Source organism: Drosophila miranda, assembly GCF_003369915.1.
Source record: "Drosophila miranda strain MSH22 chromosome Y unlocalized genomic scaffold, D.miranda_PacBio2.1 Contig_Y3_pilon, whole genome shotgun sequence".
Taxonomy (NCBI): domain Eukaryota; kingdom Metazoa; phylum Arthropoda; class Insecta; order Diptera; family Drosophilidae; genus Drosophila; species Drosophila miranda.
In genome coordinates, this window is record NW_022881625.1 from 618,330 (window position 1) to 689,517 (window position 71,188).

General features: G+C 51.0%; 4 protein-coding genes across 4 annotated transcripts; all 4 read right to left on the reverse strand.

Annotated features, from left to right (window-relative positions):
- Window positions 1-12,882: 12,882 nt before the first annotated feature.
- On the reverse strand, window positions 12,883-13,719 carry LOC117194680. The gene is made up of 2 exons (XM_033399192.1): window positions 13,659-13,719; window positions 12,883-13,572 (listed from the first exon to the last, which is right to left on the reverse strand). Exon 2 carries the CDS (start codon window positions 13,523-13,525, stop codon window positions 12,965-12,967), a length of 561 nt encoding a protein of 186 aa, XP_033255083.1. The 5' UTR covers window positions 13,526-13,572; window positions 13,659-13,719; the 3' UTR covers window positions 12,883-12,964.
- Window positions 13,720-19,317: 5,598 nt separating this feature from the next.
- LOC117194523 lies at window positions 19,318-20,150 on the reverse strand. Its single transcript, XM_033399074.1, has 2 exons — window positions 20,090-20,150; window positions 19,318-20,003 (listed from the first exon to the last, which is right to left on the reverse strand). The coding sequence occupies exon 2, from the start codon at window positions 19,954-19,956 to the stop codon at window positions 19,318-19,320; it is 639 nt and encodes a 212-aa protein (XP_033254965.1). The 5' UTR covers window positions 19,957-20,003; window positions 20,090-20,150.
- Window positions 20,151-21,068: 918 nt separating this feature from the next.
- Window positions 21,069-21,903, reverse strand: LOC117194524 (protein tantalus-like). The gene is made up of 2 exons (XM_033399075.1): window positions 21,736-21,903; window positions 21,069-21,667 (listed from the first exon to the last, which is right to left on the reverse strand). Exons 1-2 carry the CDS (start codon window positions 21,770-21,772, stop codon window positions 21,069-21,071), a joined length of 636 nt encoding a protein of 211 aa, XP_033254966.1. The 5' UTR covers window positions 21,773-21,903.
- A 20,078-nt stretch (window positions 21,904-41,981) lies between these two features.
- On the reverse strand, window positions 41,982-42,760 carry LOC117194525. Its single transcript, XM_033399076.1, has 2 exons — window positions 42,676-42,760; window positions 41,982-42,589 (listed from the first exon to the last, which is right to left on the reverse strand). Exon 2 carries the CDS (start codon window positions 42,540-42,542, stop codon window positions 41,982-41,984), a length of 561 nt encoding a protein of 186 aa, XP_033254967.1. The 5' UTR covers window positions 42,543-42,589; window positions 42,676-42,760.
- Window positions 42,761-71,188: the final 28,428 nt, after the last annotated feature.

Below are 71,188 nucleotides of genomic sequence, written 5' to 3' on the forward strand. Positions count from 1 at the left end.
GGGGGTCGGGGGTACCGACGCGTATCGCCGAGAGCGCTTAGGCAATCGCCGGATAGCACTCACGGGACACTATCGGGCTAAACATTACGGCGAAAATCTTTATCATACGGGGCAGGTATGCATATCACTCGCATGCCACAACAAAAATGAACAACGGACGCTGCCGCCATCAAAGCCATTAAATAAAACATAAACGAATAAAAATGCTGCCATACACACTTGCAAAGTCATACGGCCTGACAAATTCAAATCGAATGCAGTGCGTTGGTGATTGCTAGAATAGCCAAAAACAGACACACACACACAAACACCCATTACACTTGGGCGGCCGTACCTGTGCCGTTCGAGTTATGTGTGTCGTGTCCGCCATCGTCCTTAGTTGGTGGCCGGATCCAGTGCCATGGCATTCAGAGTGCCCTATGGTCCTGGAAAAGGAAAAATCCATCAGCCACACATACGATTAAAAAGGGCTCTCAAAATACTTACCGCCAGCCATTCAGACACACACACACAAACATCCATTACACTTGGGCGGCCGGACCTGTGCCGTTCGAGTTATGTGTGTCGTGTCCGCCATCGTCCTTAGTTGGTGGCCGGACCAGTGCCACTCGCTCTACATTAGGGCCACAATTGCCGACGCACACACACACTCACATCCATTTCACTTTGGCGGCCGGACCCGTGTCGCCACAGTAATATGTGTGCCGTCTACTCCTGGCTCCCAGCTGGTGGCCGGACCAGTGCCACTGGTTCTCCAAGAGGGCAGCCACAGCCACAACGACGACGAGGTGCTAATTGCACCTACTTCTGACGACTTCGGACGACGCCAATTTCGACGACCAGGGGGGACGACGGGGTCGGCCGGTATGCAACGCAATGTCTTTACAAGCATTGTGTTTTGCTATGCCGGCCGATGCTCCGCTGTTTCTTGTCTTCCCTGTAATTATTGAAAAAGATATAGACATTATTTTAAATTGTTATGTTTATTGTAATATTGTAAACGTAAATCAATTGTACCTGTTTTGTCTCGTCTTTGTTCCAGTGTAGTATCTCTTTTATTACCTGTTTTTCCATCGTCTTCACTCCAGTCTACTACTTATCTGTATTGTTATTTCTGCAAGTGCTTGTCTCTTTTTATTTAGTATATTTCCTCTTATTTTCCACGCAAAGCACCTGCATTGTTTACCTTTTCTCTTTATCTATTCCTCAATTGACTACGTGTTGCAACACTGCACTTTCTGAATTTTCGATCTCATTTCTTTAACCCCTTCTTCCCCCCACCCCCCCCCCCCCCCCCCCCCCCCCATTGTTATTTTCGTAATTAGTGCGGTTCTCCGACACCCCACTACAAAATTATTACAATCTGTGATAAATCTTCGGCGGCAACGGTGCTGACAATTGATTATCGGTTTCAAATCGACTTTCAAATCAGCATCAGTTGCCGCCACACCACCACTACGGCCTAAATTGAGCCAAAAATGCTAGTCTTCGCATAAAACAACTACGCCCCCTATAAACTGCCCGCCCACATGTACATGCTACATTCCTAGTCGTCTGCCCTCAGCAGGCGGCAAGGGTAGTAGAGGGGACTGAAGACCACATACCGCATTACAGCCAACAAAACATCAAGTTGACGAACTCACAGGGGATTGCAAATCAAATTTTAAGTTAGGGAGAATTACAAAGAAGAGACAGCATACCAGCCAATGGGGGGAGCAACACCGGAACCAGATCCCACAGGAACCACGACGAGCATCACTAGCATTAATACCGACGTCACACGAAGGGGAAATCGCAGCCAAGAGAGAGCCAGGGCTGGAGCGATCCCATACCTTTGTCACACGAAGGGGAAATGGTAGCCGAGAGCGATCCCAATACCCACGCTACAAGGAGGGGAAACAGCAGCCGAGGAACTCCAGCGCCACCGCTCCTATACGCCATCTACTTATTTGTATATGTACTAAATTCAAATAATACATGCCATATTTTACATTTTACATGTAGTTGCAGTGTTTTTGGCTGAACAATGGGAAGGTAACACTAGTTACAGTAGTGGTAGGTATTCGGTATTTTTTTATGCAAGTATTTTGAGTAAAGAAAGTTAAGGTAACACTAGACTTAACATTAACATGTGTTTTCTTTTACAATGGATTGCGTCTTTTCAGTCCGTTCCCGTCCTCGGAGCGGGCTTCATATAAGTGGCGGCGCAAGGCTGATCCTCATATCAGTATCAGCATAGGCCCTGTAGTTGGATGGGTGCGTACCGCCGCAACTTTGGCATTTAGCTGGGTGCGGTGGACGAAACCACCGCACTTTACACAGGCGAAGCCGCGTTGACAGTAGTTGTGTGTGGTTTAAGAAATCTTTGTGTTTTATGATTCTCTTTGTGGATTGTGATTTGAATATATGTTTAGTGGCGCACAGAATTTTAATTTACATTGGCGAGAAAGAGGAAATAAAGCTTGTCGGTAGTGGTTGGGAAGGGGAATGTGAATGTGTGTGGGGCGAGTTGGGAAAATGGCTGCTTGGCTTGGCTTCGGCATTTTAATGTATTCCTTATTGGCGTTAATTAAGAATTTTTAACAGTTTAGTTGGGCGGCAAACAAGTTAAGGGGCTCGTTAGTCGCCCGACGTGTCACACTATCTTGAACAAAAAAAAAAAAACACATACAATAATCGCATATCACATATTATGTTTTTTGTGGAGAGGGGGAGGGGGAGGGGGAGGGTTCCAAAGTATTTACACGGTCCAATGTTTGCACGGGTAATATAATGGAGATTCTTTTGGTAAAGATTTTATTCGTAATTTATTCGCCCAACTATCGAGAAAGGCTCGCGTGTGCCGTACGATACGATCCATTACGATACGATATCGTCTGTGGGCTATATATGTATGTATATTGATGTGTGCATATTGTGAGGAACCGTGGTTCCCACAGGCCGAATTCGACCAAAGCATAGCCGGATAAAGGCGGTGGGACGGTCGGATAAAGGCTGATGGCTGGCTGGATAAGGCGAAGGTCAGCCCAGATACCCACGGATAGCCGGATGCGGCGAAGAGGCCAAGGGCCCCGAGAGGAGAAGTGTCCCGCTCTCGGAGCAAGATCGGGCTCGGATCGGGCCGGCAGCGATCCGACGCATGACCAAATAGGGGCATGGGATCACGCCACCGGCCAGGCCCCGTTACGAAGGCCGTGGAAACCAGGAGACGGCGATGGAAAACTACCAACGCCGAGCCGGGGCCCGTCAAGGGGCTATAAAAGGAGGCTGCGGCAACGAAGCGGCTCTCTTTTTCCGTGGAGAAGTGATCGCGCGCGCACGTTGAAACCCCGCCGAAACGTGAGAGTAATACCCGGTACGGTTCGAAGAAGTGCAGTGAAGTGAATAGCAACAGGAAGACAGGCCCCGCCTGCCCCCAGAGTGAGTCTAAGTTAAGAGGTGATCCACAGTTGCCGGCGGAAGCTAAGAGGGGAGTGCGAGACGTAGAGTGCGGATTTGCGTGGCGGGCCAAAGCAATAGCGGAAGTCAAACTGCCCCAATCAACAGCCTCAAAGCTGCCACACCCGACGAGAGCCCACGCGTGGTGGAGATCCATAGATAAGCTGAATTGTAGCATCTAGCCCTAAGTCCTAATATAAGTACGAATAAAGAGAGATTCGATTAAAGAAAAGGAAGGTCTAATCATTTGTCGTTGGGGGCAACAATAAAAATACGTTGCGACGAATCGGCCGACCGCTGAGCGAGCCCAGCAAACTCAAGCGAACCAAGAAGCAGTTCCGTTACAACTTGCGCCCAACGTGGGGCCTACAACGACAAATAGTAGGACAAAGGGAGGAGAAATATAGACGAGAGAATGGGGAAGGGACAATGGATCCACCGGTTGAGAAAGGAGGAGCTTGTCCAATGCGGCCACGCCTTCGGCGTGCGGCTGGAGGGCACAGTGGACGAAATGAGAAGAACATTTAAGGAGTGGATGAGGGAACACGAAGATGAGTCGGAGTGGGCCGATCTGATTGAGGTATGGGAGTGTCGGGCGGACAGGTCCTCGCCGACACCCCGGGCGGACGACAAATAAGCCGCGTACGAGCACCTGGCACCCCCACCCGGCGCAACCGCGGCGGCGCTGTGGAGGTCCCCAGTCGACATACAGAGAGAATTGATAGCGAGTCTCTCAGTGCCAATACCGGAACGCTCGCACACGGGGACGCCTAGCAGGCCCCGCCACCAAGGAAGGGATCGAAGCCGAGAGACCGAAAGAGGGAGAACCGAACCAGCCACAATACGGCCAGCACACCTGGACTACGCTAGAGTGGCGAAACAGGTGAGAGAGTGGTCGTTCCGATTCGACGGGACGACGAAGCCTCTCGAGTTCTTGGAGCAGGTCGAGTGGTCCGCCGAGACGTACGGTCTGGATCCGGATCTGATCCCAAGGGCGATGCCGGAGCTGCTAAAAGGGCGGGCGCTGATGTGGTTCGTGGCGAACAATCGACAGTGGAGAACGTGGAAAGAGTTCTCGTCGAGCTTCCAGGCTTACTTTCTGCCGCGGGGATACTTTGAGAAGTTGCTGCAGGAAGTGAGGATGCGGAAACAGAAATGGGGCGAGCCATTCAAAGAGTATATGGTAGAGATGCAGGCACTTATGCGACCCCTGAAATGTCCCCAAGAGGAGCAGACGGAGCTGATTCGTGAGAATAGCATGCCCGATCTGAGAGCGTATATGAGGCCGCACCGGTGCAAGGACCTCGACACCATGATGGAACTGGCAGACGAGTTCGAGGCGTTGGAGAGGGACCGCCTAGAGGTCCAACGGGAGAATCCAACCATGAAAGCCCGGGCAGCGAACCCCTTCCACAAGCCAGCCGAGACGACGGCATGTCGGCGATGCAAGGACGGCCCGCGGGACGGAGCAGCACGGGAGGAGAGGGGAGAGCGTGTCATTATGCCGACACCGACCAACGGCAATATCGAGAACGGATATGTCAAAAATCCGGCCCAGGCGTGCCGAAGGTGTGGGAGCGCGGATCATTGGAGCCGGGAGTGCAACGGCCGACCTCTCACCTACTGCTGGAGATGCGGAAAAGTGGGCATCTCGGCATGGCAATGCTGCAGGAAGACGGGAAACGCCCCGCGACCCACGCCGCGGAGGGCCGTGCCAGGGTCGCAAGAAACGGTCCCTCAAGCCTAGTCGGCAGGCTGACCAGCGAGGAGGAACAGTTATCCGCAGTAGTGGAGGTCGCGGGCATGGAGCTGCAAGCCACGGTGGATACAGGAGCTATCGTGAGCCGCGAGCTGGCGGACCGACTAAAGGGTGAAGGCCGGGAGGCGGCGGCAAGGAAAAGGGTGAGGTTGGCGGATGGCCATAGCCAGGAGGTCACGTGCCAGATTGAAACGAAGGTATGCTTTGGGAACAAGGAGATCCCAATGGTGCTACTCGTATTGCCGGGTGTGATTGATGAGTTAGTGTTGTGATGGGATTTTCTCCGCGCGGTCGGGGCAGTGGTGACCTGTGCAGGGCACAGGGTGGTGATCCCTGCCCAAGATCGGGAACGAGGAGACCAGGAGGGAAGATTGTCCGTGGCGAAGGCCGAAGCGGGAGACACGGCTCCGGAGTCCGACAACGAAACGGACACGACCCTAAGGATGGCCGCCAGAGGGGTGTCAGCGGGCATGAGGCAGAATAAGGGGGCGAGGGAAGAGCCAGTGGAGGAATTCTTAGCCCGAGAGTTAGAGGCATTTTCCAAGATCGAGGGGGTGTCTAATGTGGCGGTGCACACAATCACCATGAGTGACCCGCAACCGATTAAGCAAAGATATTACCCGAAGAACCCCAAAATGCAGGCCGAGAATAACCAGAAAGTGGACGAACTGGTAGAAATGGGATGCATAGAGCCGTCAAAGAGCCCCTACAGTTCGCCTATAGTGATGGTAAAGAAGAAAAATGGCAAATGGAGATTGTGCGTGGACTTTCGCGAGATCAGTAAAGGACGCGTATCCAATGCCCAGGATCGATTACATCCTCGATCAACTGCGGGAAGCGAAATTCATAAGTAGCCTAGATCTGAAGGATGGATATTGGCAGATCCCCCTGGCCGAGAGCAGCCGGCCGATCACGGCGTTCACGGTGCCCGGAAAGGGACTATACCAATGGAAGGTGATGCCGTTTGGGTTACACTCCGCGTCGGCCACCTTTCAACGGGCGTTAGACCAAGTGATTGGGCCAGAAATGATGCCGCACGCGTTCGCATACCAGGATGACATAGTGGTCATCGGGCGAACAGAGGAAGAACACCGAAGAAACCTGAAAGAGGTGTTTCGACGGCTGCGCTTGGCGAACCTGCGGCTGAACGCAGACAAGTGCGAGTTCTTTAGGAAAGAGCTGCGGTATCTAGGCCACAAGGTGACCGGCGAGGGGATATGTACAGACCCCGAGAAAGTCGCAGCCATAGCTGAATTGAAACCGCCGACAAATGTCAAGGAGCTGAGACAGTACTTGGGAGTGGCCTCATGGTACCGGAGGTTCGTGCCCGACTTCGCCACCCTCGTGCAGCCCCTGTCCGGGCTCCTCAAGAAGAAGACGGAATGGGTCTGGACACAAGAACGGCAAGAAGCGTTCGAGGAGGTGAAAGGACGACTAGTGACTCGAAGAAGTTTATTCTGCAGACAGACGCCAGTGCTTACGGGCTGGGTGCGATTCTCACGCAGGAGACGGAAAGGGGCGAACGGGTAATATCATATGCTAGCAGGACGCTAAATGGACCCGAAAGGAACTATTCGGCGACCGAGAAAGAATGTCTGGCCATTGTGTGGGCCATCCGCCGGTTGAGGCCATACTTGGAAGGATATCGCTTCAAGGTGGTCACGGACCACATGGCTCTGAAATGGCTAAATAGCATAGAAAGTCCGTCGGGAAGAGTGGCGAGATGGGCATTAGAGCTACAGCAGTACGACTTTGAAGTCGCGTACAGGAAAGGACAGCTCAACGTGGTAGCCGACGCACTCTCCCGACAACCGGTGGAGGAGCGAGGCCGTCGGATAAGAAGTGAGGAGGGAACACAACCAGTAGGCGAGCCGCCCTGCAAGTGGTTAGAGGGCATGGTAGAAAAGATCAGAAAAGAATCCCCGAAGTACCCCGACTATGTGGAGAAGGGGGGAAACTTGTACCGGCACATTCCTCATCGGGCAGGGAGCGAAGAAGTCGCCTCGTGGAAGTTATGTGTGCCGAAATATGCCCGAGAAAGGGTCTTAAAGGAAAGCCACGATAGTCCGGAAGCGGGCCACGCCGGCGGAAGGAGAACCGCGGCACGGGTGGCGGCAAGATATTACAGGGATGTACAGGGACGTGAGGGCCTACGTGCGGAAGTGCGAACTATGTCTTCGCTATAAGCCAAGTCAGCTACAAGCGGCAGGAGAAATGTTGACACAGGTGCCGGAAGAACCATGGGCAATGGTATGCGCGGACTTTGTGGGTCCTCTGCCGAGGTCGAAACATGGGAACTCGATGTTGTTGGTGCTGGTGGATCGATTCTCCAAGTGGACCGAGTTGGTGCCGCTGAGGAAGGCCACAGCAGAGGCACTAATAAAGGCCTGTCGGGAGCGCATAATAGCCCGTTTTGGCACGCCCAAAGTCTTCATTACGGACAATGGGGTGCAGTTTGCAAGCAGGGCATTTACAAGATTCCTGGAGAAGCTAGGAGTTCGTCACCAGTTTACGGCGCCATACACGCCGCAAGAGAATCCGACAGAGCGAACGAACAGAACGGTAAAGACCATGATAGCTCAGTTTACCGAGGGTGATCAAAGGTGTTGGGATGAAAAATGGCCGGAGCTGATGCTGGCCATGAATTCGGGAGTGTCGGATACAACGGGATATTCACCGGCGTTCGTGGTGCAAGGAAGGGAACCCCGGCTGCCAAAGGCCCTACACTAGCTATGACGAGGAGACGGTAGGCACGGGACAAGGCACAGAGACGCCGGATGAAAATGCGAAGAAATTAAAGGAGCTGTTTCAGTTGGTTCGACGCAACTTGGAAAGGGCAGCCCAGGATCAGGCCAGGCATTACAACCTGAGAAGAAGACCGTGGAGACCCAAAGTGGGAGAGGTCGTGTGGGCCAAACAGCACCACCTTTCCAATGCAGCGGAGGGATTCGCCGCAAAGCTGGCACCAAGGTACGATGGGCCATACCAGATAGAGGACTTTATATCCCCGGTTATCTGCAACCTAAGAAAGGAGGGCGACAGGAAGAAGAGAACGGCACACATACGAGATCTGAAACCCCAACCCGAGGAGCGAGAGACACAGGGGTGAAGGAGAATGGCTGTAATAGGTCGCCCTAAAGGGTCACGCAGGACCAGGAACGGTAGAGTGCCACGCAGGGCACTGGGGAAGGGTGCCGCGCAGGACACGCACGAGACTCGTCAGCACGCAGGGTGATGGACTTGTGCACTTAGATTAAAAAAAAAAAAAAAGGCGAACAGGAAGACTGTGGTTGGAAAAATCTGAAAAAAATTAGTAAAAAGAAAGGAAAATAAAACGAGAAGAGGAAAAGCTCAGCAAACCTGAACAGGAAACGCGTCACCCAAAGCTGGGAGGCGAATCCAGGGTCGGGGAGTGTAATCTCAGACAGCGGATGACCAGGAAAAACCCAGGGGCCAGGTTCACGCCTCAACGCGGACTCACGGGGCAACTACGAGCGTCGGGCCGGAACGACGGGTGCCGCTCATGCGTGGACTACCGGGCGAGGAGTCGGATGATCCTCGGGTCCGAGCCACTGTGTGAGGGAGACACCTGTCAAAAGAGTCCGGCCGGTGGCGCATAGGAGTTGCCCTGGGATGTGAGCCCAAGATTCCAGCCCGGGCGGAGGGTCGGAGGACCCATTGTTCACGAGCGGAATCGCGGCAAGCGGCCCGCATTGAGGGCAGAGGGCGAGCTGGAAAGGGAGAAAGGATGGAGTAAAAGTCATCCGGGTCGGGAGAACTCACCCAGGCCAAGGAGGGTCCGAGCAGCACGGGATGAAGAAGACAGGTCGGCGGTGGCATGTAAGAATAAATAGCAATTTTTTTATAACAATTAAAAGTAAATAATTAGCAATCCATCAATCCATTAAATAGCAATTAAAATAAACAAGAATAAAGGGCTAAATAAAAGTTGTGAATAAGCAAAAATAAAATGGGGGAATAAATAGCAAAATAATCATGAACGGGAAGGGGGTGGGTCCATCAAAGATGGAAAAGTTTTATCCATGAGCCAACAGAGAAACGCGGCGAGAACACAACAGTATCCAAAAAAAAAGGGATAAGGCGAAATCGGATAGAGAGCGGAGAGCGCGACGGCACTCGCACAACCAGGGGAAAGATGCCGTTAGAGCGCGGCCGGCAGAGAGACGAGGCTGAGGGCCATGAGTACAAACGCAACAACCGTTAGAACCAGGCGGGAGAGACCGAGACACGGAGCACCGGCACCGGTAGAGGGAACGATTGGCAATGCAACGCGTGTATATAGGCGGGTGGAAAACGGAACAGCGAACACTTGAAGGTAATTATCACCAGAAAGAACGCAAGAAAAGCAGCAAGAAAAAAAATGGAGATGAAACGCGGGCTCAACCACGAGGATGGCAGGAAGAAGATGGATGATATGAGGGCCTTCCTGGAGGAGCAACAGGCGATCGTGGGAGGAGGGGGCTATCGCGCCGGTACTTCTCGTCAGCGACGGGCGTCTCTGCTCTCGCGTAGCGACGAGGAGGATTGGTGCGATGGCTCCCAGTTCCTTCAACTGCTGGCCTCGCCGTTGGTGTCACCGGCGCCATCGGGGCACGACTCGGTGTCGCCGACGGTGTCATCGGATGAGGAGGAGGAGGACGACGACGAGGTCATATGCACCGACGGCCCGCGCGCGCCAACCGCTCAGGAGAAGGCCAGATGGAGACGGCAGCAAAGGGCGGAGCCGGAGACGAGGAATGGAAGGCCGCTGACCCTGCGCGACAAAATTGAGGCGGTGAGGCGGAGGTTTCAGGAGGCGACGCCGGAGGAGAAGCGCCGGATGCACCAAGTGCTGGAGAGGGCGCGGGCGATCAGGCGGCGGAGGGACGAGCGGATGGAGGCGCGGCGGCGACAGGCGGAAAGAGCCGCCAGTACGGAGGAGCACGGCCAAGAGAGCGACGAGGCGCCGCCACCCCCACCATTCCGGGTGGTGCTGCCGCCGATGCAGCCCCGGACCGACGAGGCGGAGACCGAGGGAACGCCGCCCCAGGCCACGGGCAAGCAGGCTACGAACCCAGAGGCCGAGTGGCAGCGGCGGCTGCAGCAGGCCGAGGAGGAGGAAGGCGAGCTGTGGCAACCTACGCCACCGGCCGAGGATGACGAGGGCTCCGAGAGGCGGCAGCCGCAGGCCGAGCAGCAGCAGCACCAGCAGCAGCAGCACCAGCAGCAGCAGCAGCAGCAACGGCAGCACCAGCAGCAGCAGCACCAGCAGCCGCATCAGCAGCAGCAGGGGCAGGAGCAGTGGCAGCAGCAACCACAGGGGATGGTGTGGCACCACCAGACCCTGCACATCACGTGGGCCTCGGGGCCCGCCCCGAGCGAAGCCCAGCCAGAGGCCGGCGCCCGGGTGTGGGAGGAGAGTCCACGCGGCAGCAACAACAGGGACCCGCGGAGGAGGGACCCCGGACCCGCCCCCACGACCTCAGCGGCAGCAATGGCGACGGCGGAGGCAGCGATGCGGACTGCAGAGGCGGCGAAGGTGACAGCAGAGACGCAGGCCGCGGAAATGGCGACGGCGGCCCAGCCGGCGACGGCGGTCCCGACGGCGACGGCCGAAGCAGCGGCAGACGCGGCGACGGCGGAGGCGGCGATGCGAACGGCAGTGGAGGCGACGACGGCAGCAGGGACGCAGGCCGCGGAAATGGCGACGGCGGCCCAGCCGGCGACGGCGGTCCCGACGGCGACGGCCGAAGCAGCGGCAGCCGCGGCGACGGCGGAGGCGGCGATGCGAACGGCAGTGGAGGCGACGACGGCAGCAGGGACGCATACCGCGGAAACGGCGACGGCGGTCCAGACAGCGACGGCCGAGACAGCGGCAGAGGCGGCGACGGCGGCAGCAGAGACGCAGACCGCGGAAACGGCGACGGCGGCCCAGACGGCGACGGCCGAGGCAGCGGCAGAAGCCGAGACGCGGGCCGCGGAAACGGCGACGGCGGCGACAGCACCGACGGAGGTGGAACTCGAGGCGTGGGAGCGCGGACCGTGGGTGTGGCCCGCACCGGAGAGGTCGACGGCGGCCGAGCGCCTGGCTCTGAAGCGGCAGGCCTCCTGCCCGGAGCCCTGTGCAGGACCGAAGCGACCGGCCCTGCAACGGCAGAGCTCGGCACCAGCAGCCACGGTCCACTGGACGGCGATCCCGCGGGAGGAGTGGCCGGCGGCGGTGGTCCGCGCGCAGACCCAGATTCGCCTCGTGGGTAGGAGGGTGAAGAAGCTGGTGAGCGAGCGGGGTACCCGGTACCGCATTGCGATGTCGGCCACACGCACGGAGGTGTTCCGCGAGCAAAAGTAAGAAAAAAAAGGGGAAAGGAAAAAAAAGAGCAAAAGAAAAAAAAAGAAAGAAAAAAATCAAGGGCGAAACACGCGGGAAGAAAATGAATAAAGAGAGAAGAAAAAGAGAAAAGTGGAATAATTACGGGGGAGAGATATCGAGTGGATCGCCTAAACGCCCCTACACCTTATCGATAGGTGGGGATTCGGCCCCAGCCAGAAAATTGCAAGGGCTGGCAGCGCCGCCCGAGCAAAGGCGCCAGAGGGCGCCAGGGCGCCCGTGATCCCAGATGCCGTAAGGAGCGCGCGTAAAATGGGGCCGTTTGAATGAGGAAAGCACACTCCGTCGCAAGGTCGCGGAAAACGGGAGTATTCCGCTGCGGGAAGAAAGAGGGGGGTGTGAGGAACCGTGGTTCCCACAGGCCGAATTCGACCAAAGCATAGCCGGATAAAGGCGGTGGGACGGTCGGATAAAGGCTGATGGCTGGCTGGATAAGGCGAAGGTCAGCCCAGATACCCACGGATATCCGGATGCGGCGAAGAGGCCAAGGGCCCCGAGAGGAGAAGTGTCCCGCTCTCGGAGCAAGAGAAACGCGAGAGGCAGAGGAGACGGCGGGATCGGGCCGGCAGCGATCCGACGCATGACCAAATATGGGCATGGGATCACGCCACCGGCCAGGCCCCGTTACGAAGGCCGTGGAAACCAGGAGACGGCGATGGAAAACTACCAACGCCGAGCCGGGGCCCGTCAAGGGGCTATAAAAGGAGGCTGCGGCAACGAAGCGGGTCTCTTTTTCCGTGGAGAAGTGATCGCGCGCGCACGTTGAAACCCCGCCGAAACGTGAGAGTAATACCCTATACGGTTCGAAGAAGTGCAGTGAAGTGAATAGCAACAGGAAGACAGGCCCCGCCTGCCCCCAGAGTGAGTCTAAGTTAAGAGGTGATCCACAGTTGCCGGCGGAAGCTAAGAGGGGAGTGCGAGACGTAGAGTGCGGATTTGCGTGGCGGGCCAAAGCAATAGCGGAGGTCAAACTGCCCCAATCAATAGCCTCAACGCTGCCACACCCGACGAGAGCCCACGCGTGGTGGAGATCCATAGATAAGCTGAATTGTAGCATCTAGCCCTAAGTCCTAATATAAGTACGAATAAAGAGAGATTCGATTAAAGAAAAGGAAGGTCTAATCATTTGTCGTTGGGGGTAACAATAAAAATACGTTGCGACGAATCGGCCGACCGCTGAGCGAGCCCAGCAAACTCAAGCGAACCAAGAAGCAGGTCCGTTACAATATGTATGTACAATCCGAAGAGAGGATTACTCTTGTTTTGTTCTCTTTCCTAGATGATAATATCGTATCAGTGGTTCTGGAAGGGGGTGATTAAACCTACGACGAAAGCTATAATCCAGTGGATGGGTCGGAATAGGTGTCCTGTTCCTCCGCTCAGACATAGACCTCTCCTGTCTTGGCCTCGGGACTGTGTTTGGCGAGGGTTGAGGTAGCACTCGTGGCCGTTGCCGTTGCCGTGGCGCCGCTCTGGGGCAGGGCGATCGTGCCACCGGATGAAGAGTTGTCCACTGTATCCACTGTGGGGGCTCCTGCCGAACGCACCGAGGAGCGCACTGTGGGGTCCTGCAGGTTGAAGCTCAGACTGAAGCTGTTGTTCCGCGAAATGTTGCCGTTGCCGCTGCCGTTCAGGGGCTTCACGGACAGGAGGGCCGTGGTGGTGATGCCGCCGCCGCCGCCCGCACCCGGCCCCACGGTCATGCCGTTGCTGGAGCCACTGTTGCTGTAGCCGTCCTGCTCCTGGGCCAGGTCCACGATGGACAGGGACGAGGGGAAGCGCTGAATGGAGAGCGAGACGGGGATCGTGGTGATGACGTCATTGGGCTCGTAGCCACTGGCCGTTGTCGTGATGGTCGGCAGCTGGGCGTTCGCCGCGATGGGAAGGATGCTCAGGGTCCCCGTGGGAATGGTGTACCCGCCGCCGCTGCTGTTGGCCATCGTGAAGGGAAACGACAGCGTGGTGATGTTCGTGGCAGCGGAGAGGGCTACGGAATCGAGAATCGAAGGGAGAGAGATTGTGGTTGGAGTATCTGAATCTGCATCTGCGGGAGTATCTGTGCCCGGTACTCACTGCTGTGAACTCGCTGTAAATGATGACCACTGCGGGCAGGGTCAACGCCTTGACGCAGCACATGAGGAGCGACAAGAGCCACGCGATCTCCCCGCAGGTGGAGAAGCGGAAGAGCTGCAGGAAGCCGATCGGCTGTGTGGGCTCCAGTCCTGCGGCCACCGGCGCCTCATCCAGGGACTTGCCATCGGTTGTCGTCGTGCCAGAAGCCTCGTCCATCTATCGGTACGACGAAGGACGGAGGAATAGTGTTACTCGAGCCAAGACCCGCGATTTATTCACAGACAGAGACAGACGGCTCGCAAAGGTTAATTCAATTACTGCCACACTCTCAGAGGCATGTATCTGTATCTGTGGCTGTGGCAAGGGTACAGCAGCTACTTTGTATCTTTTGCCATAGTTCTCTCTCATTGACCCGCGGGGTTAACGAGTAATAGAATCTACCGTTTATTATTGGACACTCCAACGCCAATTTGGAGCGATTCGATTCGATTCGATTCCCTTTCAGAGGCCCGTACAGAAATCTGTGTGGCGCCATTCGCCCCTGCCCCCTCTCCTTGTCGTGGGATGGATGATAACCTTTTAATTGATTTTCAACACTTTGATCCTTCAGATACTGTATCTATGCACTGATTTCTGCAGAAGATCCGTTACTGCTCACTCGGACCGCCCAAGCGCGACTGCTGGAACACCGTCCGCGGAGCCACCCATTTATGTTGATTCCCCGATGTGGATGCTGGACAGAGTACTCGGGCTTGGGCATGAGTACTCGTGAGTGTATCGTACCAATCGCTCGCTTTGGGGTTCACAATTCTAATTGATCTCCGCTTTCCGCTCTTGGGGTAGGTTCCGCCGAAAGAGGCGCTTCAATTTACAATGAGAGCAAAAGAGACATTCTGTAGAGGGTTTTTCTTTTCTTTGCTTTTCTTTTCTTTATTCTTTTTCTTTCATTTGGAGGGTGGAAGGTGCAACAATCTAAAACGGAGGCAGACTCTTGAGCCTCCTGCTGGTGCGCAGCACGAATGGTGTCGGCTGATTTGTACCGGCATTTCCTCCAGCGGGAACGACTTCGGGAGCAGCTACGGGAGCGACTGCGGGAGCGACTCCGACCGACTCGCCTTCATCGTCCGAGCCCCCGAGCATTACGCTGTCCAAAGTAGTGCGGGACGCCCGCAGTGTCATCATGTGCCGGGTGCTGCGTTCGCCCAAGGTGTTGCGCACCTGCAGGCAGCTATTCTGAGACCGGGTTCTTTTTTTTTCGCCCGTAACCAGGGCGAGGACGCGGCGCTGGCACTCGCCGAATGCCACGGCATGGCTGCTGGTTGGCCCGTCGTCATCATTGCCGGGCCGTTCAAAAATCGTCTCGAGACCGGTGGGCCTCGACTTTGCGATGGTCTGCGATGGCGCCTGAGAACCGGTGGTCGGCGTCAGGCTGGGCTTCTTGGCCAGGCGGCTGGGACTAAGACTGGGTCTGGCGGCGCTCTGGCTCTTGCTCTTGCAGGCGCGCGGCGGCATTTGGCGCCGAACCATAGTCGCGGTTGCCACAGATCCTGTATCCCCTGGTACACTCCCGGCTGAAATGAGACGAAATGAGAAATGAGTTACGACTGTCCGATGGCCGCAGAACCGAGTACTTCCTTTACCTTTAGCTTTGCCTTCAAGTTTTTTCTTTGCAGGCATTTCTCGTATCTTTTTCCGGCTTTTCCGTCTCCTGGGTAAACCTTTCGACTTCTCAAACGAGCAACGAGCAACGAGCCTCTTTGGGTTGAGGGCTCTCAGTGCTCCACAGGGGAGGGGCTGAGAGGCTGGGGTGTGAGCCGCCAGCAACCAAGCGCGTTGCTTTATTAATATTTTTTTGGGCAGTATATGTCTTAATTTAATTTATGTACATTTTTGTGTTTGTTTTACAATTAAACTTTAAACGATACTTCAAACACACACTAGTACATTTGATGGCACAATAAACTTTACAAACATATAATACTGCAGCAACGAAACACTTGTAACCTCGAAATAGGCCCGCAGCCAGCAGGGGGGGGGGGGGGGGGGGGGAAGGGAAAAAGAAAAAGAGAGGGACAAAATATTCGGCACTTTGACGGAGGGACTAAACCTCAGACACGTCTTGACTCCACAACGTTCACGACACGACTTTCCATTTGCAAGTGTGTGTGTGTGTGTGGTGTGAGTCAAGAAAGTGAAGTGGGGCCACGCTCAAAAGTATGCTGTCTCTTCTTTGTAATTCTCACTAACTTAAAATTTGATTTGCAATCCCCTGTGAGTTCGTCAACTTGATGTTTTGTTGGCTGTAATGCGGTATGTGGTCTTCAGTCCCCTCTACTACCCTTGCCGCCTGCTGAGGGCAGACGACTAGGAATGTAGCATGTACATGTAGGCGGGCAGTTTATAGGGGGCGTAGTTGTTTTATGCGAAGACTAGCATTTTTGGCTCAATAGCGGCAACTGATGCTGATTTGAAAGTCGATTTGAAACCGATAATCAATTGTCAGCACCGTTGCCGCCGAAGATTTATCACAGATTGTAATAATTTTGTAGTGGGGTGTCGGAGAACCGCACTAATTACGAAAATAACAATGGTGTGGTGGGGGGGGGGAAGAAGGGGTTAAAGAAATGAGATCGAAAATTCAGAAAGTGCGGTGTTGCAACACGTAGTCAATTGAGGAATAAATAAAGAGAAAAGGTAAACAATGAAGGTGCTTTGCGTGGAAAATAAGAGGAAATATACTAAATAAAAAGAGACAAGCACTTGCAGAAATAACAATACAGATAAGTAGTAGACTGGAGTGAAGACGACGGAAAAACAGGTAATAAAAGAGATACTACACTGGAACAAAGATGAGACAAAACAGGTACAATTGATTTACGTTTACAATATTACAATAAACATAACAATTTAAAATAATGTCTATATCTTTTTCTATAATTACAGGGAAGACAAGAAACAGCGGAGCATCGGCCGGCATAGCAAAACACAATGCTTGTAAAGACATTGCGTTGCATACCGGCCGACCCCGTCCCCCCTGGTCGTCGAAATTGGCGTCGTCCGAAGTCGTCAGAAGTAGGTGCAATTAGCACCTCGTCGTCGTTGTGGCTGTGGCTGCCCTCTTGGAGAACCAGTGGCACTGGTCCGGCCACCAGCTGGGAGCCAGGAGTAGACGGCACACATATTACTGTGGCGACACGGGTCCGGCCGCCAAAGTGAAATGGATGTGAGTGTGTGTGTGCGTCGGCAATTGTGGCCCTAGTGTAGAGCGAGTGGCACTCGTCCGGCCACTGTATTTCCGCATAGCAAAGTTCCCCTTTCCGCGTCGTAGTAATTCTTAGGCCGACAGGGTCCCGTAAGTACCGTCCGGCGATAGCCTAGGTACTCTCGGCGATACTTGTCGGTATTCCCGCATAGAAAAGTTCCCCTTTCCGCGTCGTAGTAATTCTTAGGCCGACAGGGTCCCGTAAGTACCGTCCGACGATAGCCTAGGTACTCTCGGCGATACTTGTCGGTATTTCCGCATAGCAAAGTTCCCCTTTCCGCGTCGTAGTAATTCTTAGGCCGACAGGGTCCCGTGAGTACCGTCCGGCGATAGCCTAGGTACTCTCGGCGATACTTATCGGTATTTCCGCATAGCAAAGTTCCCCTTTTCGCGTCGTAGTAATTCTTAGGCCGACAGGGTCCCGTAAGTACCGTCCGGCGATAGCCTAGTTACTCTCGGCGATACTTGTCGGTATTCCCGCATAGCAAAGTTCCCCTTTCTGCGTCGTAGTAATTCTTAGGCCGACAGGGTCCCGTGAGTACCGTCCGGCGATAGCCTAGGTACTCTCGGCGATACTTGTCGGTATTCCCGCATAGAAAAGTTCCCCTTTCCGCGTCGTAGTAATTCTTAGGCCGACAGGGTCCCGTAAGTACCGTCCGACGATAGCCTAGGTACTCTCGCCGAGACGCGGGCCGCGGAAACGGCGACGGCGGCGACAGCACCGACGGAGGTGGAACTCGAGGCGTGGGAGCGCGGACCGTGGGTGTTGCCCGTACCGGAGAGGTCGACGGCGGCCGAGCGCCTGGCTCTGAAGCGGCAGGCCTCCTGCCCGGAGCCCTGTGCAGGACCGAAGCGACCGGCCCTGCAACGGCAGAGCTCGGCACCAGCAGCCACGGTCCACTGGACGGCGATCCCGCGGGAGGAGTGGCCGGCGGCGGTGGTCCGCGCGCAGACCCAGATTCGCCTCGTGGGTAGGAGGGTGAAGAAGCTGGTGAGCGAGCGGGGTACCCGGTACCGCATTGCGATGTCGGCCACACGCACGGAGGTGTTCCGCGAGCAAAAGTAAGAAAAAAAAGGGGAAAGGAAAAAAAAGAGCAAAAGAAAAAAAAAGAAAGAAAAAAATCAAGGGCGAAACACGCGGGAAGAAAATGAATAAAGAGAGAAGAAAAAGAGAAAAGTGGAATAATTACGGGGGAGAGATATCGAGTGGATCGCCTAAACGCCCCTACACCTTATCGATAGGTGGGGATTCGGCCCCAGCCAGAAAATTGCAAGGGCTGGCAGCGCCGCCCGAGCAAAGGCGCCAGAGGGCGCCAGGGCGCCCGTGATCCCAGATGCCGTAAGGAGCGCGCGTAAAATGGGGCCGTTTGAATGAGGAAAGCACACTCCGTCGCAAGGTCGCGGAAAACGGGAGTATTCCGCTGCGGGAAGAAAGAGGGGGGTGTGAGGAACCGTGGTTCCCACAGGCCGAATTCGACCAAAGCATAGCCGGATAAAGGCGGTGGGACGGTCGGATAAAGGCTGATGGCTGGCTGGATAAGGCGAAGGTCAGCCCAGATACCCACGGATATCCGGATGCGGCGAAGAGGCCAAGGGCCCGAGAGGAGAAGTGTCCCGCTCTCGGAGCAAGAGAAACGCGAGAGGCAGAGGAGACGGCGGGATCGGGCCGGCAGCGATCCGACGCATGACCAAATATGGGCATGGGATCACGCCACCGGCCAGGCCCCGTTACGAAGGCCGTGGAAACCAGGAGACGGCGATGGAAAACTACCAACGCCGAGCCGGGGCCCGTCAAGGGGCTATAAAAGGAGGCTGCGGCAACGAAGCGGGACTCTTTTTCCGTGGAGAAGTGATCGCGCGCGCACGTTGAAACCCCGCCGAAACGTGAGAGTAATACCCGGTACGGTTCGAAGAAGTGCAGTGAAGTGAATAGCAACAGGAAGACAGGCCCCGCCTGCCCCCAGAGTGAGTCTAAGTTAAGAGGTGATCCACAGTTGCCGGCGGAAGCTAAGAGGGGAGTGCGAGACGTAGAGTGCGGATTTGCGTGGCGGGCCAAAGCAATAGCGGAGGTCAAACTGCCCCAATCAATAGCCTCAACGCTGCCACACCCGACGAGAGCCCACGCGTGGTGGAGATCCATAGATAAGCTGAATTGTAGCATCTAGCCCTAAGTCCTAATATAAGTACGAATAAAGAGAGATTCGATTAAAGAAAAGGAAGGTCTAATCATTTGTCGTTGGGGGCAACAATAAAAATACGTTGCGAAGAATCGGCCGACCGCTGAGCGAGCCCAGCAAACTCAAGCGAACCAAGAAGCAGGTCCGTTACAATATGTATGTACAATCCGAAGAGAGGATTACTCTTGTTTTGTTCTCTTTCCTAGATGATAATATCGTATCAGTGGTTCTGGAAGGGGGTGATTAAACCTACGACGAAAGCTATAATCCAGTGGATGGGTCGGAATAGGTGTCCTGTTCCTCCGCTCAGACATAGACCTCTCCTGTCGGGACTGTGTTTGGCGAGGGTTGAGGTAGCACTCGTGGCCGTTGCCGTTGCCGTGGCGCCGCTCTGGGGCAGGGCGATCGTGCCACCGGATGAAGAGTTGTCCATTGTATCCACTGTGGGGGCTCCTGCCGAACGCACCGAGGAGCGCACTGTGAGGTCCTGCAGGTTAAAGCTCAGACTGAAGCTGTTGTTCCGCGAAATGTTGCCGTTGCCGCTGCCGTTCAGGGGCTTCACGGACAGGAGGGCCGTGGTGGTGATGCCGCCGCCGCCGCCCGCACCCGGCCCCACGGTCATGCCGTTGCTGGAGCCACTGTTGCTGTAGCCGTCCTGCTCCTGGGCCAGGTCCACGATGGACAGGGACGAGGGGAAGCGCTGAATGGAGAGCGAGACGGGGATCGTGGTGATGACGTCATTGGGCTCGTAGCCACTGGCCGTTGTCGTGATGGTCGGCAGCTGGGCGTTCGCCGCGATGGGAAGGATGCTCAGGGTCCCCGTGGGAATGGTGTACCCGCCGCCGCTGCTGTTGGCCATCGTGAAGGGAAACGACAGCGTGGTGATGTTCGTGGCAGCGGAGAGGGCTACGGAATCGAGAATCGAAGGGAGAGAGATTGTGGTTGGAGTATCTGAATCTGCATCTGCGGGAGTATCTGTGCCCGGTACTCACTGCTGTGAACTCGCTGTAAATGATGACCACTGCGGGCAGGGTCAACGCCTTGACGCAGCACATGAGGAGCGACAAGAGCCACGCGATCTCCCCGCAGGTGGAGAAGCGGAAGAGCTGCAGGAAGCCGATCGGCTGTGTGGGCTCCAGTCCTGCGGCCACCGGCGCCTCATCCAGGGACTTGCCATCGGTTGTCGTCGTGCCAGAAGCCTCGTCCATCTATCGGTACGACGAAGGACGGAGGAATAGTGTTACTCGAGCCAAGACCCGCGATTTATTCACAGACACGGACAGAGACAGACGGCACGCAAAGGTTAATTCAATTACTGCCACACTCTCAGAGGCATGTATCTGTATCTGTGGCTGTGGCAAGGGTACAGCAGCTACTTTGTATCTTTTGCCATAGTTCTCTCTCATTGACCCGCGGGGTTAACGAGTAATAGAATCTACCGTTTATTATTGGACACTCCAACGCCAATTTGGAGCGATTCGATTCGATTCGATTCCCTTTCAGAGGCCCGTACAGAAATCTGTGTGGCGCCATTCGCCCCCTGCCCCCTCTCCTTGTCGTGGGATGGATGATCACCTTTTAATTGATTTTCAACACTTTGATCCTTCAGATACTGTATCTATGCACTGATTTCTGCAGAAGATCCGTTACTGCTCACTCGGACCGCCCAAGCGCGACTGCTGGAACACCGTCCGCGGAGCCACCCATTTATGTTGATTCCCCGATGTGGATGCTGGACAGAGTACTCGGGCTTGGGCATGAGTACTCGTGAGTGTATCGTACCAATCGCTCGCTTTGGGGTTCACAATTCTAATTGATCTCCGCTTTCCGCTCTTGGGGTAGGTTCCGCCGAAAGAGGCGCTTCAATTTACAATGAGAGCAAAAGAGACATTCTGTAGAGGGTTTTTCTTTTCTTTGCTTTTCTTTTCTTTATTCTTTTTCTTTCATTTGGAGGGTGGAAGGTGCAACAATCTAAAACGGAGGCAGACTCTTGAGCCTCCTGCTGGTGCGCAGCACGAATGGTGTCGGCTGATTTGTACCGGCATTTCCTCCAGCGGGAACGACTTCGGGAGCAGCTACGGGAGCGACTGCGGGAGCGACTCCGACCGACTCGCCTTCATCGTCCGAGCCCCCGAGCATTACGCTGTCCAAAGTAGTGCGGGACGCCCGCAGTGTCATCATGTGCCGGGTGCTGCGTTCGCCCAAGGTGTTGCGCACCTTCAGGCAGCTCTTCTGCGACAGGGTTCTTTTTTTTTCGCCCGTAACCAGGGCGAGGACGCGGCGCTGGCACTCGCCGAATGCCACGGCATGGCTGCTGGTTGGCCCGTCGTCCTCATTGCCGGGCCGTTCAAAAATCGTCTCGAGACCGGTGGGCCTCGACTTTGCGATGGTCTGCGATGGCGCCTGAGAACCGGTGGTCGGCGTCAGGCTGGGCTTCTTGGCCAGGCGGCTGGGACTAAGACTGGGTCTGGCGGCGCTCTGGCTCTTGCTCTTGCAGGCGCGCGGCGGCATTTGGCGCCGAACCATAGTCGCGGTTGCCACAGATCCTGTATCCCCCGGTATACTCCCGGCTGAAATGAGACGAAATGAGAAATGAGTTACGACTGTCCGATGGCCGCAGACCGAGTACTTCCTTTACCTTTAGCTTTGCCTTCAAGTTTTTTCTTTGCAGGCATTTCTCGTATCTTTTTCCGGTTTTTCCGTCTCCTGGGTAAACCTTTCGACTTCTCAAACGAGCAACGAGCAACGAGCCTCTTTGGGTTGAGGGCTCTCAGTGCTCCACAGGGGAGGGGCTGAGAGGCTGGGGTGTGAGCATTTGGCAACCAAGCGCGTTGCTTTATTAATATTTTTTTGGGCAGTATATGTCTTAATTTAATTTATGTACATTTTTGTGTTTGTTTTACAATTAAACTTTAAACGATACTTCAAACACACACTAGTACATTTGATGGCACAATAAACTTTACAAACATATAATACTGCAGCAACGAAACACTTGTAACCTCGAAATAGGCCCGCAGCCAGCAGGGGGGGGGGAAGCACTTTGGCACTTTGACGGAGGGACTAAACCTCAGACACGTCTCGACTCCACAACGTTCACGACACGACTTTCCATTTGCAAGTGTGTGTGTGTGTGTGGTGTGAGTCAAGAAAGTGAAGTGGGGCCACGCTCAAAAGTATGCTGTCTCTTCTTTGTAATTCTCCCTAACTTAAAATTTGATTTGCAATCCCCTGTGAGTTCGTCAACTTGATGTTTTGTTGGCTGTAATGCGGTATGTGGTCTTCAGTCCCCTCTACTACCCTTGCCGCCTGCTGAGGGCAGACGACTAGGAATGTAGCATGTACATGTAGGCGGGCAGTTTATAGGGGCGTAGTTGTTTTATGCGAAGACTAGCATTTTTGGCTCAATAGCGGCAACTGATGCTGATTTGAAAGTCGATTTGAAACCGATAATCAATTGTCAGCACCGTTGCCGCCGAAGATTTATCACAGATTGTAATAATTTTGTAGTGGGGTGTCGGAGAACCGCACTAATTACGAAAATAACAATGGTGTGGGGGGGGGGGGGGGGGAAGAAGGGGTTAAAGAAATGAGATCGAAAATTCAGAAAGTGCGGTGTTGCAACACGTAGTCAATTGAGGAATAAATAAAGAGAAAAGGTAAACAATGAAGATGCTTTGCGTGGAAAATAAGAGGAAATATACTAAATAAAAAGAGACAAGCACTTGCAGAAATAACAATACAGATAAGTAGTAGACTGGAGTGAAGACGACGGAAAAACAGGTAATAAAAGAGATACTACACTGGAACAAAGATGAGACAAAACAGGTACAATTGATTTACGTTTACGATATTACAATAAACATAACAATTTAAAATAATGTCTATATCTTTTTCTATAATTACAGGGAAGACAAGAAACAGCGGAGCATCGGCCGGCATAGCAAAACACAATGCTTGTAAAGACATTGCGTTGCATACCGGCCGACCCCGTCCCCCCTGGTCGTCGAAATTGGCGTCGTCCGAAGTCGTCAGAAGTAGGTGCAATTAGCACCTCGTCGTCGTTGTGGCTGTGGCTGCCCTCTTGGAGAACCAGTGGCACTGGTCCGGCCACCAGCTGGGAGCCAGGAGTAGACGGCACACATATTACTGTGGCGACACGGGTCCGGCCGCCAAAGTGAAATGGATGTGAGTGTGTGTGTGCGTCGGCAATTGTGGCCCTAGTGTAGAGCGAGTGGCACTCGTCCGGCCACTGTATTTCCGCATAGCAAAGTTCCCCTTTCCGCGTCGTAGTAATTCTTAGGCCGACAGGGTCCCGTAAGTACCGTCCGGCGATAGCCTAGGTACTCTCGGCGATACTTGTCGGTATTCCCGCATAGAAAAGTTCCCCTTTCCGCGTCGTAGTAATTCTTAGGCCGACAGGGTCCCGTAAGTACCGTCCGACGATAGCCTAGGTACTCTCGGCGATACTTGTCGGTATTTCCGCATAGCAAAGTTCCCCTTTCCGCGTCGTAGTAATTCTTAGGCCGACAGGGTCCCGTGAGTACCGTCCGGCGATAGCCTAGGTACTCTCGGCGATACTTGCCGGTATTCCCGCATAGCAAAGTTCCCCTTTCCGCGTCGTAGTAATTCTTAGGCCGACAGGGTCCCGTGAGTACCGTCCGGCGATAGCCTAGGTACTCTCGGCGACACTTATCGGTATTTCCGCATAGCAAAGTTCCCCTTTTCGCGTCGTAGTAATTCTTAGGCCGACAGGGTCCCGTAAGTACCGTCCGGCGATAGCCTAGTTACTCTCGGCGATACTTGTCGGTATTCCCGCATAGCAAAGTTCCCCTTTCTGCGTCGTAGTAATTCTTAGGCCGACAGGGTCCCGTGAGTACCGTCCGGCGATAGCCTAGGTGCTCTCGGCGATACTTGCCGGTATTTCCGCATAGCAAAGTCCCCTTTCCGCGTCTTAGTAATTCTTAGGCCGACAGGGTCCCGTAAGTACCGTCCGGCGATAGCCTAGGTACTCTCGGCGATACTTGTCGGTATTCCCGCATAGCATAGTCCCCCTTTCCGCTTCGTAGTAACTCTCAGGCCGGCGGGGTCCCGTAAGTACTGTCCGGCGATAGCCTAGGTACTCTCGGCGACACCTGTCGGTATTATCGCATAGTAAAGACCTCCGTATTGATTCTGAGTTCGGTGGGGCCTTGAAGGCGCTATTTGGCGATAACCGGAGTGTTCTCGGTGAAACCAACTGCCCCGTCCCACGCTACGATCGCCCCCGTCCGAAATACGGAGTCCCGGCAAATTATAAATATTGCTGTAATTTCGACCCTGGAGTAGACTGAGATATGTACCCCAGCCCAGGATCGCTTCCTTACAAAAGTTAAGGTAACACTAGACTTAACATTAACATGTGTTTTCTTTTACAATGGATTGCGTCTTTTCAGTCCGTTCCCGTCCTCGGAGCGGGCTTAATATAAGTGGCGGCGCAAGGCTGATCCTCATATCAGCATCAGCATAGGCCCTGTAGTTGGCTGGGTGCGTACCGCCGCAACTTTGGCATTTAGCTGGGTGCGGTGGACGAAACCACCGCACTTTACACAGACGAAGCCGCGTTGACAGAAGTTGTTAAACCGCCGCAACTTTGGCATTTAGCTGGGTGCGGTGGACGAAACCACCGCACTTTACACAGACGAAGCCGCGTTGACAGAAGTTGTTAAACCGCCGCAATTTTCGCATTTAGCTGGTTGCGGTGGACGAAACCACCGCACTTTACACAGGCGAAGCCGCGTTGACAGTAGTTGTGTGTGGTTTAAGAAATCTTTGTGTTTTATGATTCTCTTTGTGGTTTGTGATTTGTATATATGTTTAGTGGCGCACAGAATTTTAATTTACATTGGCGAGAAAGAGGAAATAAAGCTTGTCGGTAGTGGTTGGGAAGGGGAATGTGAATGTGTGTGGGGCGAGTTGGGAAAATGGCTGCTTGGCTTGGCGTCGGCATTTTAATGTATTCCTTATTGGCGTTAATTAAGAATTTTTAACAGTTTAGTTGGGCGGCAAACAAGTTAAGGGGCTCGTTAGTCGCCAGACGTGTCATACCGCGTAAAAAAGTGGCCGTGTGTCCATGGCTGGCCAGCATTTCGGTGATTTATTGAGTCTCAATACCCACGCTACAAGGAGTGGAAACAGCAGCCGAGAGAGAGAGCGATCCCAATACCCACGCTACACGAAGGAGAAGCAGCAGCCAGAACAAGAGCCACGAAGAGGGGAATAGTCGGATCTCTCCCACTCCGACCAGTGACGCCGATGTGATCAACAACTCTCCCCGGCCAGCCCGAAGCCAACGCCTACAAGGGAGACCGAGAGAGAGGCCACCGTTGCGAAACTGAGAGAGAGTTTTTCATTTAAAACAATGGGGGGAGCAACATCGGAACCAGATCCCACAGGAACCACGACGAGCATCACTAGCATTAATACCGACGTCACACGAAGGGGAAATCGCAGCCAAGAGAGAGCCAGGGCTGGAGCGATCCCATACCTTTGTCACACGAAGGGGAAATGGTAGCCGAGAGCGATCCCAATACCCACGCTACAAGGAGGGGAAACAGCAGCCGAGGAACTCCAGCGCCACCGCTCCTATACGCCATCTACTTATTTGTATATGTACTAAATTCAAATAATACATGCCATATTTTACATGTAGTTGCAGTGTTTTTGGCTGAACAATGGGAAGGTAACACTGGTAGGTATTCGGTATTTTTTTATGCAAGTATTTTGAGTAAAGAAAGTTAAGGTAACACTAGACTTAACATTAACATGTGTTTTCTTTTACAATGGATTGCGTCTATTCAGTCCGTTCCCGTCCTCGGAGCGGGCTTAATATAAGTGGCGGCGCAAGGCTGATCCTCATATCAGCATCAGCATAGGCCCTGTAGTTGGATGGGTGCGTACCGCCGCAACTTTGGCATTTAGCTGGGTGCGGTGGACGAAACCACCGCACTTTACACAGACGAAGCCGCGTTGACAGTAGTTGTGTGTGGTTTAAGAAATCTTTGTGTTATATGATTCTCTTTGTGGTTTGTGATTTGAATATATGTTTAGTGGCGCACAGAATTTTAATTTACATTGGCGAGAAAGAGGAAATAAAGCTTGTCGGTAGTGGTTGGGAAGGGGAATGTGAATGTGTGTGGGGCGAGTTGGGAAAATGGCTGCTTAGCTTGGCGTCGGCATTTTAATGTATTCTTTATTGGCGTTAATTAAGAATTTTTAACAGTTTAGTTGTGCGGCAAACAAGTTAAGGGGCTCGTTAGTCGCCCGACGTGTCACACCGCTTCATCTGCCTCGTCGATCATCTGTAACTGTATCTGTATCTGTAAAAAGGAGCCTAGAATTTCTTAGATCTGTGTTTTTCTACCATCCTCTACATGGATTGGTTCCACATTAATCCTAAAGATGCACAAATTTTATAGCTTGAACAAAAAAAAAAAAAACACATACATACAATAATCGCATATCACATATTATATTTTTTGTGGAGAGGGGGAGGGGGAGGGTTCCAAAGTATTTACACGGTCCAATGTTTGCACGGGTAATATAATTGAGATTCTCTTGGTAAAGATTTTATTCGTAATTTAATCGCCCAACTATCGAGAAAGACTCGCGTGTGCCGTACGATACGATCCATTACGATACGATATCGTCTGTGGGCTATATTTGTATGTATATTGATGTGTGCATATGTATGTACAATCCGAAGAGAGGATTACTCTTGTTTTGTTCTCTTTCCTAGATGATAATATCGTATCAGTGGTTCTGGAAGGGGGTGCTTAAACCTACGACGAAAGCTATAATCCAGTGGATGGGTCGGAATAGGTGTCCTGTTCCTCCGCTCAGACATAGACCTCTCCTGTCTTGGCCTCGGGACTGTGTTTGGCGAGGGTTGAGGTAGCACTCGTGGCCGTTGCCGTTGCCGTGGCGCCGCTCTGGGGCAGGGCGATCGTGCCACCGGATGAAGAGTTGTCCACTGTATCCACTGTGGGGGCTCCTGCCGAACGCACCGAGGAGCGCACTGGGGGGTCCTGCAGGTTGAAGCTCAGACTGAAGCTGTTGTTAAGCGAAATGTTGCCGTTGCCGCTGCCGTTCAGGGGCTTCACGGACAGAAGGGCCGTGGTGGTGATGCCGGCGCCGCCGCCCGCACCCGGCCCCACGGTCATGCCGTTGCTGGAGCCACTGTTGCTGTAGCCGTCCTGCTCCTGGGCCAGGTCCACGATGGACAGGGACGAGGGGAAGCGCTGAATGGAGAGCGAGACGGGGATCGTGGTGATGACGTCATTGGGCTCGTAGCCACTGGCCGTTGTCGTGATGGTCGGCAGCTGGGCGTTCGCCGCGATGGGAAGGATGCTCAGGTCCCCGTGGGAATGGTGTACCCGCCGCCAGTGTTACTCGAGCCAAGACCCGCGATTTATTCACAGACACGGACAGAGACAGACGGCACGCAAAGGTTAATTCAATTACTGCCACACTCTCAGAGGCATGTATCTGTATCTGTGGCTGTGGCAAGGGTACAGCAGCTACTTTGTATCTTTTGCCATAGTTCTCTCTCATTGACCCGCGGGGTTAACGAGTAATAGAATCTACCGTTTATTATTGGACATTCCAACGCCAATTTGGAGCGATTCGATTCGATTCGATTCCCTTTCAGAGGCCCGTACAGAAATCTGTGTGGCGCCATTCGCCCCCTGCCCCCTCTCCTTGTCGTGGGATGGATGATCACCTTTTAATTGATTTTCAACACTTTGATCCTTCAGATACTGTATCTATGCACTGATTTCTGCAGAAGATCCGTTACTGCTCACTCGGACCGCCCAAGCGCGACTGCTGGAACACCGTCCGCGGAGCCACCCATTTATGTTGATTCCCCGATGTGGATGCTGGACAGAGTACTCGGGCTTGGGCATGAGTACTCGTGAGTGTATCGTATCAATCGCTCGCTTTGGGGTTCACAATTCTAATTGATCTCCGCTTTCCGCTCTTGGGTAGGTTCCGCCGAAAGAGGCGCTTCAATTTACAATGAGAGCAAAAGAGACATTCTGTAGAGGGTTTTTCTTTTCTTTGCTTTTCTTTTCTTTATTCTTTTTCTTTCATTTGGAGGGTGGAAGGTGCAACAATCTAAAACGGAGGCAGACTCTTGAGCCTCCTGCTGGTGCGCAGCACGAATGGTGCCGGCTGATTTGTACCGGCATTTCCTCCAGCGGGAACGACTTCGGGAGCAGCTACGAGAGCGACTGCGGGAGCGACTCCGACCGACTCGCCTTCATCGTCCGAGCCCCAAGCATTACGCTGTCCAAAGTAGTGCGGGACGCCCGCAGTGTCATCATGTGCCGGGTGCTGCGTTCGCCCAAGGTGTTGCGCACCTTCAGGCAGCTCTTCTGCGACAGGGTTCTTTTTTTTTCGCCCGTACCCAGGGCGAGGACGCGGCGCTGGCACTCGCCGAATGCCACGGCATGGCTGCTGGTGGGCCCGTCGTCCTCATTGCCGGGCCGTTCAAAAATCGTCTCGAGACCGGTGGGCCTCGACTTTGCGATGGTCTGCGATGGGCTGGGCTTCTTGGCCAGGCGGCTGGGACTAAGACTGGGCCTGGCGGCGCTCTGGCTCTTGCTCTTGCAGGCGCGCGGCGGCATATGGCGCCGAACCATAGTCACGGTTGCCACAGATCCTGTATTCCCCGGTATACTCCCGGCTGAAATGAGACGAAATGAGAAATGAGTTACGACTGTCCGATGGCCGCAGAACCGAGTACTTCCTTTATCTTTAGCTTTGCCTTCAAGTTTTTTCTTTGCAGGCATTTCTCGTATCTTTTTCCGGCTTTTCCGTCTCCTGGGTAAACCTTTCGACTTCTCAAACGAGCAACGAGCAACGAGCCTCTTTGGGTTGAGGGCTCTCAGTGCTCCACAGGGGAGGGGCTGAGAGGCTGGGGTGTGAGCCGCCAGCAACCAAGCGCGTTGCTTTATTAATATTTGTGGGCAGTATATGTCTTAATTTAATTTATGTACATTTTTGTGTTTGTTTTACAATTCAACTTTAAACGACACTCAAACACACACTAGTACATTTGATGGCACATTAATTTACAAACATATAATCTGCAGCAACGAAACACACTAGCCAGCAGGGGGGGGAAAGAAAAAGAGAGGGACAAAATATTCGGAGGGAATATATGACGGAGGGACTAAACCTCAGACACGTCTCGACTCCACAACGTTCACGACACGACTTTCCATTTGCAAGTGTGTGTGTGGTGTGAGTCAAGAAAGTGAAGTGGGGCCCCCCTGGAAGAAGGGGTTAAAGAAATGAGATCGAAAATTCAGAAAGTGCAGTGTTGCAACACGTAGTCAATTGAGGAATAGATAAAGAGAAAAGGTAAACAATGCAGGTTCTTTGCGTGGAAAATAAGAGGAAATATACTAAATAACGAGGGGGAACGTTGTGAGTTGCTGCGGACACCGCAACTCTACGGTTATACCCGATACTAAGTCAGTATGGCTCTCCTCCGGCAGACGCCGCTAATATTAAACGACACGACAAAGAGTGCGTGCGAGAGAGACAGAAAATCAGTCTGGGGCGAAATTTGGAGATACACGTTTTATAGTAAGATCTAACAGGAGTGCGGATACCAAATTTGGTTACTCTAGTGTACGATTTCAACGAAAGTACAAAATTGTACGATTAGACCTAGACAAATACCTAACCATAAATAGGTTAAGATTTCCCAGCCACCTAAAGAAATAAACGATAATATGCTCTAAATATAAATATGTGACATGCACTACTGACCTAAATAAATATACAACGGACAGCTGCATGCATTTGTGTACATACACTGTTAAGATATTTACGGCACTATCATAAAACACATTCTGGATGACCTGCATGTGGTCAAATCACACACCATCTGCATGATAACCATTGTGACCGTCATAAATATGACCCTTGGAATATTCCACTGTTGGATTTGTAGTAATTGCTTAGTCCTAAATAGAGATAACACATTTCCCTAGCAATATGATACTCAGAGCTAATTAAACATACCTAAGATCCTAAGTAAACAATCATACTCATAGAAATTGTATATAAACCTTGCATTTTACCAAATAAAATCAGTACGAAAGAAAACTCTGACGTATTCACATCTCCGAAGCCCAATTTGTTCAAGTACCGATTGCGGCGACCATTTGTTACTGGTACATGAACCGGTGGCATACATACATAACATTTTCAGCATACGATTGTCATATTGACAATCACCAGAATCAAGTGAATCTACATCAACAGATTCATTTGATTTACTCATTTGGTGACCCCGACGTGATGAATTGACATTCACCACAAAATCAAGTGAATCTACATCAACAGATTCATTTGATTTACTCATTTGGTGACCCCCGACTTTTGGACACTTAACCGTTCATCTGGATTTTGTTCCCGATTTGGAACTTGGATTTAGTTGGAAAATCCTACATAATTGGTCAACTTGGCGACCAATTTACATACATACAACAACACTCACAGTTGTGATTTAAAACCTTCGGTGAAGGAAAACTTAATTGGAGTTATTTGGATCTAACTCAACCATCACAGTCAACTTGGCGACTAAGGTTGAATTGGAAATAAGAATTCCAGTGTCATAAATATTTATTGAGATACTTTGACCATCTTCGTGGTTGTGAGTAGAGGCACAACCAGTCATAGTGACAAACAAATTACCTCCATCGGGTCAAAGTATTAAAATAAATAAAATAAAATGGCATCATCAAGCATTAATGTTATGCTAGACAGGCAGCTTGCCACAGGCGAAGAGATTCAGAGCCTGGTACGAAATTATAAAAAGGATTCTGCTGAAAGGAAGCAGAAACCAGAATATTTTAAATCCCGCATTGAGAACATATCAAAGCTCTGGGACGCATTTTCAATGGAGGAATGTAATATCAAAAAAATAACTCAAAACTCAAAAATTGAGCACAGTTATTTCTCTAACGAATATTTCAAACACACAAAAGAGTTGGTCGTCAGATATAAAGACGAATTTACAAAGCAGTTAGCTGCACTAGAAATGGATATAGATACAGGATCCATTACATCTATGGAGAGTGAGCCTGAAATAGAGCCCATGATCCGAGAACAAAAGGTGCTGCTTGAAAGTCTAGAGCGCATCATGAACAGAATGACGAATGAGACGCGAAAGGACTTCAAACCAATAATAATCAAATATTGGGATGAGATTAGAGCGATCCATATTCAAATTTATAAAAAATGCATTGATCCTGTGAAAATGGGATATAACATTAACAATTACATTGCAGCTGAAGATGCAGTATTAACAGTCCAAACAATGACTGAAGCAGACGCTGTTCAACAAATTATCGCTGCTCCACATATGCATAATACATTACCCCTGCCTAAGGTTGCTATCCCTAAATTTGATGGTGACTACTTAAAATGGCAACAATTTCATGACATTTTTAAGCAAATGATTCATGAAGCATCGGTACCCGTCATTCAGAAGATGTGGTATTTAAAAACCAATGTTACGGGAGAAGCGGAAAATTTAATACGCCATCTTTCGCTAACAGAAAATAATTACACAACGGCATGGAACATGCTTCAAGAGCGTTTCAGCAACAAAAGAGTGCTTAGTAACGCATTAATTCAAAAATTATTGGATCAACCAAGCACTTCCAATGATGCAAAGTCCATTAAGGCTTTGCACGATAATGTAAAGGAAACATTATTAGCACTCAATAACATAAATATAGAGACAGCTGGATGGGATCCGATTCTTCTATGTATTTTGACAAAAAAGTTAGATCGTCAGACTCACACTTTGTATGAACAATCCATACAAAGTACAAAGAAATTACAGCCTTTGAGCGAATTAATGAAATTTCTCGAACAAAGGTTCCTTACCTTGGAAGCCATTGGATGGGAAAAAACAAAGAAACCCATCACATGTGCCTCAGCAGGAACTGAAAGTCAGTATGTCTGCTATTTTTGTGAAAAGCCAAATCACGCTATTTACAAATGCACGCAGTTTTTAAAAAAAACTGTCGCAGAGAGGTTAAATTGGGTTCAAAAGAACCAACTTTGCGTCAAATGTTTCAAACGCGATCACACTGCAAAGAATTGCCAAAGAAGAGATTGTGTTAAGTGCAATAAAGGACACAACACTCTACTACATTTGGAAATCAAGTCTGAAGCCAAAACTGCAGCATCAGCAAATAGTAGTCAAAACACTTATGTATTACTAGCTACTGCTCTTGTTACAATAAAAGGCAACAATGGACAAATGGGTGAATTTAGAGCCCTACTTGATTCAGGCTCTCAAGTCAATGTGATTTCTGAAAGAGCATTGAAAATATTAGATCTGAAAGTCACAAAATCAGAACTACAAATAAATGGAATTGGCGGACGAACACAAACGTCAAAAGCAAGAGTCAATGTTATGCTTACTTCACAAGATAACAAGTTTAATACAAGACTAGAAGCAATAGTATTGACACACATAGTGGCAGATCAACCAGCACAGTCAATTGATACGTCTCGTTGGAAGCTTCCGAAAAATATCACTTTGGCGGATCCCAACTTTGACAAGACTGGAAGAATAGACATACTATTGGGAGCAGAACATTACTTCGAAATCATGCAAGACAAGCATGTATCAATTGGAAAAGGATTACCCAGGCTACAGGAAACGAAACTAGGCTGGATAGTGGCTGGCAAGCTAAGACAGGAGTCAAAGAGCCAAAGCACGTGTGCAGTTTTGACTGAGGAGGACAAGGTGGATCAGCAAATCTCCAAGTTTTGGGAATTGGATTCATTCCCGAGCAACACACCATGCTTATCCCCTCTAGAGAAGCGATGTGAGCAATATTTTTCTCAAAATATTCAAATGGCATGTGACAAGAAATTCATTGTCAGACTTCCATTTTTGGAAGATGCTTCTTCCCTAGGGGAGAGCCGTGATTTGGCTACACGTCGACTTTTTTGCCTGGAAAAACGACTGTCACGAGATCCGGAAACCAAGGCAAGCTATGTGCAATTCATGAAAGAATATGAGGCACTTGGGCATATGAAGGAAATGCACACTAAGGAAATAGCACGATCACGTTATTTTATTCCACATCACTGTGTGATGAAACCTGACAGCTCTACAACAAAATTGAGAGTTGTCTTTGATGCTTCTGCTGTTACGTCGTCCGGCAAATCACTCAACGATTTGATGCATAAAGGTCCGACTGTGCAAAGTTCGATATTTTCAATATTGCTTCGATTCCGGATGCACAAATATGTATTTACGGCAGACATCGAAAAAATGTATCGTCAGATCTGGGTCAATCCTGAGGACCAGTACTATCAAACAATTGTATGGCGAAATGATCCATCAGAAGATGTGAGATATTACAGACTCAAAACTGTAACATACGGAACTAAGGCAGCTCCATATTTAGCCACAAAATGCCTACAATATCTTGCTCAAAAGGGCAAGAGAGAATACCCGGCTGGAGCTGATGCACTAGAAAAGGATTTCTATGTGGATGATTGCTTAACAGGAGCAGATTCCATACCAGAGGCCCTCCAGAAACAGAAGGAACTTAACCAACTCCTACAAAATTCTGGATTTAAGCTGAGAAAATGGTGCACAAACAACGTGCACATACTACAGAACATTCCGAAGGAAGACATGATTCCAAATGTACAACTGGAGGATACCACTTATGAAGACTGCAGCGTGAAGACCCTGGGAATAACGTGGATGCCTAAATCCGACCATTTCTGTGGAAAAACGGAGATTGCCACTAAGGAAACAATATCCAGAAGAGATGTCGTATCCGAAATTTTTAGGATCTTCGATCCGCTTGGATTGTTTTCACCTGTTGTGATGAAAGCAAAAATCTTTATGCAGCATCTCACAAAGGAAGGTTTTGACTACAAAGAAGCGCTTCCACTTCATCTCCAGGAGGAATGGAAAAGGTACAGGGAGGAGTTAAAATTATTAAACTCCATACAAGTACCACGTCATATATTCCAAGGACAAAGTCCGATATCATCAGAGATACATACCTTTGTTGACGCATCGGAGAAAGCATTTGGAGCTGCAGTATATATCCGAGCAATACATAAGGATAAGCGGGCAACGATTCAATTGCTATGTGCCAAATCACATTTAGCGCCCATCAATGCATTAACATTACCCCGTTTGGAACTAAAAGCGGCGGTGTTAGGTGCTCAATTGACAGCAAAAGTAAAGGAAGAGTTATCAATGGAAGATGCATCAACCTTCTTTTGGTCTGACTCAAGGATCGTATTATCATGGATTAACTGCTCGTCATCCATCCGAAACAAATTCGTAGCTACAAGAATAGCTACGATTCAAGAATTGACGATACAAAGACAGTGGAGGCATGTCTCATCCGAAAATAATGCAGCAGATGTACTCTCCAGAGGAATGACGGCGACGAAGTTCATAAAACATAGCATGTGGTTTTATGGACCACTATTTTTACACGGCCCAACATCTACATGGCCACCACCATTTGTGGCTACAAAAGAGGAGTTGATCAGTGCAAATCCCCAAAAGATTGGTCAGTCATCAATTATGACTATCACTCAGGAGGATGACCTAATCTACAAAATAAAGCACAACAACTCATACAACAAGCTATTGAGAATAGTAGCTTACATGATGCGTTTTCGAGGAAAGAAAACGCACACAAGCAAGACTGTCCAAGTCAATGAGATGAAAGAAGCTCAGAAAATTGTCATTCGTTACATACAACAGAATGACTTCAAAGAAGACATACGTCATTTAACAAAACATAAGGAAACACAAAAGGGAAGTTCGATTAACTCTCTAACACCATTCATGGATCAGGAGGGAATCTTACGAGTAGGTGGTCGACTGGAAGCGGCAAACATTTCATTTGACGCCAAACACCCAATGCTCCTGCCCTACAACGATCCAATTGTGAAGTTGATCCTTGGTAAGATACACAAGGAAAACATGCATTGCGGCCCCCAGGCATTGCTGACAGCATCACGACAACAGTACTGGATACTCAAAGGAAAAAACATGGCCAGAAGTATTGTGCAGAACTGCGTGAAATGCACTAGAGCCAAGCCTAAGCTACTAGAACAAATCATGGGAAATCTGCCACCTCTTCGAGTCACCCAAGCACGGCCATTCCTCAATTCTGGTGTTGACTACTGTGGACCATTCAAAATCCACTATAAAATTCGAGGAAAGAAGCCTAATACAGCGTACATAGCTATATTTTGTTGTTTCGCGACTAAAGCAGTACATCTGGAGCTTGTCAGTGATCTCACCACAGAAGCATTTTTAGCGGCACTTCGGCGGTTCATCTCTCGTCGAGGAAAATGTCAAGTGCTCCATTGCGACAATGCTACGAATTTCGTAGGAGCCAGGAACAAACTTCAAGAATTAGAAGAAGCCATATTCTCGGAAAAGGCAAAAGAACATATTGTACAAGAGTGCAACAACAAAGGGGTACAGTTTAAATTTATACCTCCTCGCGCACCACACTTCGGCGGCTTATGGGAAGCTGCAGTAAAATCTGCCAAACATCTCCTCTTAAAAAATGTGACGACGGCAAATCTAACTTATGAGGAGTTAGAAACGGTTATAGTCGAAATAGAGGCCATACTAAACTCTCGACCATTAACACCGATATCTGACAACCCAAACGACGTAACAGCACTAACGCCAGGGCATTTCCTGATAGGAGAGCCGTTAACCGCACAAGCTGACAGTGAGCCATCCCAGCAGCCAAAGACGCTAGGAAATCGATGGCAAGCAGTGTCAAAGTTGAAGCACTCATTCTGGACACAATGGTCCAATGAATATCTTCAGCAGTTGCAACAGCGTCAAAAGTGGAGGAAGTCTTCGGCTAACATTAAGGAAGGAACATTAGTAATACTAAAGGAAGACAATACACCAGTATTACAATGGCCACTAGGAAGAATCATTCGATTGTTTCATGGCAAGGACAATTTTGTACGAGTGGTGGAAGTAAAAACGGCAAAGGGGATTTTCAAACGAGAGATCCAACATGTAGCTCCACTATTCAACGAAGAGGAACCCACACATAAACATCCGATAGATGATCCATCAGAAAACGAAGAATCATCCGAGGACAGACAGCCTAGGAAAAGGACACAGCCGAATAAATTGTCGTTAACCATGACAATGTTTGTAATGTTGTTGCTGGTACCGTTAGCGATGGCACAGTCAATCAACATAACCCAGTTTGGATCAAAACCGGGTATATACTTTGAAAGAGTAGGAACCAGCCAACTTGCGACAACTGATTGGACCATCATTGTCTATTACAATTTAAAGCCCTATTGGAAAGACATGAACACATTCACCATGGGGACTACAAAAATTGGACATCTATGCACACAACTTCAACTAGTAGACGCATGCACCAGTATGTATCAGCACTTCAAACATATAGAAGAGGACCTGCAAGCTGAAAATACACTAATAGCAAGAACACGGAGGCAAAGGGCACCGCTGGACATCATTGGAAACATCGCAAGCAGTCTATTTGGCGTATTAGATTCAACATATGCCCGAGAAATGTCGGAAACTATAGCAAAGGTTAAGGATAACGAAGATCACCTATTAACCTTGCTTAAAAATCAAACATCATTGATTGACTCTACAATCAATGTGATAAAACGGGATGAAATCTCAAATTCCAAACGATTAAGTCGAATTGAGGATTTCATCACCGAGTCAAAGGGAAGGGCTGATCATTTTAGCGCCTTTCAATGGTACACTACGTTGTCTACTCAGTTGACTCTATTATCTGCAAATCTTCAACGAATGCAAGCAGAGATCATCAATGTCCTGACAGATATCCGACACAATACAATTAGCCCTATGCTAATATCCCCCCGACAACTTAAGGAACAACTGGAGCAGATACGGGATCATTTAAGGCCAGGACAAGCACTTCCAGTAACTCCCGACAATATGCTCATGGTGTACCAGATGATGAAAGCAGAAGGCACTATAATAGAGGATCATGCAATTATCAAGGTTACATTTCCATTAGTCTCAATAAACGAACTGGAAATATACAAATTGACAGCGATTCCGGTGCCAAATAAAAATGGGATAAGCATGTTTGAAATAAAAACACCATATATGGCAATCAATAGTCACCGAGACGAATTCGTTGAACTATCAGAGACTGAATTCAAAAACTGTCATCAAAGAGCAAACAATGACTTTGTTTGCTATAATAAACAAACAATGTTCTCAGCCGAAACAAGTTGTGAATTACAAATGTTTCACAACAAAACGGACTCTTCATGTCACCTAGTCAACACAAAAAAATCATTTTTATGGTTGAGCATGCATAAAAGAAATCGATGGATTTTTGCAACAAAGTCATCATTAAAGCTATCAGCGGTATGTGCAGATGGCATTTCGGATATTAAGCTACAACACTCAGGAATATTGATCGCCGAACCTGGATGCATCATTCGGAATTCGCTAATGACTGTCACAAGTCAGAGCACATTGGAAACTACTCTGCAGTTATCATACGCTCGGTTTGGAGATAGTGATCTCAACGAAACATCAACTGAACGTTCTACAAAGAAGGTTTCAAGGAACAATGAAAAACTGAACTACGAGGAGCTGTATCAAATGGAAACGAATCTGCTACCACCTAAAGGTTTCAAGTTACCCCACAATCTTGAAACCATTGATCATCATCATATTGCCATCTACATTGCACTGCTCTTCATCATGATCATTGTAATGATTCATCTGGTTAAAAGGTGGTACACAACAAGACTCCCTTCTCAGCAGAGACATACACTTAGCTCATCAGCTAGTGAAGAAAACGCACCAAGGCATCCGTTCACAATCAATATTGATGATGGTTGAGCATACTATGTTCAACGGCCGGGAGGATGTACGATTTCAACGAAAGTACAAAATTGTACGATTAGACCTAGACAAATAGCTAACCATAAATAGGTTAAGATTTCCCAGCCACCTAAAGAAATAAACGATAATATGCTCTAAATATAAATATGTGACATGCACTACTGACCTAAATAAATATACAACGGACAGCTGCATGCATTTGTGTACATACACTGTTAAGATATTTACGGCACTATCATAAAACACATTCTGGATGACCTGCATGTGGTCAAATCACACACCATCTGCATGATAACCATTGTGACCGTCATAAATATGACCCTTGGAATATTCCACTGTTGGATTTGTAGTAATTGCTTAGTCCTAAATAGAGATAACACATTTCCCTAGCAATATGATACTCAGAGCTAATTAAACATACCTAAGATCCTAAGTAAACAATCATACTCATAGAAATTGTATATAAACCTTGCATTTTACCAAATAAAATCAGTACGAAAGAAAACTCTGACGTATTCACATCTCCGAAGCCCAATTTGTTCAAGTACCGATTGCGGCGACCATTTGTTACTGGTACATGAACCGGTGGCATACATACATAACATTTTCAGCATACGATTGTCATATTGACAATCACCAGAATCAAGTGAATCTACATCAACAGATTCATTTGATTTACTCATCTAGCCTTAATAGTCTCTGAGATTTTTTAATATCCCCAGATTTTCGTCCTTTGCGGGGGCGGAAGGGGGTGTGGCGAAATTTTGAAACAAACTCGTCTCGGTCCGATATATTAGGAGTGTGGATACCAAATTTGGTTGCTCTAGTTTTTGTAGTCTGTGAGATCTAGGCGCTAATGTTTTACTCTAAGCAAATCCGCCTATGCTACGTGTGTGTTAGAGAGAGACAGGGCGAGAAAAAATGAAATTGTTTTCTTGATGCTGGCTATAATAATTATACGATCCAATTCAGATTCCGCTGTCTTAAAGATATGGTTATTCTCTACAATTCTACGTTTTTGGTTTTCTCATATCTTTAAAATTGTGGATGCCACAGATTTTCGTCCTTTGTGGGGGCGGAAGTGGGCGGGGCGAAGTTTTGAAATATTTTTGTAGCAGTGACATATCACAGAAGTCTGGATCCAAAACATCGTTGCTCTAGCTCTTATAGTCTTTGAGCACTAGGCGCTGAAGGGGACGGACAGACGGACGGACGGACAGACATGGCTCAATCGACTCGGCTATTGATGCTGATCAAGAATATATATACTTTATGGGGTCGGAAACGATTCCTTCTGGACGTTACACACATCCACTTTTACCACAAATCTAATATACCCCAATACTCATTTTGAGTATCGGGTATAAAAAGAGACAAGCACTTGCAGAAATAACAATACAGATAAGTAGTAGACTGGAGTGAAGACGACGGAAAAACAGGTAATAAAAGAGATACTACACTGGAACAAAGACGAGACAAAACAGGTACAATTGATTTACGTTTACAATATTACAATAAACATAACAATTTAAAATAATGTCTATATCTTTTTCTATAATTACAGGGAAGACAAGAAACAGCGGAGCATCGGCCGGCATAGCAAAACACAATGCTTGTAAAGACATTGCGTTGCATACCGGCCGACCCCGTCGTCCCCCTGGTCGTCGAAATTGGCGTCGTCCGAAGTCGTCAGAAGTAGGTGCAATTAGCACCTCGTCGTCGTTGTGGCTGTGGCTGCCCTCTTGGAGAACCAGTGGCACTGGTCCGGCCACCAGCTGGGAGCCAGGAGTAGACGGCACACATATTACTGTGGCGACACGGGTCCGGCCGCCAAAGTGAAATGGATGTGAGTGTGTGTGTGCGTCGGCAATTGTGGCCCTAATGTAGAGCGAGTGGCACTGGTCCGGCCACCAACTAAGGACGATGGCGGACACGACACACCGAGTTATGTGTCCGGCCGCCCAAGTGTAATGGGTGTTTGTGTGTGTGTGTCTGTTTTTGGCTATTCTAGCAATCACCAACGCACTGCATTCGATTTGAATTTGTCAGGCCGTATGATTTTGCAAGTGTGTAAGGCAGCATTTTTATTCGTTTATGTTTTATTTAATGGCTTTGATGGCGGCAGCGTCCGTTGTTCATTTTTGTTGTGGCATGCGAGTGATATGCATACCTGCCCCGTATGATAAAGATTTTCGCCGTAATGTTTAGACCGATAGTGTCCCGTGAGTGCTATCCGGCGATTGCCTAAGCGCTCTCGGCGATACGCGTCGGTACCCCCGACCCCCGTAGTAATTCTTAGTTCGACAGCGTCCCGTAAGTGCTATCCGGCGATTGCCTAGGCATTCTCGGCGATGCCTGTCGATATCCCCGACCCCCGTAGTAATTCTTAGTTCGGCGGCGTCCCGTAAGTGCTATCCGGCGATTGCCTAGGCATTCTCGGCGATACTTGTCGGTATTTCCGCATAGCAAAGTTCCCCTTTCCGCGTCGTAGTAATTCTTAGGCCGACAGGGTCCCGTAAGTACTGTCCGGCGATAGCCTAGGTACTCTCGGCGACACCTCTCGGTATTATCGCATAGTAAAGACCTCCGTATTGATTCTGAGTTCGGTGGGGCCCTGAAGGCGCTATTCGGCGACAACCGGAGTGTTCTCGGTGAAACCAACTGCCCCGTCCCACGCTACGATCGCCCCCGTCCGCGGGACTGCGGCCCCGTCCCCCATCGTCGGTCCGAAATACGGAGTCCCGGCAAATTATAAATATTGCTGTAATTTCGACCCTGGAGTAGACTGAGATATGTACCCCAGCCCAGGATCGCTTCCTTACAAAAGTTAAGGTAACACTAGACTTAACATTAACATGTGTTTTCTTTTACAATGGATTGCGTCTTTTCAGTCCGTTCCCGTCCTCGGAGCGGGCTTCATATAAGTGGCGGCTGATCCTCATATCAGCATCACAGACGAAGCCGCGTTGACAGAAGTTGTTAAACCGCCGCAATTTTCGCATTTAGCTGGGTGCGGTGGACGAAACCACCGCACTTTACACAGGCGAAGCCGCGTTGACAGTAGTTGTGTGTGGTTTAAGAAGTCTTTGTGTTTTATGATTCTCTTTGTGGTTTGTGATTTGAATATATGTTTAGTGGCGCACAGAATTTTAATTTACATTGGCGAGAAAGAGGAAATAAAGCTTGTCGGTAGTGGTTGGGAAGGGGAATGTGAATGTGTGTGGGGCGATTTGGGAAAATGGCTGCTTGGCTTGGCGTCGGCATTTTAATGTATTCCTTATTGGCGTTAATTAAGAATTTTTAACAGTTTAGTTGGGCGGCAAACAAGTTAAGGGGCTCGTTAGTCGCCCGACGTGTCCCACCGCTTCATCTGCCTCGTCGATCATCTGTAACTGTATCTGTATCTGTATCTGTAAAAAGGAGCCTAGAGTTTCTTAGATCTGTGTTCTTCTACCATCCTCTACATGGATTGGTTCCACACTAATCCTAAAGATGCACAAATTTTATAGCTTGAACAAAAAAAAAAAAACACATACATACAATAATCGCATATAACATATTATTTTTTTTGTGGAGAGGGGGAGGGGGAGGGTTCCAAAGTATTTACACGGTTCAATGTTTGCACGGGTAATATAATGGAGATTCTCTTGGTAAAGATTTTATTCGTAATTTATTCGCCCAACTATCGAGAAAGACTCGCGTGTGCCGTACGATACGATCCATTACGATACGATATCGTCTGTGGGCTATTGATGTGTGCATATGTATGTACAATCCGAAGAGACGATTACTCTTGTTTTGTTCTCTTTCCTAGATGATAATATCGTATCAGTGGTTCTGGAAGGGAGTGCTTAAACCTACGACGAAAGCTATAATCCAGTGGATGGGTCGGAATAGGTGTCCTGTTCCTCCGCTCAGACATAGACCTCTCCTGTCTTGACCTCGGGACTGTGTTTGGCAAGGGTTGAGGTAGCACTCGTGGCCGTTGCCGTTGCCGTGGCGCCGCTCTGGGGCAGGGCGATCGTGCCACCGGATGAAGAGTTGTCCACTGTATCCACTGTGGGGGCTCCTGCCGAACGCACCGAGGAGCGCACTGTGGGGTCCTGCAGGTTGAAGCTCAGACTGAAGCTGTTGTTCCGCGAAATGTTTCCGTTGCCGCTGCCGTTCAGGGGCTTCACGGACAGGAGGGCCGTGGTGGTGATGCCGCCGCCGCCGCCCGCACCCGGCCCCACGGTCATGCCGTTGCTGGAGCCACTGTTGCTGTTGCCGTCCTGCTCCTCGGCCAGGTCCACGATGGACAGGGACGAGGGGAAGCGCTGAATGGAGAGCGAGACGGGGATCGTGGTGATGACGTCATTGGGCTCGTAGCCACTGGCCGTTGTCGTGATGGTCGGCAGCTGGGCGTTCGCCGCGATGGGAAGGATGCTCAGGGTCCCCGTGGGAATGGTGTACCCGCCGCCGCTGCTGTTGGCCATCGTGAAGGGAAACGACAGCGTGGTGATGTTCGTGGCAGCGGAGAGGGCTACGGAATCGAGAATCGAAAGGAGAGAGATTGTGGTTGGAGTATCTGAATCTGCATCTGCGGGAGTATCTGTGCCCGGTACTCACTGCTGTGAACTCGCTGTAAATGATGACCACTGCGGGCAGGGTCAACGCCTTGACGCAGCACATGAGGAACCCAAAGAAGAGCCACGCGATCTCACCGCAGGTGGAGAAGCGGAAGAGCTGCAGGAAGCCGATCGGCTGTGTGGGCTCCAGTCCTGCGGCCACCGGCGGCTCATCCAGGGACTTGCCATCGGTTGTCGTCGTGCCAGAAGCCTCGTCCATCTATCGGTACGACGAAGGACGGAGGAATAGTGTTACTCGAGCCAAGACCCGCGATTTATTCACAGACACGGACAGAGACAGACGGCACGCAAAGGTTAATTCAATTACTGCCACACTCTCAGAGGCATGTATCTGTATCTGTGGCTGTGGCAAGGGTACAGCAGCTACTTTGTATCTTTTGCCATAGTTCTCTCTCATTGACCCGCGGGGTTAACGAGTAATAGAATCTACCGTTTATTATTGGACATTCCAACGCCAATTTGGAGCGATTCGATTCGATTCGATTCCCTTTCAGAGTCCCGTACAGAAATCTGTGTGGCGCCATTCGCCCCCTGCCCCCTCTCCTTGTCGTGGGATGGATGATCACCTTTTAATTGATTTTCAACACTTTTTGATCCTATAGATACTGTATCTATGCACTGATTTCTGCAGAAGATCCGTTACTGCTCACTCGGACCGCCCAAGCGCGACTGCTGGAACACCGTCCGCGGAGCCACCCATTTATGTTGATTCCCCGATGTGGATGCTGGACAGAGTACTCGGGCTTGGGCATGAGTACTCGTGAGTGTATCGTATCAATCGCTCGCTTTGGGGTTCACAATTCTAATTGATCTCCGCTTTCCGCTCTTGGGGTAGGTTCCGCCGAAAGAGGCGCTTCAATTTACAATGAGAGCAAAAGAGACATTCTGTAGAGGGTTTTTCTTTTCTTTGCTTTTCTTTTCTTTATTCTTTTTCTTTCATTTGGAGGGTGGAAGGTGCAACAATCTAAAACGGAGGCAGACTCTTGAGCCTCCTGCTGGTGCGCAGCACGAATGGTGCCGGCTGATTTGTACCGGCATTTCCTCCAGCGAGAACGACTTCGGGAGCAGCTACGGGAGCGACTCCGACCGACTCGCCTTCATCGTCCGAGCCCCCGAGCATTACACTGTCCAAAGTAGTGCGGGACGCCCGCAGTGTCATCATGTGCCGGGTGCTGCGTTCGCCCAAGGTGTTGCGCACCTTCAGGCAGCTCTTCTGCGACAGGGTTCTTTTTTTTTCGCCCGTACCCAGGGCGAGGACGCGGCGCTGGCACTCGCCGAATGCCACGGCATGGCTGCTGGTGGGCCCGTCGTCCTCATTGCCGGGTTAATTTACAAACATATAATCTGCAGCAACGAAACACTTGTAACCTCGACTAGGCCCGCAGGGGAAAGGGAAAAAGAAAAAGAGAGGGACAAAATATTCGGCACTTTGACGGAGGGACTAAACCTCAGACACGTCTCGACTCCACAACGTTCACGACACGACTTTCCATTTGCAAGTGTGTGTGTGTGTGTGTGGTGTGAGTCAAGAAAGTGAAGTGGGGCCCCCTGGAAGAAGGGGTTAAAGAAATGAGATCGAAAATTCAGAAAGTGCAGTGTTGCAACACGTAGTCAATTGAGGAATAGATAAAGAGAAAAGGGAAACAATGCAGGTTCTTTGCGTGGAAAATAAGAGGAATGATACTAAATAACGAGGGGGAACGTTGTGAGTTGCTGCGAACACCGCAACTCTACGGTTATACCCGATACTAAGTCAGTATGGCTCTCCTCCGGCAGACGCCGCTAATATTAAACGACACGACAAAGAGTGCGTGCGAGAGAGACAGAAAATCAGTCTGGGGCGAAATTTTGAGATACACGTTTTATAGTAAGATCTAACAGGAGTACGGATACCAAATTTGGTTACTCTAGCCTTAATAGTCTCTGAGATTTTTTAATATCCCCAGATTTTCGTCCTTTGCGGGGGCGGAAGGGGTGTGGCGAAATTTTGAAACAAACTCGTCTCGGTCCGATATATGAGGAGTGTGGATACAAAATTTGGTTGCTCTAGCTTTGAGCTCTAGTCTCTGAGATCTAGGCGCTAATGTTTTACTCTAAGCAAAGCCGCCTATGCTACGTGTGTGTTAGAGAGAGACAGGGCGAGAAAAAATGAAATTGTTTTCTTGATGCTGGCTATAATAATTATACGATCCAATTCAGATTCCGCTGTCTTAAAGATATGGTCATTCTCTACAATTCTACGTTTTTGGTTTTCTCATATCTTTAAAATTGTGGATGCCACAGATTTTCGTCCTTTGTGGGGGCGGAAGTGGGCGGGGCGAAGTTTTGAAATATTTTTGTAGCAGTGACATATCACAGAAGTCTGGATCCAAAACATCGTTGCTCTAGCTCTTATAGCTCAATCGACTCGGCTATTGATGCTGATCAAGAATATATATACTTTATGGGGTCGGAAACGATTCCTTCTGGACGTTACACACATCCACTTTTACCACAAATCTAATATACCCCAATACTCATTTTGAGTATCGGGTATAAAAAGAGACAAGCACTTGCAGAAATAACAATACAGATAAGTAGTAGACTGGAGTGAAGACGACGGAAAAACAGGTAATAAAAGAGATACTACACTGGAACAAAGACGAGACAAAACAGGTACAATTGATTTACGTTTACAATATTACAATAAACATAACAATTTAAAATAATGTCTATATCTTTTTCTATAATTACAGGGAAGACAAGAAACAGCGGAGCATCGGCCGGCATAGCAAAACACAATGCTTGTAAAGACATTGCGTTGCATACCGGCCGACCCCGTCGTCCCCCCTGGTCGTCGAAATTGGCGTCGTCCGAAGTCGTCAGAAGTAGGTGCAATTAGCACCTCGTCGTCGTTGTGGCTGTGGCTGCCCTCTTGGAGAACCAGTGGCACTGGTCCGGCCACCAGCTGGGAGCCAGGAGTAAACGACACACATATTACAGTGGCGACACGGGTCCGACCGCCAAAGTGAAATGGATGTTTTTTTTTTTTTTTTTTTTTTTTTTTTTTATTGGGAAAACAATTTATATTTATAAAATAACAATTATGGCTGGGAAGGGGGTGGGGGGGGGGGGGGTGGGTCCGCTCCCGCGGGACTGCCGCTAGGCATTACTTCGCGGTGCGGGCTGTGGGGTCATCCTTCTGGCTTAGTTTGTCCGGCTTCGCTCCAGCCTGCGCAGCTCCTTGATCACGCTTGCTGCCATGTAGGCGACCGCGTTCCAAGATTGCTCATCGGCTAGCATCTGGTCGGTGAGGGTGTCCACACTCACTTCTGCAAGCGTCTCCCCTAGCCTCGTTCGTTCTTGCGAGAAGCGGGGGCATACAAAGAAGACGTGCTCTGCATCCTCGTCGACTCCAGGCCCGCAGCAGCTGCAATACGGGTCGTCAGCATGCCTAAAGCGATGCAGGTACTGCTTGAAGCAGCCATGCCCCGTCAGCAGTTGGCCCAAATAATGGTCCATTTGGCCGTGCCTTCTTCGCAGCCATGGGCTAAGCTGGGGAAGGAGACGTCTGGTCCACCTCCCTTTTGCCGCTTGGTCCCAGCGCCGTTGCCACTGGGCTATAGTGCGCTCTCGCCGCTCGCTGGCTACCTCCACTCCGCTCTGCCGCTCAGCTGCCAGGAGATCCAGTGGGACCATGCCTGCCACAATAAGTGCGGCGTCTTCAGACACCGTCCGGAAGCAGCATGTAACCCTCAGGGCACAGCGTCGGTATGCGCTTCTGCAGTCTCTGCTGTATGTGGAAACCATCATTGCTGGTGCCCACACTGCTGATCCATATAAGATTATGGAGGTGACCACCCCAGCGATGAGCTGCCTGCTACGCTGCCGTGGTACCCCTGTATTGGCCATCATCCTGCTTATGGCCGCCGTAGCTGCAGTCGCTTTTGCGCTGGCGTATTCCAGGTGGGCCTTGAAGTTTAGCCTCTGGTCCATCATTACCCCTAGGTACTTTAGCGCAGGCTTGGTCCTGATGATCGTGCTACCGACTCTCACGCATGCCTGCTCGACCTTTTTTCTGCTGCTCATTAGCACAGCCTCCGTCTTCTTCTCCGCCAATGCTAGCCCGTTGGCTGCGAGCCAGGCCACTATCATCCCGACTGCTACGTTGGTTTTCTCCTCTACGTCTCTTACGTGTTTCGACACTGTCACCAGTGCTATGTCGTCGGCGAAGCCCACCAGGGTGCACCCTTCCGGTAATGTAAGCCGCAGGATATCGTCATACATCACGTTCCACAGTATCGGCCCTAGGACCGAGCCCTGTGGGACGCCTCCGGTGATTTGGTGATGTTCTGCTCCTTCTTCCGTGTCGTAGATCAGGACGCGGTCCGTGAAATAGCTTCGCAGAGTCCGTGTGATTTGCTCAGATATACCCCTCCTGGTCAGGGCCTCTAGGATGCTCTTCCAGCTGGCAGAGTTGAAGGCGTTTCGTACGTCTAGTGTACATACTAGGCAGTACTTTTTGTCGCCTCCAGCCCATCGCGTTCCTGCCATGGCTTCCCTGGCAAGGTTTGTCACCATCTCGATGGCGTCAGTGGTGCTCCTCTGCTTGCGGAACCCGAATTGGAGGTCGGAAAGTCCGCGACGCTCAGCCAGTTCCGCCTCCAGTCGGTTACATACCATCCTCTCGAAAATCTTGCCCATGGTATCCAGCATACACAGCGGCCGGTATGACGATGGGTCGTTGAGCTCTTTGCCTGGCTTGGGTATCAGAACCAGCCTTTGCCGTTTCCATGCTCGTGGGACTGTCCGCTCCGCTAGGCACTGGGTGTACATTGTGGCGAATGCTTCCGGATGGGCTCTAATTATGCATTTTAGTGCTGCATTAGGGACTCCATCTGGACCTGCCGCTTTCCCGATCTTCAGCTTACCCGTGGCCTCCAGTACTTCTCTGGCAGTGATGATGGTGGTGGTGTCCCTCAGGCTAGCTCCTTCTAGCCTAGCTTCCTCTTGTAAGGGTGGTTGTCCAGGGAATAGGGTGCCGACTATCTTTCTCATATGCACCGGATCCTTGGGCATAGGCTGTCTGTTTAATCTCCCCATGACTAGTTTGTATGCTCCACCAAAAGGTTCCGCATCGGCTGCATCGCAGAGCTCCTTGAAGCATTTGAGTTTGCTGCTTCTGATGGCCTCCTTCAGCTCTTTTCTTTTGGCCTTGAATGCCGCGCCATTTCTGCCAAATTGGGCGGAGCCTCTTGCTCGCTGGTAGGCACGCCAAACTGCGCAGCACTCCCTCCTGGCCTTGGCAATGTGCTCATTCCACCACGGTACTGGCCGGTGCCTGCTTCCTCCGATCTTTCTTTTTTTCATGGCTGCATCACAGGCCGCTTTGACGGTCCTGTAAACGGCAAGCGCGGATGCTTCAGCATCCCCGGCGGCGCTTAGGTTTTCTGCTGCCGAGAGGAGCGCGGCTCTGCTCAGGCTTTCCTCCTTGTACCCGGCCTGGAGCGCCCGCTGTATCCTTGTTGTGTTCCTGGGTGCAAAGGTTTCCGTCATTACGGCTAAGTGGTCACTATGGGTGACCACTTAGCACTCAGCACTTGCCACTTCGCGTGGCGTGCGAGCTCTGGGCTTGCAAAGGTGAGGTCTATAATAGACTCCCGCCCTGCTTTGCTGAACGTTGGTGTGGTTCCTGTGTTGAGGAGACAGACGTTCAGGCTTGCGAACTCGTCCAGGAGCGATGTCCCACGGGGTGTGTTCTTGGCGCTGCCCCAAGTCGTGGCCCAGGCGTTAAAGTCGCCCGCTATCAGGACCGGCGATTTGCCTCGTGCGTCGTTAGCGATGTTGCTGATGATCGCCTCATACTCCTGCTGCGTGAACCTCGGTGCTATGTAGCAGCTGTAGACAGAAGTGCCGCTGTGCTTAGCTCTCACATATCCCACTCTGGATGCTCTGTGGGTAAGCTGGCCTGGTTGTGGGCCACAGCTCCAGATTGCTGCTCCTCCGTCTGAGCTTTGCTGCCAGACTCCTTCGTGTTTTTTGCCGTACGGCTCGCTGAGTAGCGCTATGTCGATCTTCTGCTCCAGGACTGTTTGCGCCAACAGATCCTGAGCAGCTCGGCAGTGGTTTAGGTTGAGCTGCAGGAGCTTAACCATCAACCAGTTTTGCTAGTGCCTTCTTATACTCAGGGCAGCTGCGACTGAGGGCCGAGTGGGCTGCTGAGCGGACGTCTCCTGGCTTGCCAGCGCATAGTATGCACATTGGCGGGTTGTTGCACTGGTTGTGCTTGTGCCCCTCCCCACCACATTTGTAGCATGCATTGCTTGCCACAGGCCGCTTGGATCTGCACCTGGCTGCAGTGTGTCCATAGGCCATGCACTTGAAGCAGCGGGTTGGCGCAATCCGTTGCCGCACGCGGCAGACAACCCAGCCGATTCGAACTTTTCCGAGCTCCAGGAGCTTCTTTGCGAGTGCGGGCTGAAGGTTCAGCGTAGCTACCTGCGTTGCGTCATATGCTTTCCGCATGTACGGCACTGCTCCTTGTGTTAAGTCGCCGTCGATCGCTGCAGCTATGGCCTCACATACCTCGTCGCCTGTCGTGAGCTCGTCTATGTTGAGTACCTCAACCGCGACTGTCTCCTGCATGGCCTTCACGGCTGCCTTGTCCCCAAGCGCTGCCTGGATGGCCATCTGCAGCTCCTGGGTGGCGGGGTCTGAGGATTGTTGCATCCTTAGAAGCAGCTCGCCCGAGGCTGTCTTCCTGATGCCCTGAACCTTGTTTTTGAGGCTCTGGAGTGTTGGTGCTGCCTTCACCAGTTTGAGGATGTCGGCGTATGATGCCTCCTCGGTGCATTTGACCAGCACTGCGTCTGGTCGGCCTGTCTGCTTGCGTTTCGCACGCCTGCCTCTCACCTCACTCCACTTCTGTGTAGGGTTGGTGTCTTCCGCCTTGCCGCACTGCATCTTGGTTTCCTCTTGTCGAGTGGCGTCAGCTTGGTGTCCTTGCCTGGGCCTTCCGCGCGCGCTCTTCTCCTCAGTTCGGAATGTTGCCTCGCTCTTGGGGGCTCCTGATGCCGTTTGCGTCGCCTTAGTCGCACTGGGCTTGGTCATCCTGGGTAGGGGGCCAGTTGGGCCTGCAGTGTGATCATGGCACTGGCATCCTCCTGGCGCTGCCCTTTTATCCTCTGGCGCCTGCAGATGGGATTTGACTTCCACTTGCAACTCCTTCATGCGTGCTACCATCTTCTTGATGGCCATGTTGATCGACCTCTGGCCCTTCTCGTTCATCTGGTGGAGTAGGTCGTCCAGGATTGCGCCAATCTCGTCTATGTCCTGTAAGCAGTTCCTGCTTCGCTTGGGGGGGTTTTTCTCCCGCTACTCGATGGTGTAGGGGGGTCCCTCGGCCTCTTCAGAGTATCAGTGCCCTTGCCGCCGTCCTGCGTAGCCCCACTGGCAAAGCTGTGCAACGAGCTCTGCTTCATTGGCGGTGCTAAAGCTGCTTGTGGCGGTGTTCGGGACACCTTTGAGGCTTTTTGGAAAGCCATTGCTCCTTGGCTTGTAGCGAATTTTGCTTCGTCGGCCAAGTGTGCCACCGGCGAAGCAGGATTCGGGGGAACATCTCTCAGGGCCTCCAGGGTCCGCGCCCCGGCCACGGGATTCCTCCACGCGTGTGAATTTGGGATGGAACTTATGCGTAGGTGTGTGTGCGGTTTGCAAGTGATCCCGCCTAGGAGTTAGGCAGTACCTTCCCTCAGGTGCGGTCGCTGACAGAAGCTAGCTGCTGTGGGCGCAGTTATCCTCCGCAGCGGGCTCTGTCGAGGGCTGGATGCTTTGGCACCTAGTGCCCCTTCACCGCACTGCAGTCGATCAGCTGGTTAGTGGCCTGCACTATCCAGCACTGGTACCCCAGTCGATCAGCTGCGAGGCCTGGAGTGAAGAAGAAGAACGGGAGAACCGGCCCAAAGGAGAGAAAGGATGAAAAAAGGTGGGAATCTCCAAGTGACGAGTGAAAAGCGCCGTCCAAAGCACTCACGGTGGGCCCCAGCGCCCCTGCCCCCTTTGGGTGACCGTGGAAGTGCAACGCGCAGCCCGGATCTGAAGCCAGTCGGGGTGAGACTCGATCCTCCCAGGTGAGCACGCGGTGTCAGCAAGAGCTTGAGCTAATTTCGGGTATTTTTTTCCAGGTATCTTTCGCGATTTGTCTGTGTCTTGCAGAGCAGCTGTTTGGCGCGTCCGCACTCGAAAAATTCGCGGTTGACTGTGAAATGGATGTGAGTGTGTATGTGCGTCGGCAATTGTGGCCCTAATGTAGAGCGAGTGGCACTGGTCCGGCCACCAACTAAGGACGATGGCGGACACGACACACATAACTCGAACGGCACAGGTCCGGCCGCCCAAATGTAATGGATGTTTGAGTGTGTGTGTCTGAATGGCTGGCGGTAAGTATTTTGAGAGCCCTTTTTTATCGTATGTGTGGCCGATGGATTTTTCCTTTTCCAGGACCATAGGGCACTCTGAATGCCATGGCACTGGATCCGGCCACCAACTAAGGACGATGGCGGACACGACACACATAACTCGAACGGCACAGGTCCGGCCGCCCAAGTGTAATGGGTGTTTGTGTGTGTGTGTCTTTTTTTGGCTATTCTAGCAATCACCAACGCACTGCATTCGATTTGAATTTGTCAGGCCGTATGATTTTGCAAGTGTGTATGGCAGCATTTTTATTCGTTTATGTTTTATTTAATGGCTTTGATGGCGGCAGCGTCCGTTGTTCATTTCTGTTGTGGCATGCGAGTGATATGCATACCTGCCCCGTATGATAAAGATTTTCGCCGTAATGTTTAGCCCGATAGTGTCCCGTGAGTGCTATCCGGCGATTGCCTAAGCGCTCTCGGCGACCCCCGTAGTAATTCTTAGTTCGACAGCGTCCCGTAAGTGCTATCCGGCGATTGCCTAGGCATTCTCGGCGATGCCTGTCGATATCCCCGACCCCCGTAGTAATTCTTAGTTCGGCGGCGTCCCGTAAGTGCTATCCGGCGATTGCCTAGGCATTCTCGGCGATACTTGTCGGTATTTCCGCATAGCAAAGTTCCCCTTTCCGCGTCGTAGTAATTCTTAGGCCGACAGGGTCCCGTAAGTACCGTCCGGCGATAGCCTAGGTACTCTCGGCGATACTTGTCGGTATTCCCGCATAGCATAGTCCCCCTTTCCGCGTCGTAGTAATTCTTAGGCCGACAGGGTCCCGTAAGTACCGTCCGGCGATAGCCTAGGTACTCTCGGCGATACTTGTCGGTATTCCCGCATAGCAAAGTTCCCCTTTCCGCGTCGTAGTAATTCTTAGGCCGACAGGGTCCCGTAAGTACCGTCCGGCGATAGCCTAGGTACTCTCGGCGATACTTGTCGGTATTCCCGCATAGCATAGTCCCCCTTTCCGCGTCGTAGTAATTCTTAGGCCGACAGGGTCCCGTAAGTACCGTCCGGCGATAGCCTAGGTACTCTCGGCGATACTTGCCGGTATTCCCGCATAGCAAAGTTCCCCTTTCCGCGTCGTAGTAATTCTTAGGCCGACAGGGTCCCGTGAGTACCGTCCGGCGATAGCCTAGGTACTCTCGGCGATACTTGTCGGTATTTCCGCATAGCAAAGTTCCCCTTTCCGCGTCGTAGTAATTCTTAGGCCGACAGGGTCCCGTGAGTACCGTCCGGCGATAGCCTAGGTACTCTCGGCGATACTTGCCGGTATTTCCGCATAGCAAAGTCCCCTTTCCGCGTCGTAGTAATTCTTAGGCCGACAGGGTCCCGTAAGTACCGTCCGGCGATAGCCTAGGTACTCTCGGCGATACTTGTCGGTATTCCCGCATAGCATTGTCCCCCTTTCCGCTTCGTAGTAACTCTCAGGCCGGCGGGGTCCCGTAAGTACTGTCCGGCGATAGCCTAGGTACTCTCGGCGACACCTGTCGGTATTATCGCATAGTAAAGACCTCCGTATTGATTCTGAGTTCGGTGGGGCCCTGAAGGCGCTATTTGGCGATAACCGGAGTGTTCTCGGTGAAACCAACTGCCCCGTCCCACGCTACGATCGCCCCCGTCCGCGGGACTGCGGCCCCGTCCCCCATCGTCGGTCCGAAATACGGAGTCCCGGCAAATTATAAATATTGCTGTAATTTCGACCCTGGAGTAGACTGAGATATGTACCCCAGCCCAGGATCGCTTCCTTACAAAAGTTAAGGTAACACTTGACTTAACATTAACATGTGTTTTCTTTTACAATGGATTGCGTCTTTTCAGTCCGTTCCCGTCCTCGGAGCGGGCTTCATATAAGTGGCGGCGCAAGGCTGATCCTCATATCAGCATCAGCATAGGCCCTGTAGTGGGCTGCGTGCGTACCGCCGCAACTTTGGCATTTAGCTGGGTGCGGTGGACGAAACCACCGCACTTTACACAGACGAAGCCGCGTTGACAGAAGTTGTTAAACCGCCGCAATTTTCGCATTTAGCTGGGTGCGGTGGACGAAACCACCGCACTTTACACAGGCGAAGCCGCGTTGACAGTAGTTGTGTGTGGTTTAAGAAATCTTTGTGTTTTATGATTCTCTTTGTGGTTTGTGATTTGAATATATGTTTAGTGGCGCACAGAATTTTAATTTACATTGGCGAGAAAGAGGAAATAAAGCTTGTCGGTAGTGGTTGGGAAGGGGAATGTGAATGTGTGTGGGGCGAGTTGGGAAAATGGCTGCTTGGCTTGGCGTCGGAATTTTAATGTATTCCTTATTGGCGTTAATTACGAATTTTTAACAGTTTAGTTGGGTGGCAAACAAGTTAAGGGGCTCGTTAGTCGCCCGACGTGTCATACCGCGTACAAAAGTGGCCGTGTGTCCATGGCTGGCCAGCATTTCGGTGATGTATTGAGTCTCAAAACCCACGCTACAAGGAGTGGAAACAGCAGCCGAGAGAGATAGCGATCCCAATACCCACGCTACACGAAGGAGAAGCAGCAGCCAGAACAAGAGCCACGAAGAGGGGAATAGTCGGATCTCTCCCACTCCGACCAGTGACGCCGATGTGATCAACAACTCTCCCCGGCCAGCCCGAAGCCAACGCCTACAAGGGAGACCGAGAGAGAGGCCGCCGTCGCGAAACTGAGAGAGAGTTTTTCATTTAAAACAATGGGGGGAGCAACACCGGAACCAGATCCCACAGGAACCACGACGAGCATCACTAGCATTAATACCGACGTCACACGAAGGGGAAATCGCAGCCAAGAGAGAGCCAGGGCTGGAGCGATCCCATACCTTTGTCACACGAAGGGGAAATGGTAGCCGAGAGCGATCCCAATACCCACGCTACAAGGAGGGGAAACAGCAGCCGAGGAACTCCAGCGCCACAGCTCCTATACGCCATCTACTTATTTGTATATGTACTAAATTCAAATAATACATGCCATATTTTACATTTTACATGTAGTTGCAGTGTTTTTGGCTGAACAATGGGAAGGTAACACTAGTTACAGTAGTGGTAGGTATTCGGTATTTTTTTATGCAAGTATTTTGAGTAAAGAAAGTTAAGGTAACACTAGACTTAACATTAACATGTGTTTTCTTTTACAATGGATTGCGTCTTTTCAGTCCGTTCCCGTCCTCGGAGCGGGCTTCATATAAGTGGCGGCGCAAGGCTGATCCTCAAATCAGCATCAGCATAGGCCCTGTAGTTGGATGGTTGCGTACCGCCGCAACTTTGGCATTTAGCTGGGTGCGGTGGACGAAACCACCGCACTTTAAACAGACGAAGCCGCGTTGACAGAAGTTGTTAAACCGCCGCAATTTTCGCATTTAGCTGGGTGCGGTGGACGAAACCATCGCACTTTACACAGGCGAAGCCGCGTTGACAGTAGTTGTGTGTGGTTTAAGAAATCTTTGTGTTTTATGACTCTCTTTGTGGTTTGTGATTTGAATATATGTTTAGTGGCGCACAGAATTTTAATTTACATTGGCGAGAAAGAGGAAATAAAGCTTGTCGGTAGTGGTTGGGAAAGGGAATGTGAATGTGTGTGGAGCGAGTTGGGAAAATGGCTGCTTGGCTTGGCGTCGGCATTTTAATGTATTCCTTATTGGCGTTATTTAAGAATTTTTAACAGTTTTGTTGGGCGGCAAACAAGTTAAGGGGCTCGTTAGTCGCCCGACGTGTCACACCGCTTCATCTGCCTCGTCGATCATCTGTAACTGTATCTGTATCTGTATCTGTAAAAAGGAGCCTAGAATTTCTTAGATCTGTGTTCTTCTACCATCCTCTACATGGATTGGTTCCACATTAATCCTAAAGATGCACAAATTTTATAGCTTGAACAAAAAAAAAAAAAAAAATACAATAATCGCATATCACATATTATGTTTTTTGTGGAGAGGGGGAGGGGGAGGGTTCCAAAGTATTTACACGGTTCAATGTTTGCACGGGTTATATAATGGAGATTCTCTTGGTAAAGATTTTATTCGTAATTTATTCGCCCAACTATCGAGAAAGACTCGCGTGTGCCGTACGATACGATCCATTACGATACGATATCGTCTGTGGGCTATATATGTATGTATATTGATGTGTGCATATGTATGTACAATCCGAAGAGAGGATTACTCTTGTTTTGTTCTCTTTCCTAGATGATAATATCGTATCAGTGGTTCTGGAAGGGGGTGCTTAAACCTACGACGAAAGCTATAATCCAGTGGATGGGTCGGAATAGGTGTCCTGTTCCTCCGCTCAGACATAGACCTCTCCTGTCTTGACCTCGGGACTGTGTTTGGCGAGGGTTGAGGTAGCACTCGTGGCCGTTGCCGTTGCCGTGGCGCCGCTCTGGGGCAGGGCGATCGTGCCACCGGATGAAGAGTTGTCCACTGTATCTACTGTGGGGGCTCCTGCCGAACGCACCGAGGAGCGCACTGTGGGGTCCTGCAGGTTGAAGCTCAGACTGAAGCTGTTGTTCCGCGAAATGTTGCCGTTGCCGCTGCCGTTCAGGGGCTTCACGGACAGGAGGACCGTGGTGGTGATGCCGCCGCCGCCGCCCGCACCCGGCCCCACGGTCATGCCGTTGCTGGAGCCACTGTTGCTGTTGCCGTCCTGCTCCTGGGCCAGGTCCACGATGGACAGGGACGAGGGGAAGCGCTGAATGGAGAGCGAGACGGGGATCGTGGTGATGACGTCATTGGGCTCGTAGCCACTGGCCGTTGTCGTGATGGTCGGCAGCTGGGCGTTCGCCGCGATGGGAAGGATGCTCAGGGTCCCCGTGGGAATGGTGTACCCGCCGCCGCTGCTGTTGGCCATCGTGAAGGGAAACGACAGCGTGGTGATGTTCGTGGCATCGGAGAGGGCTACGGAATCGAGAATCGAAGGGAGAGAGATTGTGGTTGGAGTATCTGAATCTGCATCTGCGGGAGTATCTGTGCCCGGTACTCACTGCTGTGAACTCGCTGTAAATGATGACCACTGCGGGCAGGGTCAACGCCTTGACGCAGCACATGAGGAACCCAAAGAAGAGCCACGCGATCTCCCCGCAGGTGGAGAAGCGGAAGAGCTGCAGGAAGCCGATCGGCTGTGTGGGCTCCAGTCCTGCGGCCACCGGCGCCTCATCCAGGGACTTGCCATCGGTTGTCGTCGTGCCAGAAGCCTCGTCCATCTATCGGTACGACGAAAGACGGAGGAATAGTGTTACTCGAGCCAAGACCCGCGATTTATTCACAGACACGGACAGAGACAGACGGCACGCAAAGGTTAATTCAATTACTGCCACACTCTCAGAGGCATGTATCTGTATCTGTGGCTGTGGCAAGGGTACAGCAGCTACTTTGTATCTTTTGCCATAGTTCTCTCTCATTGACCCGCGGGGTTAACGAGTAATAGAATCTACCGTTTATTATTGGACATTCCAACGCCAATTTGGAGCGATTCGATTCGATTCGATTCCCTTTCAGAGGCCCGTACTGAAATCTGTGTGGCGCCATTCGCCCCCTGCACCCTCTCCTTGTCGTGGGATGGATGATCACCTTTTAATTGATTTTCAACACTTTGATCCTTCAGATACTGTATCTATGCACTGATTTCTGCAGAAGATCCGTTACTGCTCACTCGGACCGCCCAGGCGCGACTGCTGGAACACCGTCCGCGGAGCCACCCATTTATGTTGATTCCCCGATGTGGATGCTGGACAGAGTACTCGGGCTTGGGCATGAGTACTCGTGAGTGTATCGTATCAATCGCTCGCTTTGGGGTTCACAATTCTAATTGATCTCCGCTTTCCGCTCTTGGGGTAGGTTCCGCCGAAAGAGGCGCTTCAATTTACAATGAGAGCAAAAGAGACATTCTGTAGAGGGTTTTTCTTTTCTTTGCTTTTCTTTTCTTTATTCTTTTTCATTCATTTGGAGGGTGGAAGGTGCAACAATCTAAAACGGAGGCAGACTCTTGAGCCTCCTGCTGGTGCGCAGCACGAATGGTGCCGGCTGATTTGTACCGGCATTTCCTCCAGCGGGAACGACTTCGGGAGCAGCTACGGGAGCGACTGCGGGAGCGACTCCGACCGACTCGCCTTCATCGTCCGAGCCCCCGAGCATTACGCTGTCCAAAGTAGTGCGGGACGCCCGCAGTGTCATCATGTGCCGGGTGCTGCGTTCGCCCAAGGTGTTGCGCACCTTCAGGCAGCTCTTCTGCGACAGGGTTCTTTTTTTTTCGCCCGTACCCAGGGCGAGGACGCGGCGCTGGCACTCGCCGAATGCCACGGCATGGCTGCTGGTGGGCCCGTCGTCCTCATTGCCGGGCCGTTCAAAAATCATCTCGAGACCGGTGGGCCTCGACTTTGCGATGGTCTGCGATGGGCTGGGCTTCTTGGCCAGGCGGCTGGGACTAAGACTGGGCCTGGCGGCGCTCTGGCTCTTGCTCTTGCAGGCGCGCGGCGGCATGTGGCGCCGAACCATAGTCGCGGTTGCCACAGATCCTGTATTCCCCGGTATACTCCCGGCTGAAATGAGACGAAATGAGAAATGAGTTACGACTGTCCGATGGCCGCAGAACCGAGTACTTCCTTTACCTTTAGCTTTGCCTTCAAGTTTTTTCTTTGCAGGCATTTCTCGTATCTTTTTCCGGCTTTTCCGTCTCCTGGGTAAACCTTTCGACTTCTCAAACGAGCAACGAGCAACGAGCCTCTTTGGGTTGAGGGCTCTCAGTGCTCCACAGGGGAGGGGCTGAGAGGCTGGGGTGTGAGCCGCCAGCAACCAAGCGCGTTGCTTTATTAATATTTGTGGGCAGTATATGTCTTAATTTAATTTATGTACATTTTTGTGTTTGTTTTACAATTCAACTTTAAACGACACTCAAACACACACTAGTACATTTGATGGCACAAATTTACAAACATATAATCTGCAGCAACGAAACACTTGTAACCTCGACTAGGCCCGCAGGGGAAAGGGAAAAAGAAAAAGAGAGGGACAAAATATTCGGCACTTTGACGGAGGGACTAAACCTCAGACACGTCTCGACTCCACAACGTTCACGACACGACTTTCCATTTGCAAGTGTGTGTGTGTGTGTGTGGTGTGAGTCAAGAAAGTGAAGTGGGGCCCCCCTGGAAGAAGGGGTTAAAGAAATTAGATCGAAAATTCAGAAAGTGCAGTGTTGCAACACGTAGTCAATTGAGGAATAGATAAAGAGAAAAGGTAAGCAATGCAGGTTCTTTGCGTGGAAAATAAGAGGAAATATACTAAATAACGAGGGGGAACGTTGTGAGTTGATGCGAACACCGCAACTCTACGGTTATACCCGATACTAAGTCAGTATGGCTCTCCTCCGGCAGACGCCGCTAATATTAAACGACACGACAAAGAGTGCGTGCGAGAGAGACAGAAAATCAGTCTGGGGCGAAATTTTGAGATACACGTTTTATAGTAAGATCTAACAGGAGTGCGGATACCAAATTTGGTTACTCTAGCCTTAATAGTCTCTGAGATTTTTTAATATGCCCAGATTTTCGTCCTTTGCGGGGGCGGAAGGGGGTGTGGCGAAATTTTGAAACAAACTCGTCTCGGTCCGATATATTAGGAGTGTGGATACCAAATTTGGTTGCTCTAGCTTTTGTAGTCTCTGAGATCTAGGCGCTAATGTTTTACTCTAAGCAAAGCCGCCTATGCTACGTGTGTGTTAGAGAGAGACAGGGCGAGAAAAAATGAAATTGTTTTCTTGATGCTGGCTATAATAATTATACGATCCAATTCAGATTCCGCTGTCTTAAAGATATGGTCATTCTCTACAATTCTACGTTTTTGGTTTTCTCATATCTTTAAAATTGTGGATGCCACAGATTTTCGTCCTTTGTGGGGCGGAAGTGGGCGGGGCGAAGTTTTGAAATATTTTTGTAGCAGTGACATATCACAGAAGCCTGGATCCAAAACATCGTTGCTCTAGCTCTTATAGCTCAATCGACTCGGCTATTGATGCTGATCAAGAATATATATACTTTATGGGGTCGGAAACGATTCCTTCTGGACGTTACACACATCCACTTTTACCACAAATCTAATATACCCCAATACTCATTTTGAGTATCGGGTATAAAAAGCACTTGCAGAAATACCAATACAGATAAGTAGTAGACTGGAGTGAAGACGACGGAAAAACAGGTAATAAAAGAGATACTACACTGGAACAAAGACGAGACAAAACAGGTACAATTGATTTACGTTTACAATATTACAATAAACATAACAATTTAAAATCATGTCTATATCTTTTTCTATAATTACAGGGAAGACAAGAAGCAGCGGAGCATCGGCCGGCATAGCAAAACACAATGCTTGTAAAGACATTGCGTTGCATACCGGCCGACCCCGTCGTCCCCCCTGGTCGACGAAATTGGCGTCGTCCGAAGTCGTCAGAAGTAGGTGCAATTAGCACCTCGTCGTCGTTGTGGCTGTGGCTGCCCTCTTGGAGAACCAGTGGCACTGGTCCGGCCACCAGCTGGGAGCCAGGAGTAGACGGCACACATATTACAGTGGCGACACGGGTCCGACCGCCAAAGTGAAATGGATGTGAGTGTGTATGTGCGTCGGCAATTGTGGCCCTAATGTAGAGCGAGTGGCACTGGTCCGGCCACCAACTAAGGACGATGGCGGACACGACACACATAACTCGAACGGCACAGGTCCGGCCGCCCAAATGTAATGGATGTTTGAGTGTGTGTGTCTGAATGGCTGGCGGTAAGTATTTTGAGAGCCCTTTTTAATCGTATGTGTGGCTGATGGATTTTTCCTTTTCCAGGACCATAGGGCACTCTGAATGCCATGGCACTGGATCCGGCCACCAACTAAGGACGATGGCGGACACGACACACATAGCTCGAACGGCACAGGTCCGGCCGCCCAAGTGTAATGGGTGTTTGTGTGTGTGTGTCTGTTTTTGGCTACTCTAGCAATCACCAACGCACTGCATTCGATTTTAATTTGTCAGGCCGTATGATTTTGCAAGTGTGTATGGCAGCATTTTTATTCGTTTATGTTTTATTTAATGGCTTTGATGGCGGCAGCGTCCCTTGTTCATTTCTGTTGTGGCATGCGAGTGATATGCATACCTGCCCCGTATGATAAAGATTTTCGCCGTAATGTTTAGCCCGATAGTGTCCCGTGAGTGCTATCCGGCGATTGCCTAAGCGCTCTCGGCGACCCCCGTAGTAATTCTTAGTTCGACAGCGTCCCGTAAGTGCTATCCGGCGATTGCCTAGGCATTCTCGGCGATGCCTGTCGATATCCCCGACCCCCGTAGTAATTCTTAGTTCGGCGGCGTCCCGTAAGTGCTATCCGGCGATTGCCTAGGCATTCTCGGCGATACTTGTCGGTATTTCCGCATAGCAAAGTTCCCCTTTCCGCGTCGTAGTAATTCTTAGGCCGACAGGGTCCCGTAAGTACCGTCCGGCGATAGCCTAGGTACTCTCGGCGATACTTGTCGGTATTCCCGCATAGCAAAGTTCCCCTTTCCGCGTCGTAGTAATTCTTAGGCCGACAGGGTCCCGTAAGTACCGTCCGGCGATAGCCTAGGTACTCTCGGCGATACTTGTCGGTATTCCCGCATAGCATAGTCCCCCTTTCCGCTTCGTAGTAGCTCTCAGGCCGGCGGGGTCCCGTAAGTACCGTCCGGCGATAGCCTAGGTACTCTCGGCGATACTTGTCGGTATTCCCGCATAGCAAAGTTCCCCTTTCCGCGTCGTAGTAATTCTTAGGCCGACAGGGTCCCGTGAGTACCGTCCGGCGATAGCCTAGGTACTCTCGGCGATACTTGTCGGTATTCCCGCATAGCATAGTCCCCCTTTCCGCTTCGTAGTAACTCTCAGGCCGGCGGGGTCCCGTAAGTACTGTCCGGCGATAGCCTAGGTACTCTCGGCGACACCTCTCGGTATTATCGCATAGTAAAGACCTCCGTATTGATTCTGAGTTCGGTGGGGACCTGAAGGCGCTATTCGGCGATAACCGGAGTGTTCTCGGTGAAACCAACTGCCCCGTCCCACGCTACGATCGCCCCCGTCCGCAGGACTGCGGCCCCGTCCCCCATCGTCGGTCCGAAATACGGAGTCCCGGCAAATTATAAATATTGCTGTAATTTCGACCCTGGAGTAGACTGAGATATGTACCCCAGCCCAGGATCGCTTCCTTACAAAAGTTAAGGTAACACTAGACTTAACATTAACATGTGTTTTCTTTTACAATGGATTGCGTCTTTTCAGTCCGTTCCCGTCCTCGGAGCGGGCTTCATATAAGTGGCGGCGCAAGGCTGATCCTCATATCAGCATCAGCATAGGCCCTGTAGTTGGATGGGTGCGTACCGCCGCAACTTTGGCATTTAGCTGGGTGCGGTGGACGAAACCACCGCACTTTACACATACGAAGCCGCGTTGACAGAAGTTGTTAAACCACCGCAACTTTGGCATTTAGCTGGGTGCGGTGGACGAAACCACCGCACTTTACACATACGAAGCCGCGTTGACAGAAGTTGTTAAACCGCCGCAACTTTGGCATTTAGCTGGGTGCGGTGGACGAAACCACCGCACTTTACACAGACGAAGCCGCGTTGACAGAAGTTGTTAAACCGACGCAATTTTCGCATTTAGCTGGGTGCGGTGGACGAAACCACCGCACTTTACACAGGCGAAGCCGCGTTGACAGTAGTTGTGTGTGGTTTAAGAAATCTTTGTGTTTTATGATTCTCTTTGTGGTTTGTGATTTGAATATATGTTTAGTGGCGCACAGAATTTTAATTTACATTGGCGAGAAAGAGGAAATAAAGCTTGTCGGTAGTGGTTGGGAAGGGGAATGTGAATGTGTGTGGGGCGAGTTGGGAAAATGGCGCTTGGCTTGGCGTCGGAATTTTAATGTATTCCTTATTGGCGTTAATTAAGAATTTTTAACAGTTTAGTTGGGCGGCAAACAAGTTAAGGGGCTCGTTAGTCGCCCGACGTGTCATACCGCGTACAAAAGTGGCCGTGTGTCCATGGCTGGCCAGCATTTCGGTGATGTATTGAGTCTCAATACCCACGCTACAAGGAGTGGAAACAGCAGCCGAGAGAGAGAGCGATCCCAATACCCACGCTACACGAAGGAGAAGCAGCAGCCAGAACAAGAGCCACGAAGAGGGGAATAGTCGGATCTCTCCCACTCCGACCAGTGACGCCGATGTGATCAACAACTCTCCCCGGCCAGCCCGAAGCCAACGCCTACAAGGGAGACCGAGAGAGAGGCCGCCGTCGCGAAACTGAGAGAGAGTTTTTCATTTAAAACAATGGGGGGAGCAACACCGGAACCAGATCCCACAGGAACCACGACGAGCATCACTAGCATTAATACCGACGTCACACGAAGGGGAAATCGCAGCCAAGAGAGAGCCAGGGCTGGAGCGATCCCATACCTTTGTCACACGAAGGGGAAATGGTAGCCGAGAGCGATCCCAATACCCACGCTACAAGGAGGGGAAACAGCAGCCGAGGAACTCCAGCGCCACCGCTCCTATACGCCATCTACTTATTTGTATATGTACTAAATTCAAATAATACATGCCATATTTTACATTTTACATGTAGTTGCAGTGTTTTTGGCTGAACAATGGGAAGGTAACACTAGTTACAGTAGTGGTAGGTATTCGGTATTTTTTTATGCAAGAATTTTGAGTAAAGAAAGTTAAGGTAACACTAGACTTAACATTAACATGTGTTTTCTTTTACAATGGATTGCGTCTTTTCAGTCCGTTCCCGTCCTCGGAGCGGGCTTGATATAAGTGGCGGCGCAAGGCTGATCCTCATATCAGTATCAGCATAGGCCCTGTAGTTGGATGGGTGCGTACCGCCGCAACTTTGGCATTTAGCTGGGTGCGGTGGACTAAACCACCGCACTTTACACAGACGAAGCCGCGTTGACAGAAGTTGTTAAACCGCCGCAACTTTGGCATTTAGCTGGGTGCAGTGGACGAAACCACTTTACACTGTGGCACTTTACACAGGCGAAGCCGCGTTGACAGTAGTTGTGTGTGGTTTAAGAAATCTTTGCGTTTTATGATTCTCTTTGTGGTTTGTGGTTTGTGATTTGAATATATGTTTAGTGGCGCACAGAATTTTAATTTACATTGGCGAGAAAGAGGAAATAAAGGTTGTCGGTAGTGGTTGGGAAGGGGAATGTGAATGTGTGTGGGGCGAGTTGGGAAAATGGCGCTTGGCTTGGCGTCGGAATTTTAATGTATTCCTTATTGGCGTTAATTAAGAATTTTTAACAGTTTAGTTGGGCGGCAAACAAGTTAAGGGGCTCGTTAGTCGCCCGACGTGTCACACCGCTTCATCTGCCTCGTCGATCATCTGTAACTGTATCTGTATGCACAAGATGCACAAATTTTATAGCTTGAACAAAAAAAAAAAAAAACACATACAATAATCGCATATCACATATTATGTTTTTTTTGGAGAGGGGAAGGGGGAGGGGGAGGGTTCCAAAGTATTTACACGGTCCAATGTTTGCACGGGTAATATAATGGAGATTCTCTTGGTAAAGATTTTATTCGTAATTTATTCGCCCAACTATCGAGAAAGACTCGCGTGTGCCGTACGATACGATCCATTACGATACGATATCGTCTGTGGGCTATATATGTATGTATATTGATGTGTGCATATGTATGTACAATCCGAAGAGAGGATTACTCTTGTTTTGTTCTCTTTCCTAGATGATAATATCGTATCAGTGGTTCTGGAAGGGGGTGCTTAAACCTACGACGAAAGCTATAATCCAGTGGATGGGTCGGAATAGGTGTCCTGTTCCTCCGCTCAGACATAGTCCTCTCCTGTCTTGGCCTCGGGACTGTGTTTGGCGAGGGTTGAGGTAGCACTCGTGGCCGTTGCCGTTGCCGTGGCGCCGCTCTGGGGCAGGGCGATCGTGCCACCGGATGAAGAGTTGTCCACTGTATCCACTGTGGGGGCTCCTGCCGAACGCACCGAGGAGCGCACTGTGGGGTCCTGCAGGTTGAAGCTCAGACTGAAGCTGTTGTTCCGCGAAATGTTGCCGTTGCCGCTGCCGTTCAGGGGCTTCACGGACAGGAGGGCCGTGGTGGTGATGCCGCCGCCGCCGCCCGCACCCGGCCCCACGGTCATGCCGTTGCTGGAGCCACTGTTGCTGTTGCCGTCCTGCTCCTGGGCCAGGTCCACGATGGACAGGGACGAGGGGAAGCGCTGAATGGAGAGCGAGACGGGGATCGTGGTGATGACGTCATTGGGCTCGTAGCCACTGGCCGTTGTCGTGATGGTCGGCAGCTGGGCGTTCGCCGCGATGGGAAGGATGCTCAGGGTCCCCGTGGGAATGGTGTACCCGCCGCCGCTGCTGTTGGCCATCGTGAAGGGAAACGACAGCGTGGTGATGTTCGTGGCATCGGAGAGGGCTACGGAATCGAGAATCGAAGGGAGAGAGGTTGTGGTTGGAGTATCTGAATCTGCATCTGCGGGAGTATCTGTGCCCGGTACTCACTGCTGTGAACTCGCTGTAAATGGTGACCACTGCGGGCAGGGTCAACGCCTTGACGCAGCAAATGAGGAACCCAAAGAAGAGCCACGCGATCTCCCCGCAGGTGGAGAAGCGGAAGAGCTGCAGGAAGCCGATCGGCTGTGTGGGCTCCAGTCCTGCGGCCACCGGCGCCTCATCCAGGGACTTGCCATCGGTTGTCGTCGTGCCAGAAGCCTCGTCCATCTATCGGTACGACGAAGGACGGAGGAATAGTGTTACTCGAGCCAAGACCCGCGATTTATTCACAGACACGGACAGAGACAGACGGCACGCAAAGGTTAATTCAATTACTGCCACACTCTCAGAGGCATGTATCTGTATCTGTGGCTGTGGCAAGGGTACAGCAGCTACTTTGTATCTTTTGCCATAGTTCTCTCTCATTGACCCGCGGGGTTAACGAGTAATAGAATCTACCGTTTATTATTGGACATTCCAACGCCAATTTGGAGCGATTCGATTCGATTCGATTCCCTTTCAGAGGCCCGTACAGAAATCTGTGTGGCGCCATTCGCCCCCTGCCCCCTCTCCTTGTCGTGGGATGGATGATCACCTTTTAATTGATTTTCAACACTTTGATCCTTCAGATACTGTATCTATGCACTGATTTCTGCAGAAGATCCGTTACTGCTCACTCGGACCGCCCAAGCGCGACTGCTGGAACACCGTCCGCGGAGCCACCCATTTATGTTGATTCCCCGATGTGGATGCTGGACAGAGTACTCGGGCTTGGGCATGAGTACTCGTGAGTGTATCGTATCAATCGCTCGCTTTGGGGTTCACAATTCTAATTGATCTCCGCTTTCCGCTCTTGGGGTAGGTTCCGCCGAAAGAGGCGCTTCAATTTACAATGAGAGCAAAAGAGACATTCTGTAGAGGGTTTTTCTTTTCTTTGCTTTTCTTTTCTTTATTCTTTTTCTTTCATTTGGAGGGTGGAAGGTGCAACAATCTAAAACGGAGGCAGACTCTTGAGCCTCCTGCTGGTGCGCAGCACGAATGGTGCCGGCTGATTTGTACCGGCATTTCCTCCAGCGGGAACGACTTCGGGAGCAGCTACGGGAGCGACTGCGGGAGCGACTCCGCCCGACTCGCCTTCATCGTCCGAGGGCAGCCATTATTTTAAATTATGTTTATGTTATGTTTATTGTAATATTGTAAACGTAAATCAATTATACCTGTTTTGTCTCGTCTTTGTTCCAGTGTAGTATCTCTTTTATTACCTGTTTTTCCGTCGTCTTCACTCCAGTCTACTACTTATCTGTATTGTTATTTCTGCAAGTGCTTGTCTCTTTTTATCTTAGTGTATTTCCTCTTATTTTCCACGCAAAGCACCTGCATTGTTTACCTTTTTCTCTTTATCTATTCCTCAATTGACTACGTGTTGCAACACTGCACTTTCTGAATTTTCGATCTCATTTCTTTAACCCCTTTCCCCCCCCCCCCCCTTGTTATTTTCGTAATTAGTGCGGTTCTCCGACACCCCACTACAAAATTATTACAATCTGTGATAAAAATCTTCGGCGGCAACGGTGCTGACAATTGATTATCGGTTTCAAATCGACTTTCAAATCAGCATCAGTTGCCGCCACACCACCACCACTACGGCCTAAATTGATCCAAAAATGCTAGTCTTCGCATAAATCAACTACGCCCCCTATAAACTGCCCGCCCACATGTACATGCTACATTCCTAGTCGTCTGCCCTCAGCAGGCGGCAAGGGTAGTAGAGGGGACTGAAGACCACATACCGCATTACAGCCAACAAAACATCAAGTTGACGAACTCACAGCGGATTGCAAATCAAATTTTTAAGTTAGGGAGAATTACAAAGGGAAGAGACAGCATACTTTTGAGCGTGGCCCCACTTTACTTTCTTGACTCACACCACACACACACACACACACTTGCCAACCACTATTATTCATTTCGCGCCAGAGCGGCTTTGACGAGTCCCCCCCCTCCCCCCTCTTGACAATTCGTACTTTTGGAGCCTTTTGCCCCGATTGTGGAGTGGTCTCGAGTCTGGGTCTCTGTCCAAAGGAAAAGTCGTGTCGTGAATGTTGTGGAGTCGAGACGTGTTCGAGGTTTAGTTTAGTCCCTCCGTCAAAGTGCCGAATATTTTGTGTCTCTCTTTTTCCATTTTCCCTTTCCCCCCCCCCCCCCCCCCCCTGCTGGCGGCGGGCCTATTTCGAGGTTACAAGTGTTTCGTTGCTGCAGTATTATATGTTTGTAAAGTTTATTGTGCCATCAAATGTACTAGTGTGTTTGAAGTGTCGTTTAAAGTTTATTTATAAAACAAACACAAAAATGTACATAAATTAATTTAAGACATATACTGCCCAAAAAATATTAATAAAGCAACGCGCTTGGTTGCTGGCGGCTCACACCCCAGCCTCTCAGCCCCTCCCCTGTGGAGCACTGAGAGCCCTCAACCCAAAGCGGGTATATATTGAAAAAAATCCAATTAAAAACTGTGTGAATAATTTGGCTTGACAAAAACTCCACTCGCGTCGGTCGAAAAATTTATTACCAAATCCAACCAAAGCCAATCCAGCGCAGCTATGCCACGCGGATCCACTGCCAGAAGAGGACGACGACGACGAGGACCACACGGCGTCACAGCCAGGGATTGCCCCAAATCAGCCATTTCCACTGCCAGCTCCGACAGCGCCGCCGACGGCGAAGCCAGCGCCGACAGCGCAGCCACCGGCACCGTGGCAAACGCAGCGATACTGAGACGCCAATCCACCGACTCCGCCACCTGGTTGGAGGCACTTCCTCCAATTCCTGGACCGGCTCCAGCCACCATTACCGGGTATGTGAGGACCACATACCATGCCGACACCACCATCACGGCCACTCCGGCCACAAGCCCCATCCCCGACCCCGACCTGCCCTGCCCCAACAGCTGGGCGGCCATTCCCAATCTCACCAGCCAGGAGCAGTTCCAGATCGGCGACTGGGTGGAGGCGGTCCATACCCAGGAACGCCAGCAGCAGCAGCAGCAGCGGTAGTCGCCGGCTTGAGGCATTGGCGGCGTCGGCAGCGGCAGCGGCGTCAGCCAAAGCACCGCAATGTCAAGCGAAGCGGTACCAAGCGCGCCAATAATTCCGCTTCCGCCAACAAAAGATTCGTGTTCGAGTGCCCGTTCGGGAGCGAGTTCGAACTCGGTTCCAAATGCAATGCACACAGCCAATACCACAACCACAACCACAAATACAATGATGACATACATCAGCACACAAACAGCGACTTCAAACACAAAAACGACAACTACAATTACGTCGGCAGCCAGACGACGATGCCTGCTAACAGCAATGTTAACAGGCGGACCCCCCCCCCACCACCGCCGCCAGAGGAACATCAGCAGCAGCAGCAAACACATCAACAACATCAGCCAACGGCAACAAACACAGCCAATACCGATGATATCCCATCCACCTCTGCTGCAGCGGCCCGTTCGCCACTGAAGCGCGTCCGCGCCGAGATGGATGATGATGACGATGATGATGACAGTGATGTTATGGTTGTTGAGTTTGATGACGACGATGACGACGACAATTTGGATGCCAATCATGCATCGGCCAAACGACGACTCCGGGAAAGTAACCAACAGGCAAGCAAATCCCATATCCCCCAAATTCAAAACCATCCCCATCATCACCAACAATCAAACCAGCAACAACATCAGCGGACAATTACACAAAATGCCCCTGCCCCTGCCCCCGCCCCTGCCCCTGCCCCTGCCACTGCCAATGCTCCACCAGCTCTACCTCACTCACCTGCAAATGCAACTAGTAGTTGCGGCACAGGAACCCACAGCAGCAGCAGCGGCGGCGGCGTTGGGCTGCTCCAGCTGCCCTCCCTGAGTATGCCCAATGCCAGACAAATTCGGATGCTGCAGCGACAGCACCAACCAACGACAATTATTCCCTTCCTTCAATTGAGTTGAAGATAGCCCCCAAGCCGGATGAAAGCCACCACGATGTCCTCCAATTAACCCAGCTGGGCAACCAGTTGGTGATCGTTGAGAGGCAGGCCAAGCCGGTGGACCCAGCCCAGTGCCACAGATGTCAGGCTTTTGGGCACACCCGCACCTACTGCAGGCGTTCATTCGTCTGTATGAAGGGTGCGGGTGCCCACGCGTCCACGGCATGTGCCAAGCCAAGGGCAGACGCCCCTAAATGCGCCAATTGCCAGGGCGCCCACATCAGCGCCTACAAGGGATGTCCGGCATTCAAGGCAGCAAGGGGCCGCCTTCTGTCGCACCGAGTGGCCATGCAGGAGTTGCGTCGCAAGCGCAGCTCGCTTCTGCAGCCATTGCCAGAGCAGCAGCCACCAGCAAAAACAATACCAGCACATCCAAGGCGCCGACAGCAGCAGCAGCAACAGCCAGCTCAAACGCCAGCCAATCCCTGGCGCGGACAGCAGCAGCAGCAGGCAGCATGGACGCCACTCAATGTCTCCTCTCCTGGGCGACGAAGAGGACAACAACATCAGCAGAAGCAGAAGCAGCCGCAGCCAATTCAGACAAAAAAACAGACGCCTGCTGCCTCTGGCCCACGCACTGGGCGACGACGCCCAGAGCAGCCATTGAGCCGTTCCCAGGCACCACAACAGCAGCAGCTACAGAAGTTGCAACAGCAGCCGCAGCGCGAACAACAACAGCGACAGCAGCAGCAGCAGCAGTTTGCCAACAACCGCTCCCGGCAGAAGATGCAGCCGAAACGCCAATCTTTCGGGGGATCCTGCAGCCAGGCACTGTTGGAGAATACGCAGAGGATGACGCGATTGGAAAAGAGGCTGGAAGTGATGATGTCACTACTCACCTCGCTCATCCAATCCCAGGCAGTGACGGCAACTCCAGCAGTTCCAGAAACATCGGAAAATCCACCAACAATGGCAGCAGCAACAGTGGTTGCCCCAGCTCCAGCAGCCAGGCGGTCAAAGAAACCACCACGATCAGAGCCACCACAAAAAACGTTAGGGCCAACGCCAGCCGCCATTCCAGAGACGGATCCTGAAATGGATGAAGAAAATGATGACGATGAGATGTGGACAGATGACGACTCCATGGATGACATTAGGGCCTACGCCCGCAACATGAGGTACCATCTTGACAACCAGATATCCTGGAACGCTGTGTACTAATTGGACACATCTCTGCCACTGCATTGGATTAAATGACAAATGCATATCACTCGCATGCCACAACAAAAATGAACAACGGACGCTGCCGCCATCAAAGCATTCAGAGTGCCATGTGTACCTGGAATGGAAATACACACACACACACAAACATCCATTACACTTGGGCGGCCGGACCTGTGCCGTTCGAGTTATGTGTGTCGTTTTCCGCCATTGCCCACAGCTGGTGACCTGACCAGTGCCACTCGCTCTACATTAGGGCCACAATTGCCGACGCACACACACACTCACATCCATTACACTTGGGCGGCCGGACCTGTGCCGTTCGAGTTATGTGTGTCGTTGTCCGCCATTGCCCACAGCTGGTGGCCGGACCAGTGCCACTCGCTCTACATTAGGGCCACAATTGCCGACGCACACACACACAAACATCCATTACACTTGGGCGGCCGGACCTGTGCCGTTCGAGTAGGTGTGTCGTTGTCCGCCATTGCCCACAGCTGGTGGCCGGACCAGTGCCACTCGCTCTACATTAGGGCCACAATTGCCGACGCACACACACACTCACATGGAGAGTCAACCGCGAATTTTTCGAGTGCGGACGCGCCAAACAGCTGCTCTGCAAGACACAGACAAATCGCGAAAGATACCTGGAAAAAAATACCCGAAATTAGCTCAAGCTCTTGCTGACACCGCGTGCTCACCTGGGAGGATCGAGTCTCACCCCGACTGGCTTCTGATCCGGGCTGCGCGTTGCACTTCCACGGTCACCCAAAGGGGGCAGGGGCGCTGGGGCCCACCGTGAGTGCTTTGGACGGCGCTTTTCACTCGCTTTTCACTCGTCACTTGGAGATTCCCACCTTTTTTCATCCTTTCTCTCCTTTGGGCCGGTTCTCCCGTTCTTCTTCTTCACTCCAGGCCTCGCAGCTGATCGACTGGGGTACCAGGGCTGGATAGTGCAGGCCACTAACCAGCTGATCGACTGCAGTGCGGTGAAGGGGCACTAGGTGCCAAAGCATCCAGCCCTCGACAGAGCCCGCTGCGGAAGATAACTGCGCCCACAGCAGCTAGCTTCTGTCAGCGACCGCACCTGAGGGAAGGTACTGCCTAACTCCTAGGCGGGATCACTTGCAAGCCGCACACACACCTACGCATAAGTTCCATCCCAAATTCACACGCGTGGAGGAATCCCGTGGCCGGGGCGCGGACCCTGGAGGCCCTGAGAGATGTTCCCCCGAATCCTGCTTCGCCGGTGGCACACTTGGCCGACGAAGCAAAATTCGCTACAAGCCAAGGAGCAATGGCTTTCCAA

Excerpts from the sequence above, each read along its gene's own strand:
- LOC117194680 (XM_033399192.1), bottom strand. The coding sequence starts at position 13,525 with ATGGCCAACAGCAGCGGCGGCGGGTACACCATTCCCACGGGGACCCTG.
- LOC117194523 (XM_033399074.1), bottom strand. The coding sequence starts at position 19,956 with ATGGCCAACAGCAGCGGCGGCGGGTACACCATTCCCACGGGGACCCTG.
- LOC117194524 (XM_033399075.1), bottom strand. The coding sequence starts at position 21,772 with ATGCCTGCAAAGAAAAAACTTGAAGGCAAAGCTAAAG. Across the intron at positions 21,668-21,735 it reads ACTTGAAGGCAAAGCTAAAG|CCGGGAGTATACCGGGGGAT; the intron begins GTAAAGGAAGTA and ends GTCTCATTTCAG.
- LOC117194525 (XM_033399076.1), bottom strand. The coding sequence starts at position 42,542 with ATGGCCAACAGCAGCGGCGGCGGGTACACCATTCCCACGGGGACCCTG.